This window comes from Pongo pygmaeus, chromosome 4 (assembly GCF_028885625.2).
Source record: "Pongo pygmaeus isolate AG05252 chromosome 4, NHGRI_mPonPyg2-v2.0_pri, whole genome shotgun sequence".
Taxonomy (NCBI): Eukaryota; Metazoa; Chordata; class Mammalia; order Primates; family Hominidae; genus Pongo; species Pongo pygmaeus.
This window is the reverse complement of record NC_072377.2, coordinates 128279523-128351611: the sequence shown is the minus strand read 5'-3', so window position 1 is coordinate 128351611 and position 72089 is coordinate 128279523.

Here is a 72089-nt window from a genome sequence, read left to right as displayed (position 1 = left end):
TCTAAATTTTCTAATTTATTTGCATATAGGTGTTTATAGTATTCTCTGATGGTAGTTTATATTTCTGTGGGATTGGTGGTGATCTTCTCTTTATCATTTTTTATTGCATCTATTTGATTCTCCTCTCTTTTCTTCTTTATTAGTCTTGCTAGTGGTCTGTCAACTTTGTTGATCTTTTCAAAAAACCAGCTCCTGGATTCGTTGATTTTTTGAAGGGTTTTTTGTGTCCCTATCTCTTCCAGTTCTGCTCTGATCTTAGTTATTTCTTGCCTTCTGCTAGCTTTTCAATGTGTTTGCTCTTGCTTCTCTAATTCTTTTAATTGTGATGTTAGAGTGTCAATTTTAGATCTTTCCTGCTTTCTCTTGTGGGCATTTAGTGCTATAAATTTCCCTCTACACACTGCTTTGAATGTGTCCCAGAGATTCTGGTATGTTGTGTCTTTGTTCTCATTGGTTTCAAAGAACATCTTTATTTCTGCCTTCATTTTGTTGTGTACCCAGTAGTCATTCAGGAGCAGGTTGTTCAGTTTCCATGTAGTTGAGCGGTTTTGAGTGAGTTTCTTAATCCTGAGTTCTAGTTTGATTGCACTGTGTTCTGAGTGACAGTTTGTTATAATTTCTGTTCTTTTACATTTGCTAAGGAGTGCTTTACTTCCAACTATGTGGTCAATTTTGGAATAAGTGCGATGTGTTGCTGAGAAGAATGTATATTCTGTTGATTTGGGGTGGAGAGTTCTGTAGATGTCTATTAGGTCTGCGTGGTGCAGAGCTGAGTTCACTTCCTGGATGTCCTTGTTAACTTTCTGTCTCGTTGATCTGTCTATTGTTGACAGTGGGGTGTTAAAGTCTCCCATTATTATTGTGTGGTAGTCTAAGTCTCTTTGTAGGTCTCTAAGGACTTGCTTTATGAATCTGGGTGCTCCTGTATTGGGAGCATATACATTTAGGACAGTTAGCTCTTCTTGTTGAATTGATCCCTTTACCATTATGTAATGGCCTTCTTTGTCTCTTTTGATCTTTGTTGGTTTAAAGTCTGTTTTATCAGAGACTAGGATTGCAACCCCTGCTTTTTTTTTTATTTTCCATTTGCTTGGTAGATCTTCCTCCATCCCTTTATTATGAGCCTATGTGTGTCTCTGCATGTGAGATAGGTCTTCTGAATACTGCACACTGATGGGTCTTGACTCTTTATCCGATTTGCCAGTCTGTGTCTTTTAATTGGAGCATTTAGTCCATTTACATTTAAAGTTAATATTGTTATGTGTGAATTTGATCCTGTCATTATGATATTAGCTGTTTATTTTGCTCGTTAGTTGATGCAGTTTCTTCCTAACATCGATGGTCTTTACAATTTGGCACGTTTTTGCAGTGGCTGGTACCAGTTGTTCCTTTCCATGTTTATTACTTCCTTCAGGAGCTCTTGTAAGGCAGGCCTGGTGGTGACAAAATCTCTCAGCATTTGCCTGTCTGTAAAGTATTTTATTTCTCTTTCACTTATTAAGCTTAGTTTGGCTGGATATGAAATTCTGGGTTGAAAATTCTTTTCTTTAAGAATGTTGAATATTGGCCCCCACTCTCTTCTGGCTTGTAGAGTTTCTGCCGAGAGATCTGCTGTTAGTCTGATGGGCTTCCCTTTGTGGGTAACCCAACTTTTCTTTCTGGCTGCCCTTAACATTTTTTCCTTCATTTCAACTTTGGTGAATCTGACAGTTATGTGTCTTGGAGTTGCTCTTCTTGAGGAGTATCTGCGGCATTCTCTGTATTTCCTGAGTTTGAATGTTGGCCTGCCTTCCTAGGTTGGGGAAGTTCTCCTGGATAATATCCTGAAGAGTGTTTTCCAACTTGGTTCCATTCTTCCTGTCACTTTCAGGTACACCAATGAGATGTAGATTTGGTCTATTCACATAGTCCCATATTCCTTGGAGGCTTTGTTCATTTCTTTTTACTCTTTTTTCTCTGAACTCCTCTTCTCACTTCATTTCATTCATTTGATCTTCAATCACTGATACCCCTTCTTCCACTTGATCGAATCAGCTACTGAAGCTTGTGCATGTGTCATGTAGCTCTGGTGCCATAATTTTCAGCTCCATTGGGTCATTTAAGGTCTTCTCTTCACAGTTTTTTCAAGTTGGCCATTCATCTAATCTTTTTTCAAGGTTTTTAGCTTCTTTGCAATGGGTTTGAACATCCTCCTTTAGCTTGGAGAAGTTTGTTATTACCGATCATCTGAAGCCTTCTTCTCTCAACTTGTCCAAGTCATTCTCCATCCAGCTTTGTTCCATTGCTGGTGAGGAGCTGCGTTCCTTTGGAGAAGAGGTGCTCTGATTTTTAGAATTTTCAGCTTTTCTGCTCTGGTTTCTCCCCATCTTTGTGGTTTTATCTACCTTTGGTCTTTGATGATGGTGACGTACAGATGGCGTTTTGGTGTGGATGTCCTTTCTGTTTGTTAATTTTCCTTTTAACAGTCAGGGCCCTCAGCTACAAGTCTGTTGGAGTTTGCTGGAGGTCCACTCCAGACACTGTTTGCCTGGGTATCACCAGTGGAGGCTGCAGAACAGCAAATATTGCAGAATGGCAAATGTTGCTGCCTGATCCTTCCTCTGGAATCTTCTCAGAGGGGCACCCAGACATATGAGGTGTCAGTCAGCCCCTACTAGGAGGTGTCTCCCAGTTAGGCTACTCGGGGGTCAGGGACCCACTTGAGGAGCTGTCTGTCCATTCTCAGATCTCAAACTAAATGCTGGGAGAACCACTACTCTCTTCAAAGCTGTCAGACAGAGATGTTTAAGTCTGCAGAAGTGTTTGCTGCTTTTGTTTGGGTATGCCCTGCTCCCAGAGGTGGAGTCTACAGAGGCAGGCAGGCCTCCTTGACCTGTGGTGGACTCCACCCAGTTCAAGCTTCCCGGCTGCTTTGTTTACCTACTCAAGCCTCAGCAATGGCGGACACCCCTCCCCCAGCCTCGCTGCCACCTTGCAGTTCGATATCAGACTGCTGTACCAGCAGTGTGCAAGGTTCTGTGGGTGTGGGACCCTCCAAGCCAGGCACGGGATATAATCTCCTGACGTGCCATTTGCTAAGACTGTTGAAAAAGCACAGTATTAGGGTAGGAGTGTCCGGATTTTCCAGGTACCGCCTGTCAAGGTTTCCCTTGGCTAGGAAAGAGAATTCCTCAACCCCTTGTGCTTCCCGGTTGAGAAGATTCCCCGCCCTGCTTCAGCTCATGCTCTGTGGGCTGCACCCACTGTCCGACAAGCCCCAGTGAGATGAGCCCAGTACCTCAGTTGGAAATGCAAAAATCACCCATCTTCTGTGTCACTCATGCTGGGAGTTGTAGACTGGAGCTATTCCTATTCAGCCATCTTGGAACCTCCCAAAAAGGCAAGTCTTATACAAAAGACACAAAAAAAGGAAAGGCAATGAAATAACTAAAGAAAAGATGAAAGACATTAAAGGAAGATCAAAAAGAAGACCAACGTGTGTGTTGGGGGGAGGTGTACATATATACTCAATAGATAAATCCTTTGGCATGAAGTTTAGTACTTCTATAAAAAAATAGAAAATAATTTATTGGTAAAAAAAAATTTTAAATTCTGAAAATGCATATTGAAAATATTCAACAATAACAGGAAAAAATAATAGCCAAATACCAAGAATTAATATATGTGTTTGTAGATTGAAAAGAAAGTACAAAGACTTCAGTTTCTCTTCTGTAACACTAACCACCAAAAAATAAAAGACTATTACAGTATTTTAGATGGCTTTTTTTCTTATTGAAACCCAATATTTTGAGTGGAGGAGAGAAATCAATATGCAGAGAGGGTCAAGGAAATCATAAGAAAGAAGGAAGCAGTAGCTATTCCTAGAGTCTCAGAGACTATATTGTCCTCCTGAATACTTTTAATAAATTACCTTTAAAGTAATATTTGTTTATATATTCAGTAAATATTTAAGGTCACAAAGAAAGAAGAAAATCCAATCATAATTCCACCCCCATAGACAACTGCCAATAACATTGTATTTTGCATATAGTTGCATATGCTTCACTATAATTGAGATCACAAAATACATACTTTATTATGCTTTGCTTTTTCTCACTTAAAAATATGTGCTGACAGCTTCCTAAGTTAGCCTCAGCTTAAACCTCCCCATCAGCTTCAAATCCAACTTCCTGGCTGGCAGCCCCACATGGATATGAAGATCAACATATCTAAAACAAAGGACTTGATTTAAAGCATCCCATTTCCTACACTTTCTATCTCTTCATCTGTCTTATCTCAGAAATTAGTGTCACTTTCCACCTATTTTCTCCTTAAGCCACAAACCTGGAAATCAACCCTGACTTCTCTTTACACACCCCCATCCAAATTATTAGAAAATCCTAGCCATTCTACTTCCAAAACATGTCTCAGATATTGACGCTGTTTATGAAAGAAACTGCAATCTATTTATGCCACTTTTCTTTCTCACCTGGACTACCAGGTAGCCTCTTGTCTAGTCTTCTTACTTATGCCTCTCTTTCATCAATTCTCCACTCAAAAGACATTTTATTTTTGCAACAACGTAAACCAGATTGTGTTTAAAATCAGTTCAAACACTTACATGAGAAACACTTTCACTACAAAACAAATCTAAAACCCTTGCTTTTGAAGCCTTGCAAGACCTTTAAAGCAGTGAATGGACAGATCTCTGACTTCCTATTCAGTCTTCTACATCCTGACTCCCCTATTTGCTGAATGTGTTTTTTTTAGTCCTGCAACCTTCCATTAATCCAAAAACCATATATGAAGCTCTAGCTTTTTCTAGGGTCTTCACATGCTGTTTCCACTACGTGAACTGTTTTTCTTTCCACTTGTTATATGACCGTATCTTTCTAATTAATTTGGTTTTATGTTTCTAACAGATTGATATTAGAAATATCACACCTTTCATTTACTTGGTATTACATCAAGGTTTATGATTTTATATTTGTTTGCTTCTTTATCTCTTCCACCAGATTATAAACTCAATCCAGACAGAAAGATTGTATATTTTATTTATCTAGGCAGAGTTAGCCCTTGCTATGTTTGAAATTTAACAAATTCTCAATAAATATCTTTTGAAAAAATAAAACCTGAGCTTTTTCCATGTTGTTATATAGGCGTCAAAAATGTGATTTTTCTTCACTAAAAAAATTGAACACAGGAAAGAATTATAATGTATTAAATCATTCATATTATTACACATTTAGGCTTTTTCAGTTTTACACATTACAAAAATGCTGCTATATTCAAACATTCCTATCTTTAACTACTCTTTAAGAAAAAATTACTAGGATCAATGGCTAAAACTAGGACCCAGGTCAAACTATATAAACATCTAAGTGGAGAGTTAGAGTATGTTTCAGGATGGTAAGTTTGGATATTTTGAGGTATCAATTTTTGCCAAAATTATTAATTAGCTTAACACTAGTTTCCCAGGAAAATTCCAGTGGGGTCACTCTACTACCAATTAAGATGTAGAAAGCCACAAAAAGACTGTTGTTACTATCCTAACAATGAGAACAAGCTGGATAAGCAATAAGATTCTAGTTTTGTTTTGTTTTTAGTTTTTAAAATCAGAAAGCCCAAGGCACAAAGATATCTAAATGAGGACATTTTAATCATGATAAGCTCATCTGAGGAGAGAAAAACTTTGGGGGTTTTTAGCTTTGGAAGAGCTGTAGGACAAGAAGAAATCCACCACAGATGAAGGTAAAGACAAACCAGCTAAAATTGTAATGAACTTCTAACGCCTATAAACATAAAATACTAAGCCCCCCACTGACTGAAGGGACACCCTGTGGCCAAGGAAACTCCAAAAAACCTTAACACTGAGTTCCCAGCCATGACAGGACAGAAGGTCAGACATATCTCATTATACCTTCTCCCTTTTTGAGTTTAGACACAACTGACCAGAATTCATGTTAAAAATAGAGATTGTAAGGCTAAAAGAACAGACTCTTTTCGGGGCAATAAGATATCAAATTACAAACAGGACCAAAGGGCATACTAGACAAATGTTAAGCCACACACCCCTACATTTAACGAATAAATCACTGATATGAGTTAAGAGGAAATCACTTAGGCAGAGAGCAAGGGTATGGGAGTCCTCAGTAAGGCTTTTCTTTTTAATGAAAAGCAGCCCCAAATCATTTTCTAACAAAAAGCACCCTGCAAGCTGGAAGTTTGCACAGGTGAATGCTGGCAGGAACTAAGGATTAGATACATTCAAGATGGTGGTTCCATCTTCCCTTCTTTGCCAGCCAGGTGTACTGTAAAGGAGCAGACCAGATGGCGCTAATCAACTGGAAAGCCCAGTTGCATAAAAAGATTAGGCTTCCCTGTGCACCATGCAAATGTCATACCTGATCAAACCAATCTATGAGCCCTATGTAAATCAGACACCACTTCCTCAAACTGGACTATAAAACTGGAAGCATTCACCACCAGCTGGTCTTTTCCGCTTGGAGACCCCTTCCTCTATAGAGGAAGCTGTTTCTCTTTCTCTTCTCTTCTACCTATTAAACCTCCACTCCTGAACTCCTCATGTGTGTCCACCTCCTAAATTTTCCTGGCGCGTGACAACAAACCCCAGTGTATATACCCCAGAAAACATAGCCACTTCAAAATGGGGGCTTGTCTGGGATACCAACGTATAACATTCATCGAAATGATGAGTAGAGGAGAGGACTCCAACTCTGTCCTTTTATTCTGAGGCTTTTGGCCTTCATTTTAGAACCAAATAAAACCAATTACTGGAATCCCTTCAGCCATTTAAAAATGATTAGCATGAATGCCAGCCTTACAAGATTCAGGGACAGGCTTGCTGGGAAGAACATGGAAAATTCTCCAATACCCAACGATTGCAGGGCATATTGGCTATGTTTAAACAGCTTTTTTTCATGAAGGACTTAGCCGTAGTGTGGGGCTGGAAGAAGTCCTGTGGCAACTGAGGATTTCTGGCCAGGCGTCCCTCCTGTGTTATCCAAAGGCTTCTGGAGTGACCCCAGCCTCTGACCGCCCCAGTGGGGCATCAACAACAGGATCTCCCACTTTCCTATCATAATTTCTTCCTTTCCTGTCCGCAATCATCATCTCTTATCCTCTCTGTGTATGCAATGTGTAGGAAGTTTTATAGTTCAGGGAAGTAATCTTGTTTGGCAAGATCAAAGAATGTAATAGTAACTGGAAATATAGCTCAGGGGAAGGCATCTTTGTGATTTTCTAAGGACAGAGACCGCCCCCAACCCCCACCCTGCCGCCCGGACACTGAGCATCTCTCTCTGCCCTTGGTCTGGAAAGCACGTGGCATTTCCAGGTCTCTTTCCACCCTTGGTCTGGAGAGCACCATGGTGTTTCAAGGTCAACAGCACCACCTAGTGGAATAGAGATCCTCTCCATGAGGCACATTGTCAGTTCTTTACTGAAACACCCTTGCTTCCCAATTCTCTCCCCTTTTTGTGCTTCTCTACTAAAAACCAGGCTTCGTGCTGCTTCTGTAAATGGGAAAATTCTGCCTTTAACAATTAGAGGTAAAATTCCCTCCAAAGCCAAATTTTAGTCTCAATGCTGTCCCATCAGCAGGAAAATGGTCATTCGGTTCCTACATTCTTTTAAGGCACTTTTTCTGCTTCTATTTAGAGTGGCACTTAATTAGAAAGGAGATTTTAAGTTCAAAAGTTAACCAGAACCATTCTCTAAGAGTAAACACTTCAGTACAGGCCATAATAGCAGGATATAGAGTTCAATCTAGCACACCCCCTTCATTAAAGGGGCCTTGCCCAACTATTATGTAGTTTTTCTTGAGATCCATTTTTCAGGGAGCCAGGCAGATCACAAAAGTCTAGGAAGTCAGAGAAATCACAGGCAGAGAACTAGAGCCAGTTGGGTGAACGTGACTAACCCCAGTGGCTTAGTTCCTCTGCTTCCATAGCTGGGGGGTCACACCTACAACCATAAGTCACATGTTCAACAAGGTGCCAGGACCCAGGAACCATGGGGAGAAAACAGCAGGGGGGATGCCCCCACTGTCTTCCTCCCATCCCAGATCACACCAAAAGGAAGGAGACTAAAGAGATGAATTTTTCTCACTTCTCTTTCTAGCTGGGTATCATCTTCAGCCTACACTCCCCTGGAGTGCATTCTGAAGCACTGGAACTCCTTTCACCCTGAGACTTTAGAGAAAAAGCGGCTCATTTTCTTTTGGACAAGGGAATGGTCTTCTTACCCTCTTGAACCAGCTTGGCCTGTGGAAAGGAGCCTTAATTTTAATATTATCCAACAATTAGATCTTTTTTGCAGACAGGAGGGCAAATGGTCCAAGGTGACTTATGTACAGGTTTTGTTGTAGTTGTTGTTGTTTGCACTTTTTTTTACACAACCCAGCATTGCTTGCCAAGGTCTGAGAGACAACCCAGACCTTGGCAAGCATTACAAAATCAACCTAGCTGTTTTAGTAGTCCTATCAGGCAGGCCTATAGAGAATGATTCTCCAAAGTTAGAAAAGCATCTTCCAGGGGAACAATCTGAGGATCCCCCTTATTTGGGGCTCTCTCAAGTTTCCTTCTTATTACAGAACTTAGGCAAATAAAGGGAGACTTAGACCAATTTCTAATGACCCTGATAGGTATACAGAAGCTTCCAAAATTTAACTCAGGTATTTGACATGACAGGATGTTATGCTGCTCCTAAGTCAAACCCTAACCACAGCCGAGAAGCAGGCAGCTCTGTAGGCAGCAGAGAAATTTGGAGATGAGCAATACAGCTCCTAGAGTAGGCCTAAAAGAAAAAGAGAAAAAAGTGAAGGCAAAGAAGTAGGGGAAACATCATTCCCAATAGGAAGAGAGGCAGTACCTCTTGACAACCCTAATTGATTTCTATGATGATTTTCCTTCTTTCGTGGTTTAAAATGGCTCCTATATCTTCTTATATAATGTTGTTCAAACCTGGGAAAAGTTAATTTTCCAAAATTTAAAATGTTTGGCTTAGAGTTGAGCTAGGGGGAAGGGAACCCAGAAGCCTGACATGCCAGCAAAAGGGTAAAAATTTCTTACCAGTCAGGCTTTTGGCTTCTCTCTCCCTGTGCAAACCAGTAAAAGGGATAATAAGAATCATTATTTATATTATCTGCATAGTTTTCATTAATAAAACAGATTTATGAGGTTGGTTTTAAGCTGTAGCCAATCTGGTGTGTTTTGTGCTTCTTTCTGTATGGTTCTGTTAAAAGAAAGGGTACCTTAGGTTAGGACACAGATCCAGAGCCCCATAAGCCTGCTGTTCAAGCCAGCCCAACAAAATGGTTAGTAATAAATTTGGCTACAGGCCTCCATCTTGTTTCATGTCCTTGGGAACATGACCTGTAACCATATGGCAATACTTTGTTTTAGTCTCCACCATTTTACAATAGTGGCTGTCTTGTTGTGCTAAGTCAGTATGTAAGTGAGGGTCACAAAATCTGATAAGCCAGTTTATCAATCTGGGTGGTGACAGCTGATCCATCAAGGGTGGAGTTTACAAGCACTGATCTTACTTAAGCACTGATCTTGAGAGCAGTTTAGGGAGGGTCAAAATCTTGTAGCCTCTAGCTGCATGACTCCTAGGCCATGGTTTCTAATCTTGCGGCTAATTTCTTGGTCTGGTCCTAGGCAAGAGGGAAGTATATCTTAAGAAGGGGATGTTATCTTCTTTGTTTTAGACTAGAAACTGTAAATCAGGCTCCTCCCAAATTTGGTTCAGCCTATGCCCAAGGATGGGAAAGGAAAGCTTGGTGGCTGGAAATTAAATGAAGTTGTTTGAGTCAGATCTCTTTCACTTTCTCAGTCACAATTTTGCAATGACAGTTTCAAAAGCTGTTTATCACCCCTTTGAAAATATCTCATACACTTGCAGTTAAGTCATAACCTAATTAAGGCTTATTGGTTTCACCTGTGAGGTACTTGTTGTGATGTTCAAAAGCCAAAAATCTTAACTGTTTATCATGACTAGAGTCAAGTAAAAAGGATTTAAAAGAATTTTCTTAAAGAGCACTCAGCTTAATTAAAAGTGGATATTCAAGTTATAGGTATATTTAAAAGGCCTTCATGTTTTTCTCTTCTTGGATCTTGTTTTCTGGAAAAGGGCTTTTTGTTGTTGTTGTTGTTCTCAGTCAACTGAATTATTTTTTCTCCATTTTTTTGTCTCACTACTCTTAAAGCACGCATGAGAGGCCCTAAGATAACTTCTGGTAGCATAAGACTCCTTGGGAAAAACAGAGGAGGTGCCACAAACCATGTGTTGGGAAAAAAACCTCTGTTTTTCTCATGAAACCCCAGGAATTGAAAGCATATAGCTCACTCTCAAAATCAAAGGATCTGTTCTGTTTTGCATTGTGTTTTCTGACTGTTTTGAGTTTTGGGGGTATCCAGTTACTTCACATTAAGAGAGAGCTTTGGTGTGTAATAACTAGGCAGGAAATGCACCTTAAGGGATACTTAATAGTAGTTATACATCAGAGAAGCATGTTGTTGACCACCTGAAAGATATGGAAACATCACCACCTGCCACCGAGAGATTAGACTGCCATGGAGGATAGGATGATTACAAAATAAGCCGATAGGCTTTGGGTTGCCTTGCAATGAAATACATGGTAGAAAGTAGAAGCACTACACTGTCTTCTCCCATAGCATCTTCCTCCTTTTGGGGATCTAAAATCAGTATAAAATGGCACCCTTAATTTTAGAGATCTGTCTTTGCCTTAAGCTGTGTCTGCTTATTAGGCCCTAAAAATGCATGCTACCAGGCCCTGTTCCTCCAAGGGCTCCACCCTAAAGCCAATAATACAATTAAGAAACTGGCAAGTGAAAAATCTTACAATTGCTGAATCTTTTTTGCTTTTCTGTGTGTGTTTATAGATATAGATATAGATATATGTATATATGTGTTGTGCATTATGTCTATGACAAGAGCTCTAATTGATTGGCTTAAAGAAAAATAAGTGCTTAAATCAAATTTTTTTAGTTCATGTGACTTTAATCATTAAGAAATAGAAATAGTCTTAAGGATTATTGGTAAAATGCAAGTGTCATCAAAATGCAAATAGGTGATCTAAATCATACAACTTAGATACTACGTTTGCTAAAGTTTCCAAGGTTGTATACTGTCTTCTTTAAAGGTAGGTAAGGCCTGGGACACGTGGAGCTAGACACTAGAGAGAGTCAGACCTTGCTTGTACTTCTGTCTGGGTCCTAAGCTTCATACCTGCTACATATTTAAAATCATTTACTAACCAGGTTTTTCACCAACAGTAAAAGTTGCTAAGAGTTACAGTGCAACATGTATTTGAGATCACTAAACAGTGTTATATGCAAGGCATATAAAAACAGTAAAATGTGTCTTATAGTAAAAGAATATAAGAAAGCATGGAAATGTAAATTTTGCCCAGGGATGAAGGATTATCTTAAATTTGATATGATGAAGCTAAAAAGTTGTGGAAAGGTTGTAAAAATTAATCTTGCCAAAAATGTGTAAACATTAAATTCAAAAAGGTATTATATGGTCTTTTCATAAACTGAGCATTAAAATAAAAGCACAGCAAGGTTGTCTTAAGACACTAATCTGCCCTTTAGCAAAAGGGGTTATGAAGTGTTTGTAAAGATTTTACCTCATGGTCAAATTGGTTAAGAATAGATGGAATCGTCTATAAGGTTTCATTTAACCAAATTGGGGTTAACATTAGTAAACTAATGCAAGGGTAAAATTTGGCTTTGAACAGGATTTTCATGTAATAATAAAGGCTAATAAAAGGTTTTTGCCTTTTGAGTCATCATTTTGGCAAAATAAATAATTTGTGACAATTTGGATTTCTATTTCATAACATGAAGTGTTTTAAACCTCAAACATTTAACAGGCATCCTAAAATCAAACTTCAAGTTTCAAAATTGTCTTTCCTGATGCCTGGCTTTCTGGATGGTTCAAGGGGTCCTTGAAACATTCAGAAAAGAGGTGAATGGGATTATTCAACATGTTTAGTCACATGAGATTGCCAAAATATGTCCAATCTTCTTTAAGTTTTATTTTGGTGAATAATACTAATATATGTTCCAAAATTGTATGGATTTCTAAAATTCTAATGTCTGAGTATTTACTACAATCATAATGAAGGGTGAAGTTGTTGTAAACCATGGAGATAACTAAACTTCTTTGTCAGTCATGTTTTTAGCTATAACTACCCAGTAAATTTTGTCATTTGTAGACAATTGTTGTCTTGCTTTGTTCCTTCTGAAAAGATAATAAAGCTATATTAAGGACTTTAACAGGTTGTTAATAGCTTTGAAGGTTGTAACATTGGGATAGAGAAAGAATGTATGGGACTCATGAAGAACTGAAATATTTACGAATGTCAAGCAAAACAAGTGTTAACTAAATGGACTACACGAAGAAAGTTAAAGCAATCTTTTTGACTTTTGCTTGGAATATTGCTGATCCTTGTTTTGTTTTTCAGAGTCAAGAAAATTTATTTTGAACTACTTATGGCCTTCAATAATTGAGTAAGGTATACTCCTGTGAACAAATTGGAGCATGTTTGTTTCTCTCTGCCTAGTTCCTCTAGAATTTGGAAACTGTCAGTGAGCACTTTAACTTATGGCAATATAGTTGTTTGCATCAGTGGAATAAGAATCTATTTTCCTTTTTCAACAGGACACAATTAGAAAAACTGGTTATTTTAGCAAGTCTTTGACTGCAAGGGTGTGTTTCTCTTTGAGGAATCAAGCTTGACACTTGATTGAAATTCCCCTGGGGAAAACTGGCCTCATACCTTGGCTACACAGTCCCTGCATGGGATTAGAATCCCAAGGGTCCCCAGTCACAGAACAAGCCTACACCCACCCAACAACACTCCTGAAAGCCTAAAGACAGCCATGGGAGGGGTGCGTCGAAGCCTATTGGTGGAACAGGAGAGTTGAGGGGAAATTCTTCCACATTACTATAAGAATTCACTGCTATGGGCTGAAGGCAGGAAGTAGAGCTAGAAAACTAAGAGAACTCCTCCCTGACCAGGCACCCCAGACATTCACAGAACACCCAGCAATGGCCCGCTGAAGGTTGAGGGCAGACAGAAGAAGGAGTAAAGTCCCTCAAAGGCATGCTGAACCTTCACTGATGCTGAGGCATCAGTGCTGAATGCTGGGTCAGAGGAGCCAGGTTGACAGAGCCCTTCAGGACCCAAAAAGCTAGGAAGGACTGCGCAGGAAAACAACAAAAACAAAAACAAGACAACTCCCCAGTGATCCACAAAGTTGTCAATCAGCCTATAATACAGAAAGAGATCTGGCATTTAGAATGCAAAGCATAAAGAGATACCTAAAATCTAGCTAGTGCTCAGATCCCAGGCATTGCAGGAAAAAATAAGTGCTGATTCCACCCTCAAACCATTTAAGGTCAATAATAAACAATTTAACTAAAGCTGTAACACAACCCCAACTGAGCTTAACTGCAGATTAGTAGCATTCAGCCCTCCACAGTAGCAACATGACCAAAGAGGTATGCCCTTTTCAGGGGATTAATAATACTTATTGGTTGGGATATGTCAAAATGTATCATAAAATTGGTAACTGGCATATGATAAAATATTATGAAACCTGTGAAGAATCAAGAAAATGTTAACACATGGTAAACAAATGAATATAGTCACAAGAAGGAGGTGGCAAAATGGCCCAAAGAGTTTAATTAGCAGAAAGAGATTTCCAAATTATCGTGATAAAATTAAGCAAAAAACTTGTAAAAACATTACAAATGAAAACCTTATGAATCAAAAAAGAAATCTGAAGAGAAATTTAAAAATATTTTGAATTGAATAAAAACAAAACCACTACATATAAATATATGTAGGATGAAGCTTTAGCAGTGCTTAGAAGAAACTTTATGACTTTAAATATTTAAATTAGATGAACAAGAGAACTCAAATCAATGATGTAATTTCCACCTTAAACTAGAAAAAGAAGAGCAGAACAAACCCAAACTTAGTGGAAAGAAGTCAATAACTTTGAACAAAAATCAGTGAAATAAAAAACAGAAAAGCAAAAGAGAAAAATCTATGAATCTAAAAGTTGATTCTTTAAAAAGATCAATAAAAATCATAAATTTCTAGCAAGACTGACCAAGGATAAAAAGACAGAAGATTCAAATTACTAGTATCAGGAATGAAAGAGGGAATATCACATAGATCTTACATATATTTAAAAAGATATTAAGGGAATGTTATAAATATGCATATGCCCATAAGTGAAATGGACAAATCTCTGTAAAGATATACAGTACCAAAACTTCACTTAAAAATAGCCTTGATAGCTCTGCATATATTAAAGATATGAAATTCACAAAGAAAACTCCATAGCCAGTTGGATTTACCAGTGAATTCTACATTTAAGGAAAAAACAATGATGGTTCTCCACAAAATTTTCCAGAAAATTAAAGAGCAAGAAGCACTTTTCAACTCATTTTATGAGGTCAGCATTACCTTCTTACCAAAATCAAATATTATAAGTAAAGGAAATTATACACCAATATCTCTCATAAACATATACACAAACATTTTAATAAAACTTATAAAAATAAATCCAACAACATATGACAAAAGTAACATATCACAAATGAATGAGATCTTTTCCAAGATAAAAAAATTTGCTCAGTATTTGAAATCAAATCAATGTAATTTATTATATCAACCATGCTAAAAACCATATGATTATCTCAATCGATGTAGAAAATAGTATTTTGCATAATTCACATCCACCTTATGTTAAAAGTCTCTCTGCAAATTAGGAATATAAAATATTTCCTCAACTTGAATGAAATCACGTCCTTTACAGCAACATGGGTGGAGCTGGAGGCCATTATCCTAAATGAACTAATTTGGAAACAGAAAATCAAATTTCATGTTTTCACCTTTAAGTGGGAGCTAAACAATAAGTACGCATAGACAGAAAGATGGAAATAGTAGACACTAGGGACTCCAAAAGTGGAGAAGATGAGAGGGGATTGAGAGCCGAAAAATTACGTGTTGGGTACAATATTCAATACATGGGTGATGGGTACAAAAGAAGCCCAATCTCTACCATTATGCAATATACCCGTGGAAGAAACATGTGCATGTATCCTTTGAATCTAAAATAAATAAATAAATAAATAAATAATACTTCTTCAACTTGATACAAGTAATGTACAAATATCCAACAGCTAACAATCGTACTTCAAGGTAAAAAACTGAATTATTTCTCCTTTGGATCAGGAATAAAACAAGAACTTTCTTAGCCCATCTATTCCATTTTGTCATGATAGTCCTACAAATGTAATAGGAAAGAAAAATAAATACAAAGCATTCATATTAGAAAGAAGTAATTAAATCACTATTTATACATAGACAACATGAACATTTGTGTAGAAAGTTCCGAATAACCAAATAATCTATAATTTTTTTCCAAAGTCGGCAAGTAAAATTAGCAAACTTGCAAGATTCAAAGTTAATGTACAAATATTTTTGTGTTTCTATATACCATGAACAAAAAACTTAGGAATTGACATCAAAAAGTAGATCGATATAATTTAATACGGTATCAAAATATGAAGCACTTAGAAATAAGTCTAGCAAAATATGTGCAAGATTTGCATACTAAGACATGTAAAATATCACTGAATAATCTTAAAGAAGACCTAAATAAATGGAAAAACACATCATATTCATGGATTTAAGACTAAAACTTTTTAAGATGTTATTTCTCCACAAATTGGGCTATAGCTTTAATGCAATCCAAATTTTTAAAAATACACTAATAGCTTTAATGCATGTGAAATCCCAGTCATTCTAAAATGTATACGTAAATGAAATAATTTAGTATAAACAAAATGTTGAAAAGGAAGTGTGAAGCTGGAAACTCACACTACCTAATATTAAGGTTTTATATAAAGCTATAGTAATCAAGAAAGCATCCTATTGTAAAACAATAAATACACAGTTAATATACATAAATAGCACACAATCAATAAAACATAATCAAAACTCCAGAAATAGACACACACATATATAATGGAAATTTATTTTTGACAAACGAAATAAGATAATGTAATAGGGAATGAATAGTTTTTCAGCAAATGGTCTTAAAATCATTGGACATCCATATGCAGAAATAAATGTATTTTGACCCATACCTTACCTCTTATACAAAAATTAACTCAAAATGGATCACAGGCCAGAACACGATATGAATAGGATGTTTAGGTATATCACAGTCAACGTGCTATGAAACTAAAGATAAACAGAAAAAAAAAGTCTTAAAAGCCTTCCGAAAAAAATAGATACATTACCTACTGGTGAACTACAGTCAGAATAGTAAACTTATGAGCAACAACATAAGCCAAAAGACAACAGAAAGATATCTACAAGTGTCAAGAAATGTCAAATATAACTCTATGTCTAGAAAAATAATCCTTTAAAAATGAATTCAAAATATAAATATTTAGAGACAAATACTGAGAAAATTTCTCTCTGGTATACTGCACCACAGAAAATGCTTAAAATGTACTTCAGGCTGAAGAGAAATATTATCTAATTAAAACTTAGATCTAATTAAAACCTAGATCTGTAGAAAGAAATGTGGTAAATATAAGAATGCAAATGTATTTTTAACATATATACCATGGGATACTAAGCCGCCAAAAATGAAGAACAAGCTCATGTTCTTTGCAGGAACATGGATGGCACTGGGGGACATTATCCTTAGCAAACTAATAAAGGAACAGAAAACCAAATCCTGCATGTTTTCAGTTATAACGGGGAGGTAAATGGACAGAAAGAGGGGAAGAACAAACACCAGAGCCTGAAGATAGATGGTGCGAGGAGACAGAAGTTCAGGAAAAAAAAAAAAAAAAAATCTCCAGTAATGTGGTTAGTACCTGAGTTATAATATAAACTGTACACCAACCCCCAACTCATGAGTTTACCTGTATAACAAACATGCACATGTACCCCTGAAACTAAAATTAAAATATTAATTAAAAAACACTTTAATTATAAAAGAAAAGGAAGTGAAAAACCAAGTTCTCAAAAAGTTCATGGAAAATAAAATTAAAGATAAAATTAACATATACACCTTATTTCTCAACATAAACTCCATCAAAAGCAAGACACTTTTGTAAGCAATAATACCAGCCATTCAGTCCATCCCTAAAGAAATGAGGGATGTAGAAATGTAACCATGTTAACACAGTCTTTTTTACATTATTAACTTCAGAAAAAAAATGGGTGCCAAAGACAAATATTTTTTAGGATTAGGAAACAAAAAGAAGTCAGAAGAGCCAAATCAGGACTGTTAGGTAGATGCCTAATGATTTCCCATAAAAACTCACAAAATAACCCTTGTGTGATGAGAGGAATGAGCAAGATCCTGGTCATGGTGGAGAAGGACTCTGTGGTGAGGATTTCCCAGGCATTTTTCTGCTAAAGCTGTGGCTTTCTCAAAACTCTCATAATAAGCAGATATTATCATTCTTTGGCCCTTTAAAAAGTCAAGCAAAATGCTTTGATCATCAAAAACACTGCTGCCATCATCTTTGTTCTTAACTGGTCAACTTTTGCTTTGACTGGACCACTTTTACCTCTTGGTTGCCAGTGGTTTGATTGTGCTTTGTCTTCAGGATCATACTGGTAAAGCCACATTCCATCTCCTGTTACAATTATTAAAATAATTGCTTCAGGATCTTAATCACACTTTTAATTTCCATTGAAAGCTCTGCTCTTGTCTGTAGCTGATTTGCATTCAATGGTTTTGGTACCCACTGAGTGGAAAGTTTTCTGAACTTTAATTTTTCTGTCAGAATTGTGTAAATTGAACCAATAGACATATCTGTGGTGTTAGCTATTGTTTCTGCTATTAATCATTAATCCTCTTCAATTAGGGCACAAACAAAATTGATTTTTTTTCCTCTCAAATTGATATACATGGTCGGCTGATGTGGGCTTCATCTTCAACAGCATCTCGTCTCTCAAAATGCATTATCCATTTGTAAACTGGATTTATTTCTTTGGGGTATTGTATCCATAAACTTTTCATGAAGTATCAATTACTTCATCATCCTTCTACCCAAACTTCACCATAAATTCAACATTTGTTCTTGCTTCAATTTTAGCAGAATCCATGCTGCTCTGATAGGGGCTCTTTTCAAACTGATGTATCATCCTTCTTAGTGCCTCAAACTAAATCCTCTTCAGACATGTTATAAAAGTTAGTATGAGTTGGCCAGGCGTGGTGGCTCACACCTGTAATCCCAGCACTTTGGGAGGCCGAGGCGGGCGGATCACGAGGTCAGGGATTGAGACCATCCTGGCTAACACAGTGAAACCCCGTCTCTATACAAAAAGAAATTAGCCGGGTGTGGTGGCAGACACCTGGAGTCCCAGCTACTCAGGAGGCTGAGGCAGGAGAATGGCGTGAAGCCAGGAGGCAGAGCTTGCAGTGAGCCAAAATCGCGCCACTGCACTGCAGCCTGGGGGACAGACAAAGACTCCATCTCAAAAAAAAAAAAGCTAGTATGAGTTTAGTTTGGTGCAAAAATTTTTGAATTCTATTTACAGTTTTTTTCACAATACACATTTTTCATGAACTTTTTGAACACCGTGTGTGTGTGTGTGTGTGTGTGTGTGTGTCTGTAGAGAGAGAGAGGCTTAAACTGTTGGTCTTCTGATCAAATAATTTTACTTCTAGTAATTTATACTAGGAAAATTATCAAAGATGTTGATAAGATGCATATATAAGATACAAATAGCCAGGCACGGTGGCTCACGTCTCTAATCCCAGCATTTTGGGAGGCCGAGGCGGGCGGATCACGAGGTCAGGAGATCCAGACCATCCTGGCTAACACGATGAAACCCCGTCTCTACTAAAAATACAACAAATTAGCCGGGCGTGGTGGCAGGCACCTGTAGTCCCAGCTAGTCGGGAGGCTGAGGCACCAGAATGGCGTGAACCCAGGAAGCGGAGCTTGCAGTGAGCCGAGATCACGTCTCTGCACTCCAGCCTGGGCAACAGAGCGAGACTCTGTCTCAAAAAAAAAAGAAAAAAAGAAAAGATGCAGATAATAGTGTTATGATGAACCACAGAAAGAATTTGTCAAAAATTCTAATTATCCTCAAACTAAAAATCCTCTGCACAGCAAAGAAAACAATTAGTAAACTGAAGAGAGAACCCACAGACTGGAATAAAATATTTGCAAAGCATAAATCTGATAAGGGATTAATATCCAAAATATATAAGGAATTCAAACAACTCAATAGCAAGGAAAAACCCCAATTAAAAAATAAGAAAAAGACCTGAATAGAAATTTCTTTTAAGAAAAAGACATATAAATAGACAACAAGTTTATGAAAAAAATACTCAATATCACTAATCATCAGGGAAATACAAATTAAAACCACAATGGGATATCACTTCACACATGCTAGAATGGCTATTATCCAAAGCAGGAATGATATAACAAGCATTGGTGAAGATACAGAGAAAAGGGAATCTTTGTACACTGTTGGTGGGAAAACAATATGGAGTGTATTAGTCCACTTTCACACTGCTGGTAAAGACATACCTGAGACTGGGCAATGTACAAAAGAAAGAGGCTTAACTGGACTTGCAGTTCCACATGGCTGGGGAACCCTCACAATCATGGCCAAAGGCAAGGAAAAGCAATTCCCATCTTACACGGATGGCAGCAGGCAAAGAGAGAATGAGGAAGACGCAAAAGCAGAAACCCCTGATAAAACCATCAGATCTCATGAGACTTATTCACTATCACGAGAACTGAGGAAACCACCCCCATGAATCAATTATCTCCCATAGGGTCCCTCCTACAACACATGGGAATTATGGGAGTACAATTCAAGATGAGAAATGGGTGGGGACACAGAGCCAAACCATATCATGGAGGTTCCTTAAAAAATTTAAAATAGAAATACCATATGATACAGCAATCCTACTTCTAAGTATATAGCCAAAGAAAATAAAATTTGTATGTTGAAGAGATAGCTGCCCTCCTATGTTCATTGCAGCATTATTCACAATAGCCAAGATGTGGAATCAACCTGAGTGTTCATCAACGGATGAATGAATAGAGAAAATGTGGCATACATATACACAATGAAAGACTATTCAGCTTTTAAAAAGAGGAAATTTCTACATTTGCAATAACATGGGTGAACCTGGAAGTTATTATATTAAGTAAAATAAGCCTGGCATAGAAAGACAAATACCGCACGATCTCACTTACACGTGGAATCTAGAAAGTTGAACTCACAGAATTACAGAGTAAGATGGTTACGAATTGCCGGTGGGGAGGGCAGGGAATTGAGAGATGTTGGTCAAAGTGCACAGTTTTAGTTCTACAGGAGGGAAAGGTTTTTGAGGTCTACTCAACAGAATGATGACCATATTTAATTATAATATATATTTCAAAATTGTCAAAAGAGAAGATTTAAACGTTCTCAGCACAAAAATCATAAGTATGGGAGATGGTAGATAGGTTAATTAGCATGATATAATCCACAATGCATGTACATATATATATTATATATTTATATATAAACATCACATTGTATTTGTGTAATTTGTGTATTTGTATATTTGTGTGTGTGCACATGTAAAAATACACAATTATTATTTGTCAATGAAAAATAAATCTAATTACTCAAAATCAGCATAATTATTTAAATACAGGAGATATATATGATAAACTATGATGTGAACTTTTAAAGTTATGTGTTCTGGACTGAATTGTGTTCCCCCAAAATTCATATGTTGAAGCCCTAACCCCCCAAGATGACTGTATGTGGTGATAAGGGCTTTAAAGAGGTATTAAAGGTTAAATGAACTTAGAAGGATAGGGCCCTAACCCAATAGAACTGGCACACTTATAAGAAGAGGAAGAAATGTCAGGGGCATGTGTACACACACAGATAAAAAAGTTCATGAGGACACAATGAGAATTTGGCAGTCTACAATCCAAGGAGAGAGTACTGAGAAGAAACCAAACCTACTAACAAGTGGATCTTGTACTTCCAGCCTCCAGGACTATGAGAAATAAATTTCACTTATTTAAGAGCCACCCAGTCTGTGATATTTTGTTATGGCAGCCCTAGAAAACTAATACATTTCTGCGTTCAAAAACGATGTAATGTCGTAAGAAAATATATATTGTTGTGATATAGACAATATAAAAAACTAAATCTCTTTATCTCTGTCTCTTTCTGCCTCTTTTTGCCTCTTTATTTCTCTTTCCTCTCCTCTCGTCTTCTTTCTCTCTCTTTCTCTCCCTCCCCTTCTCTCTTTCTCCACCACCCACCCACACACATACACACACTGGAAAGTTTTATGCCCAGATTTTACTTCGGTTGGTATGGGTAGCTTTAATTATCTTCCTTATAGTTATGTTTACATTTTTCTATAATAAATATATCATAATTATAAATAAATTATACATTTTAAAAGTTATTGAGTTCAAATACTCAATTCCTGCAGATGTTAGAATACTCATGGAAAATGAAACACAATTCTGTTGACATGATAATTGAAAAGAGAACTTTTTACTACAAAGCTGCATTGACATTAATTGCTTTATGCTTCCCAAAATACAATTATTCTCATAAAACAAGTTTCCTATCTCTGTAAAATTTTTTTAAAAAAATAATAAAAGGTGAAATAATTATTGGAAAGAATTAGGAAAGATGAAAAATGTGAAAGCAATGCTATGATGCCAAAATAGCTGTTCTAAACATTTGTGCTTGCTATGGCTTGCAGTTAAAATTTAAAAATAGCACTTAAATATGCGTGTTAATAACATCCAGAAGGCATTTCTTTCAAGCCTGTTTGGGCTGTTGAAGGGTTTAATTTAACCACAGCATTCATTTATGTCTAGCAGTTAAATTTTTTCTTTTAAGCTCAAAGGAACTGTGAGTTGTAACTATGATCTAATTGGTAAGGAATGAAGAATGTTTTTCATGTTTTATAGACAACATGAATCCTGATCATTTTACAGCAGTAAATTATGAAGCACTCCACTTGTGTCTCCCTGTGGAAGCCGGGGCTTAGCTCATTAAACTATAAAAATAACTTGCTGGGTTCGGCAGCTCCTAGAAAGGCTCTCTGACAAGGTGGGTTATTTTTATTTCACTAATACACATTCACTAGGCAGTCCAGAGCAAGCGAGATTCTTTATGGTCCCCAACTAAATCAATTTATAACTACATCTACATGTCAGAGGGGACGTGCAAAGAACCGAAACTGCTATATAGGAAGATAATTTATTATTGATTTTTTCAACCTTTTTTTAAAAAGCAGCTACATTTCACTGGCTCCCTGGTTCCTTTCTGCAACGCAAATGACCTGTACAACACTTGTGACATGTCAAACCAGTTTTCTATGCGGGGAGAAAAAGGGCGTACAAGTCGGGAGTGCCTGGTTTCCTGATGGCTTAAAGAGAAATAAAGAATGACCTTTGGGACATTTGAAAACAAGGAGCAAAAATCATCTGTCCACTCTCCCCATTGTGAAAGACCTTAAAAAATTAAGTACTAATGATCTACTGTTTAATATGCATACTAAATTACCTCTTACCTAATAAACCAGGTAACTTACTTAATTTTACTGGAAGAAAAATTACTATAAATTTTTTTACTTTTTCTCTTGGCCTTAAAGAGTCAAATATCCAGTTGCAAATAACTTGAAAATCATGCTCACAGCTCATGACTGGAGGAAGTTAGAAAAAGACTGTGATACAAAATCTGTAGCCTGTAGAGTTTGCTATCGAGCCCTGTAATGATCGATTCCATTCACTTGACTCTGATTCTATAGTGAATACTCTCTTTAGCAAGGACTTAGCAGCAGCAATTTCAACAGAACATTTTTTTTTCCATGATGAGAACAACAGCCATGTACTTAGACTGCAACTCTAAATTCTACTTACCACAGAGTTATTTTACCTGTATTCCTTACATTTACAAAGTCAAATAAAAACAACCTCTGTTATCAGAATACTGTTAGGATTTACTGGTAAAATATTAAATACCATGTACCATTACAATAGATTACACGAACAGTTATCCTATAATGATTGTGACATAATGAAAATAACAAAAGTGTCTTAAACATATTTCAACCCATTTGGGCAGAAAATCTACCAAGAATTACCATCGTTCCCACTCCCACTGCCATTTCTCCCACGCTATCCTTCCCCCCATGGCTGGTGTTAAGATTTTATTTTGTACATTCTTGGTAAACTTGTTAAAGCTAAAACTTACTCCTACAAATAAGTTATGATTTTCCTCCCTTAGATTAGAAGACTTTATTTTACATTAAAATGCTCTCACAAGTAAGTGGGAATTACGGGATTAGGCCCCTCATGTAGTAGATTCTGAAACACTAGAAATCAGAAGTTTTGGGTTTGAATCCTGACCACCTACTAGGTTGTAATAATCTAATACAAAGCCTATTTCATAATAAAGTGCTGACTATCTCACATAATTTATTGAATACTGTACTGAAAGTGAAAAACAAAATTGTTGTACTCGAAGTACAGTCTCTACTAAATGCATATCACTTCTGCACCACTACAAAGTGGAAAAATCCTCAAACTATTGTAAGTCAGGGACTATCTACCTAAGTTATTTTTCTCTTCCTGCTTTTAAGACTTTTTTCTTTTCCTTCGTCTTTTATTTTTAACAGTATGATGTGCCTAGGTGTAGATTTCTTCATATTTATCCTACTTTGGGTTTGTTGAACTTTTTGAATGTGTAGTTAATGGTTTTCATCAAATTTGGGGATTTTCTGGCCATTATTTCTTCAAATATATTTTCCATTGCTTTCTTTATCTCTTCTTCTGAGTCTCTAGTTACACCCATGTTGGTACACTTAACATGGTCCCACATGTCTTTGAGGTTCTGCTCATATTTCTTAAATCTTTTCTCTCTGTGTTCATCATTTCTATTTATCTATTTTCTATTTCATGGATTTTTTCCATCTCTCATCTGCTGTTGAGGTCTTCTATTGCATTTCTTATTGTATTAATTGTACTTGTTAATTTTAGAATTTCTATTTTGTTCTTTGTTATTAACTTTTAAGTTCAGGCATACATGTCCAGGTTTGTTACATAAGTAAACTTGTGTCATGGGGGTGTGTTTTACAGATTATTCCGTCACTCAGCTATTAAGCCTAGTGCCCATCAGTTATTTTTCCTGAACCTCTTCCTCCTCCTACCCTCCACCCTCCAATAGGCTCCAGTGTATGCTGTTTTCCTCCACAGGTCCGTGTGTCCTCATCATTTAGCTTCCACTTACAAGTGAGAAATACGGTACATGGTTTTCTGTTACTGCACTCGTTTGCTAAGAATAATGGCCTCCAGCTCCATGCATGTCCTGGCAAAGACATGATCTCATTCTTTTTGATGGCTGCATAGTATTCCATGGTGTGTATGTACCACATATTCTTTATCCAGTGTTATCACTGATGGGCATTTATGTTGATTCCATGTCTTTGCTATTGTAAATAGTGCTGCAATGAATACACACATGCATGTGTCTTTATAATAGAATGATTTATATTCCTTTGGGTATATACCTAATAATGGGATTACTGAGTCGAATGGCATTTCTATCTTTATGTCTTTAGGGAAGCACCACACTGTCTTCCACAATGGTTGAACTAATTTACACTTCCACCAACAACGTATAAGCGTTCCTTTTTCTTCACAACCTCACCAGCATCTGTTATAGTTTGACTTTTTAAAAATAATCATTATGACTGGTGTGAGATGGTATCTTATTGTGGTTTTGATTTGCATTTCTCTAAAGATCAGTGATGTTGAGCTATTTTTCATATGCTTGTTGGTTACATGTATGTCTTCTTTTGAAAAGTGTCTGTTCATGTCCTTTGCCCACTTTTTAATAGGGTTGTTTGTTTACTTCTTGTTAATTTGTTTAAGTTCCTCATAGATGCTGGATATTAGATCAGACGCATAGTTTGCAAAATTTTTCTTCCATTCTGATAATTGTCTGTGTACTCTGTTGATAGTTTCTTTTGCCATGCAGAAGCTCTTTAGTTTAATTAGATCTCATTTGTCAATTTTTACTTTTGTTGCAAATGCTTTTGGTGTCTTTGTCATAAATCTTTGCTCATGCCTATGTCCTGAATGATATTGCTTAGGTTGCCTTTCAGTGTTTTTACTTAAAGTAATTTGTTTTAAAAATCCTATTTTTAAAAAAATTTCCATCTCCTTATTAAGGTTCTCCGTTGACTGATTCATTATTGTCATGTTTTCCTTTAACTCATTAAACATTATTTCTTTCAGTTCTTTGAACATATTCATAATAGCTGCTTTAAGCTTTTGCTAAATCTAACATCTTTAATTGGAGTGATCATCTACTGCTTTTTTTCTGAGTTATATTCTCCTTATTCTTTGTATATCTTATATTTTTGTTGAAAATTTTTTAAATAATACATGATACCAGTTATGAATTCTGATTTCTCCCCCAGAGTTCTTATTGGTGCTGGTTGTTTGTGTTTTTAAATTTTTTTTGTAATTTGTATGGTCCAAACCTATAAAATCTGCTTCATGTGCAGTGTGTGGCCACTGATATCTCTACTCAATTTTTGAAATTTTTATTGTTTTTATTTTTAAGATTAGCCTTTAAGGGGTTGCCCCTGTGTTTGCCCAGTTTTACTGTCATCCAGTGATTGGACAGAGGTTGTTCTCAAGCCAATAAATATGTTTGTTACTAGTGCAGTGCATTCAAAGTTAAGGTTGTCTTCAAGACTTCTCTGCAGAACTCAAGACTTCAAGTAAAATCAACTCTCTGTTGGGTTCTTTTGCATTTCCCCTTTGCCATTCATTGAGATATGAAAAAGAGATTAAAGAGAGACTTATAAATTCGTATTGCTTTTTCAAGTTACCCGGAAAGTTGCATTTGTGTGTCTGATGACATTCTAAAAGGTGGTGGGAGAGGAGAAGAATCTGGAGGCAAGAGTTGCATTTAAGAACATAGTGCCCCCAATTAGAGGGGAAACTCCTTCAGGTCATGACCACATTTCACATTTTTGTATCTTCCCATGTTGGAGCACAGGGACTTTAAATGTGAAGATAGGTATATTTTCCATAAACATTTTTTAAATTAATGACAATAATGATGAAAATAATGTAAAAAAAAATTACAGGTGTATGTCAAGTTAGCAGAAGAACTTTAGGAAACAAGAGCAGAGTAAAAAGGAAAACAAATCTTTAATGTTAAAAATAGTGGATTGGTTCACATTAAACATGCTCTAATTAGAGGTAGTAATTCTTTAGTTAGGGATTATGAAGAATGATAAAATACTAAGAATGTTTTTAACCCTTAACCAGAAAACTGTTTAGGAAAACTTTAGAAAAAGCATGTTTATACCTCAGACTAGGCTACCAAAAAGAATTTCTATAATTTCTATTTGCAAAAACATATTTTGAAATTAACATTTTCCTACCAGACAGCATAAAGGGACACATCTTTGCATTTCAATTGCCCCTTCTGAAGAGTCATTTGTATATAATTGATTGATGCCTGTATGTTTTCAATGAATCTTTAATGAGTTTCTACTATATTTACCAGCACTTATTTTTCTTTATATTAATCAGAGGCTTACTCATGGCTTCCTTAGATCTCAAAAAATCTATACCCAAGTTAGTGAAAGCCTTGAATTAAGTATTCCTAAAGTAAAATATTTCACAGGAGATGCCATGGTTTTCCTAAGGATTTTAAATATGGATTGGTATTTGCAAAGATATCTTTACAGAAATTTTAGAAAGACTTAAAAATCCAGCTGTAAATGATTTTACTACATTACCTCTAAATCTAATTACATGCTTAAGAGGTACAACTATAAAATATTTCAGTATTTCCTATAAATAGCATTTTCCATAATGATAATATAATTATTCAGCCTAACTCCAAGGACCATTTATTTACTCACAATTCTCTTTTCAGATATGAGAAAGACAGAGAGACTATTTCAAATTCTTAAGCTGCAAAGAAACGGATTTGCTTTTGCTTGGTACCACAAGCAATTTAAGTCTCACTACTCCAATCCCCAGTGGTACATAAGCAATACAGCTGCCTTTCAAAGACATATCAATAACCATCTTCTTGGCAAAGTTTTATTGAACACATCTTTCTTCTGCAGCAAAATGCAATCTGGTTTTGATGAGTAGAAAGGATGCTGGACAGAAAGGTGAAAGTATCACTCACTTAAGAAACAACTATTGGCCAAAAGGAAAAAAAAATGTAAAGCATAGTCTGAATACTGTAAAACAGATGAAAGCTATGGGACTAAGGGAGTGGTATCCAATCACATAATAAAAGCAATAGATGAGTATAATTATCCAAAGCAAATAAGCAGTAACATGACATACAGGGAATGAGACATAAATTTAGGAAATCTTGATTAATATTGGCTCAGTATTACAAAGCATAACCATCAAGCATGAGACAATGTAATTATGGTTTGCAAAACTATAATTTACTCAAATTTGAAAAGGCAATGACACAGTATGTCATAAAATATACAGACGCGCCCACCAAAATAATCTCGGCTCCTTAAGCACTTATGAAGCATTTTGTATTTAATTTTGTGCATGCCCATATATTTGTAATCTATCTGAGATTTCTGTATGTGTGTCTGAAATAAGTTCAGTTTCAGCTGAGTGAGATGCCTGCTGAATGTTAATGAGACAGATTGTCTATTTTAATATGTGTTTTTGTACAAACTGATTATATTAAAGTATGTTGTAATTGAATTATTTTCCAGACTATTATTTAGGAGTACTTGTTATTTTTGAGTTCTGGTTTTTTAACATACCAATAGTGATGTTGAAATGTTTAAAATAACACAGTTTGTAAAAGAAAAAAGATCCTATTACCAGTAAAGGTTACTTGTGTAACACGTAAAAATAGACTTCTTGGAGGATTTTATATTTCTATTTGGAGGTTGTTTCCCTGTGCTTTTCCACTGCAGCAAAATTGATTTAGACTCAGACCAAACACTCTACTTCTCTTCAGTCCACCAAGAGCCAAACATTGTAAATTAGTTAAATCTCTGGTCACATAAAAAGCAATCGTGTCATTAAAGTTCTTATTTTATTCACCTGCCAAATTCTCCCACATGGGCAATATTCTGAATTATAAAACCATCTGCATACACATAATTGAAGCCAGTTTCCCACAGGTGGCCCTCAATTTGTGAAAGTTCAGTTCTAAGGTAGTAAAATTGATTATATTTGCTTCTGGAAGGGCAACAAGAAGTGGAGCCCTTCCTAATTTTCTTTCATAGAATAATGTTACTAATTTGTCCACTTCAAAACCCACAAACATATCTAATATAAGAAAAAAATAAACAACAGCAATAATGAAAATAGGTATCATTTAATGAATACTTACCATGTCATAGGCAAACACTAAGTGTATTATAAATATTATTTTATTTAATGTACCCTGCCAGATAGCTGTTAATATCCCTGTTTTTGTCATGAAGAAACAGGCAAAGAGAGATTTGGTGATGTAGCCAATTAAATGATTTAGATATAGCTTACTGAAAAATAAAAAGCAAGAACATATTTATTCTGAAAGGAGTTTGATAATAAGTAAGGAAACTCTCTAGCATCATATATTATAATAAGAAATTTTAAAACAGTATTCTGTAGGTACTTAGGACATCCCAAAGCACTTGATTGAAACCTCTGTATGTATACATATTTATATGTTAATCAATATTATAAACTAAAAAGCTAATTACAGTTTATTACATAATATATTAACATGCAAGTTAACTTGCACTTCGATTTTAACTCAGTTTTGGAATAAAAGCTTAATCTACCATACTAAGAACATGTTTAAACTTCTCATAAATATGTCATTTGTTGGGAGGTTTGTAGCTTAGGACTTACCCTTTTGAAATTTTAGTTCAGTGAATATGCTTATAAAATTTGATATCACATGACCTACTTTAGTTCCTAATGTTACACGGGTAGATCTGCCAGGGGAAAAAGTCCATCCCAACATAACGAGTTCACTGACAATCCCCGGAATGTGTCAGCACTTAGTCATGATGATATTACTTATACTTTTATATATTATTTACAATTTGGAGAGCTCATATTATATGTTACATTGTATTTATATCTTGAAATAATACCTAATATCTGTTGAGCCCTAACAATGTGCCCATTATACTGATAAGAAAACAAAGTTACAAAATGCTTAAGTAATTTGCCCAGTGTCAAACTTCTGAAAGAACGGATCGTTGAAGGCCTACAGTCTTACTGCATAACATTTCTAATCCCTGGCACCTCTCAAAGATAAGGAATGAGAGCACTTATTAGTCTTATTAACTCAAATTTAAAACAAAATAGTTCTACTATTCTACTTTGAAGCTACCGAATCCATTTAATTGAAGAATATCCTGAGATTAAAATGTAATCTTTCAGAAAATGTCATCTACAGGTACATACATTGATCAGAACATTTACTTGATATGCTGAAATAATGTTTATAATTACAAACTCAAAATTTTGTGTTTGGCATCCAAGAAGCTTCATTCTTCTCATTAACCGATTGTGAAGTAAGTAAATATACACTTAACTCATAAACTACACATTGTTTGCTGATAAGAGCCACCTTCATCTGTTTTGGACATTGAGTGCCACATATTACTTCATTCGAGGAAATAATCTAGGGTTAAAAAGCGCAAATAGTAGAAAGAGAAGCGGTTTTAGAATCTAAAGAACGGATGTTGAGTCTTGCATTACATAGTGTTAGGCAAATTACTTAATTGCTCTAAACTTCAGTTTAGACTGGAAGAAAGAAAGGGGGAAGTACAGTTATTAAGGGCCAGGTGTCATGCTATCCTTTCATCATTTTCTCATTTAATAGGAGAAGTAACATCTACTTTGGAAGATTATTTTAAACAATAAAGGAGAAAACACCTGTAGAAAGGATTCTATAATGTAATATTGTTCAAGTTAGAGGGCTGGTAGAAGTCTAGCAGTCACTAGCCAATCAACAAAGGAATCATCCGCGCAACAAAAATGATGGAAAACCTACTGAGGACCAAGGGCTGAGGCAGCAAAGTGATATCTAAGTATGTGCTTGGTCTGTCTGTAATTCTAATTCATGAGAATGGGCAGTGGAGATAATAAAATTGTTTAAGGATCTGAGATCAACTTGAAATGAAATCTCTGAAAGTGATTCCTGGAGTTGTAAGAAAAACAGACAAGTTGATCTCAGAAACGGGAAAGCATCATAAAGTGTTTTCCCAACCTCTGCCTTTTAGGAGGGAAAATGAGACTTGTTCATTGGAACCACATAGATGATATATGACTTGAGAATTCTTTAATAAAGTACAAAAAATATAGCACAAACTATGATTTTCTCAAAATATTTGAAGGTTTATCAAATGGAGGAAGGCTTGAACTTCTATTGATTTCTAAAGATAGCTAAGCATAGGTGGTTAGAAATCAGATATAGAGAGACAGTTTGGGACTTAATACAGAAAATCATTGTCTTAACCTTTAAAATCTTTCCAGAGTATAATGTGTTAGAAATAAACCCATTTCTAGCACGGAAAATTTCTTATCATTCAAATCCCTAGAACACGCTGACTTACTGAAATCAATAGAGTTTGAAATATCTGAGACACACTTGTAGAGGAGTCAAAATTATATTCCTAATGACTGGCAAGGGGTAAATCCAGTCCCCTAAACACATTTTTCAAAAGGGAAATCGATAACCCCGGGAGAAGGGTTATAGGTCATTGGGAGGCCAAATTTTGTCATAGTTATGAGTCTAGGATTTAGAGTCAGATAGACTTGAAATCAATTCTTGGTTTTGCCAACACTTTGTTCTCAATTATTGACTTTGAAATCAATACTATGTTCCACCATTCAGTGTCATTTTTCTCACACATTAAATGGGAGTAATACCTATCTTTCAGAGGTGGAATAAGGATAAAATTAGAAAATATATGTAAAACACTTACTATAGTGCCTGGAACAGAGAAAGCACTTAAAATGTTTGAAATTAGCACAGGAGAAAGAGGGGAAAAGGCACCTTTCTGATGTGTTTCAAAATTATCTATTTTTAATTAAGGAGTTGATCTCATTCAGGGCAGAAATACTGTTCCTACTGGGATACAGCTATGCTAAAATTCCCTTTCTCTACTGGAAATAAAGTCTACGTAAGGCACTGTTTAAACATTGTATAATTGAAGGAATAGCCACACCATTTTACAATGTATAATTGAGAGCATATTCTAAGTAATCTTTCACCTCTCCAGAAGCAGCAGAGACTTTTCTACTTCTGACACCTGACAGCTTATTTTGCTAGTACAATTTCACGAGAAAAGAAGAAATGAAACTGAATGTCATTCAGATAGAAAGATGAAAGAATTACGCTAGTGATAACAAGAAAATATAAATTGTCATCTTCCATCTATTTCTGACAGTGCAAACATAATATTTTTACTACTTCTAAAAAGAATGCACGTGAACCTCTAGCAGATGTTTCAAATATTAAGCACTACTGACCCTCAACTGTCAAAATTGCATAGCTCTGTTTTGAACCCCTTTTCTGGAATCGGACTTGTTTGCATTATGTTTTGGCCTCTCATTCCATTCAGAATGTCATCATGTATAGCAGAATCTTTAGGATTATTCAACTATCATCCCTGTTCCTGGAATCAACTCCCTCCATTTTAATACACATGGTTTTCACAGTATACTCCTTATTAATTTCAGTATCCATACATCTAGTTGGTTTTATAGCTCTTGTTTATATCTGCTGTGTCATCAGATTTAGCATTTATTCAGGATTTGCCACTGGTTAATGAAGTAGCATTACCAATAGTTGCTTTGAATTAAGCCAGGTGGGTTTTGTGGACTACACTCTATCCTCTGACTTCTGCCATGGTCACATCCAAGAGAGTAAGAGAGCATCAGCAGTGTACAGATTTCTCACCACTCATCACCTGACTAAATCAGAAAGATGATCAGCCATTGAAAATTATCTCTACAAAAGCAAAAGAGAACCTGAAACTGACATGATGAGAACTCAAGCAGTATGCAAGATCTAAATTTAAAATGCTATAATTAGGTTGTTATTCATTGTAGTAAAGGTATTTTTTTAAATTTGGGCTTAGAAATAATTTTAAATTTACAAAAGGTTGCTAAAATTATATTATTAAAGGTACACTCATATACCCACTCCCCACATTTTGTAATTAAGATTTTGCCAGACATTGGCTTTATCATTCCCTCTCCTTCCCCTCTGTCACCCTCTCTCTCTTCTCTGCTTTCTTCTTTCTCCCTTCATCTCCCCCACACCCTCTACCCCTTCTCTCTCTTTCTCCTGAGTCATTTGAAGGTAAGTAACATACATCATGGCCCTTTACTCTAAATATTTTATTGTATATTTCCTAAGGTTAGGAATGTTCTCATAGCTACAGTTATCAATTTTATAAATTTATATTGGTATAATACTTTTGTCCAATCTACGGTCATGTTCTAATTTTGTCAGTTGATCTAATAATGTTCTTTATAGCATTTTCTCCATCTGGTACAGAATCCACTCCAGAGTCATATATAGGATTTGGTTGTTAGTGGTCATGTCTCTTTAAGCTTTCTTTAATCTGGAACATTTTCACAGCTTTTCTTTCTCTTTTATGACATTGACACTTTTTAAAAGAATCTAGTCCCCCCAACTTCTTCTATTTTAATATAATGTTACAAAGAATATTTTCATAGATCTAATTTTAAATGAATGAATTTTAATTCTGTGCTAGAATGTAACAAAATTAAGAAATTCCATTATTTTATGGCATCTAAATATGAGAAAACATTCAAGAAATCATAAATAGTGATATCCTCGTTTATTAAATTTTGTCTTTCAGAATGATTTTCCAAAGACAGATACTTTAATTGGAAGCAAAAGACAGGACCTGTGAAAGTATTTTATCTGAAATATTTTTATATTTCAGCACACAAAAAATAGAAATGAGAACATCTAAATTGAAATTCTTCATTCAGCAGAGTTTTTTTTTCTATCTCAGGATCTATAGGGAGAATATTTTCTCAATTTAAGATATTGTGGTCTCTAATGTACAGTGATCTCTAATGTAGAGTCACAGAAATGTAACTTTGCAAAAATTACAAGCAACTTATGAAAAATTAAAAATGAATGAGAATATATCAAATTACATTCTATAGAAAGAGATTCTTACCCCCTATTAGGGACAGATACAGTTCAAAACTTGTTAAAGTACATGAATATATATGCTAAAAGAAAAACTTCAGCTGAATTAAATTTAAAGAGGTTTAATTGAGCAATGAATGATTCACAAATCAGGCAGCTCTCAGAATCACAGCAGATTGAGAGAGAGTGCATGGGTGCCTCATAGTCAGAAGAAATTTATAGACAAAAGTGATGTACAAAAATCAGAAGTGAGATACAGAAAGAGCTGGATTGGTTACAGGTTTGCATTTGCCTTATTTGAACACAGTTTGAACACTCAGCAGTGTTCTATTAGTCTATGAGTGGTTGAAGTATGAATGCTGGGATTGGCCAAGACTCAGCTGTTGTTACAGGTGCATAATCCTAAGCTAGATTTTCAATCTTGTCTGCCTGTTAAGCTAGGTTACGGTTCGTCCACAAAGACTCAAATATATGGTCCTTCTCAGGCCATATTTAGTTCGCTTTAACATATATAAAGAAAAATTATTTTGGTCATTTTGAGCAATAAAACACACAAAATGTATTTACTAAACACCTACTGTATGCCCAGTACAGTAGGAGTTTATAAGTGCAAGATGCTCAAGTGTACAAACAATCTAAGGAGACAAATCAAAAACAAAATAATTTGAAAGCTCACTAAAGGAGTAAAGGAAAAGATAGATTTCAATGGAGTACTCTCTAAAGCCAAACAAAATTTAAGTGGGAAATGTTGTGACTGGCCTTTTAGGAAGGTTGGTTAATCCAGTGGATGGTAGGTTGGGAGGTCTATGGCAGAGCTGACAAAAGCAGGAGAAACATATTTAGCTATGGTATCAAGGAGGCCTCCCTCACTTGGTTGGTTATAGGGGAGGTCTGAAAGAAGCATGATTTCTTCTCCAACATTTTGCACTTGCAAGATGTTGGCAACTTCTGAGGTTCAACATACCAGCTCAGTAGATACTAGAATCCAGACTTACTTAAATAAAGGATTTAATAGCAACTGTTGAATTTCTCCTGCACAGAGCAATAAAATCTCATTGAAATTTTATGTCTTTTCATCCCTTTATCCAGAAAATATCAAGTGCCATTATGACTAGGTACTAAAGCCACATTGTCATTTTTTAAAGTTTAGATAATTGACATAAATAATTTATTTTTTGCTTCATTGTACACAGACATAAGTCATTTCATTCTTAGGGAAAGTATTTATTTTATTTGAATAACTTCGAATAAGATATTTTTAAGGAGGTGCCATCACAACTAATTTGTTGGTAAGTAAACAATACTTCAAAAACTCTATACAGACAGCCCTTAGTATCCATGGGTTCTGCACCCACAGATTCAATCAACCACCAATCAAAAATATTAAGAAAAAAAGAATGGCTACATTGTGGAAGACAGTGTGGTGATTCCTCAAGGATCTAGAACCAGAAATACCATTTGACCCAGCAATCCCATTACTGGGTATATATCCAAAATATTACAAATCATTCTACTATAAAGACACATGCACACATATGTTTACTGCAGCACTATTTACAATAGCAAAGACTTGGAACCAACCCAAATGCCCACCAATGATAGACTGCATAAAGAAAATGTGGCACATGTATACCATGGAATACTATGCAGCCATAAAAAAGAATGAGTTCATGTCCCTTGCAAGGACATGAAGCTGGAAACCATCATCCTCAGTAAACTAACACAGGAAGAGAAAACCAAACACTGCATGTTTTCATTCATAAGTGGGAGTTGAAAAATGAGAACACATGGACACAGGGAGGGGAACATCACACACTGGGGCCTGTCAGGGGGTGGGGGGCAAGGGGAGGGAGAGCATTAGGACAAATACCTAATGCATGTGGGGCTTAAAACCTAGATGACGGGATGATCGGTGCAGTAAACCACCATGGCACATGTATACCTATGTAACAAACCTGCACATTCAGCACATGTATCCCAGAACTTAAAGAAAAGAATGGTTACAATTGTACTGAACACGTACAGACATTTTTGTCATTATTCCCTAAACAATACAGCATAACTATTTGCACAGTATTTACATCGTATTACGTATTGTAAGTAATCTAGAGATGATTTAAAGTATATTTGAGGATGTGCATAGATTATATGCAAATAGTACACCATCTGATATAAGGGGCTTAAGCATCTGTGGATTTTGGTATCCACAAAGGGTCCTAGAACCAGTTCCCCACAGATACCATGGTACAACTGTTACTTTGGTTATTTTAGCACCCAACTGGGATAATAAACTATTTGATCACCCTAATAAATGTGACTGCCTCTTGGAAAGAACTTACTCTTCCACAGGTAGCCAACTGGTCCAATTTAGTCAATCAGGGCCCTTCCCTAAAAATATTGGAACTGGAACTTAAAAAAAGAATTAAATATATTTTTAGGTGATAGGACTGTAAGATAACAATGACATGTTACGTATCATATGGATTGGAAAAGCAAAGGAATCAGGTCTACAGAGAGTGAGACAAAAACCTAAGCAGAGAGGAGCTCTTCCCAATATTAAGGCTTACGAAGGCCAGGAGAGATGGGGAAGGAGAGGAGAAGGAGAGAAAAGTTACACAGGAAAGAACTGTGCTCCATTGGTAGTTCTCAATATTCTTAGGCTAGACTTCTATTTCTGCTTTCATTTTGTAATTCTACCACCTTCTGTTGTCTTAGGGATGTATCACAATTGATGTTACCTTAGCAGAACCATCAATCTCCCTCTGGCTATTGTGGCTTCAGATGAAAACTGTTATGAACTCTAAATGCCTGTACATTCATACTTCTATTTCCAATATATGTAGGTACAATAAAGACTTTAGTATTTTTCAAAAGACACCTCTTGAAGAGAAAATCAGTAGCCTTTTCCTCCTTCCTCATTCAATAAATATTTATTTAGCTCCTGTGTGCCAGGCTCCCCTCGTAGGTTTGGGAATAAAGCATTGAACAAAATAGACAAACACCTCTGACCTCTATTTGGGAGACAATAATTAAATGAAACACATATATGTCAGATGCTGATAAGTTCTAGGGTGAAAAAAAAAGTAGAAATGAGGAAGAAAGAGTACTAGAGCTGGAGGGCTACAATTTAAAACAAAATGCTCAGGAAAGCCTTCTCAGAGGAGGGGTTATCTCAGTAGATACCATGAGGAATGTTCCCAAAAAGGGGACAAGAGCAACAGCCCTGAGTTTGCCTGGCAGGAGTTCCTCAAGCCTGTATTTCCCCCTTTTACCTGTTTTCTAAAATCTGCCTTCTACCCTCAATTGGTAACTATTCAAGTTTCCCAACTGCTGCATTTTTTTTGTTGTTGTTTCAAAAAATAAAATCTTGCATTTTATATTTTTGCTAAATAGACACACACACCCATATAAATTCAGCATAAAATTGCTTTTGGCAAAGACTTGCTATCATTTAGACATATGCTGATTGAAAAGTAAGATTCACTGTACATCTTCCAAAACAGCAACTGAAATGCTTGAGCTCTCACAAGTATTGTAATCTCTGAATGTTCATGCATTTAACATGATTAATCCATTGTAGATTGTATGGTTTTAGGGGGCTTTACTTTTGTTAACAGTGAATATCAAAAACATCATTGTAAAATCAATCTCCGTAGAACAAGTGAGGATAAGTACGCTTAGGACTGAACACCTGAAAATTATTTCCAATTCATAAAAATCCCTGGTTAAGATCAATAGTCTCTATGTAGAAACTGTACTTTCTAAGTTATAACTATTTACTGGTCTTCCCAAGCTGAACAAGACTAATACAAAATCATCCCAATTATTGTGATTGGTTGACCTTTTCAATGGGAAGTGGCTAGAAAATAACCCCTCCCCCACCATCTGTCAAGTCAAACCAACTCACAATTGCAGCTCTGTTTAGTTGACATTTAACTTCACCGTGTACTATATTGAGCACATTCTAATCAACGGCACCTGGGAGATCTACATTGCTTCCTGGAATTCCAAATATTTTCCTTGGTTCTCTTTTTTTTATCTTCTATAAAATTAGACTATAAATAAGTAATCCTATGCAGAACTGAATGAACAGTCAAAAAATTGGCTTATTTCTATCACCTTCTGTCTGGCAAATGAATTGGGGCCAAATGAAATCTGAAATCCCAATGACTTTTTGTGTTATTTTATTTTGGAGACACCAGTCTAGCCAAGACTTTTCTTTAACTCAATGTGGTGAGAAGTGCATGATAAATATTATATTGAAATTTGTAAGAACCAAACATCTCCACCTCTCAACACTTCCCACTGCCACACCTCCACAGCTTAGCCTCCACTTGTTAAGGGACTTCACATACTGTAGTCCCCCTCTGTTGACTAGGTACTAAAGCCACATGGTCATTTTTAAAGTTCAGCAACCCAATTGCTCTAATATTTCTTGATTTATCCATTCTTAAATCCATAGTTACAATCTGCAGCACTAATTTGACATATTCTAATTATTGTATCATCAGTTACTATCTTCTGAAGTTTATTGTACACTTCTTGGTGACAGTCTCAGTCTTGTCCAGTTTTCAGATTGAATAATTGACGGCATAATGAAATGGTATTTCACACAAAAATGAAAGATATTCATCAGTATGAGCAAACATGTTCTAAAAGAGGGTATTAGCAGCTCTGATAGCATAATTGCTTGTCTTGTGAGGAAAAGCTAAGAAAAGCTCCCAAGACAACATTTTTTAAATTCAGTAACTAAAAATATCCAGGGGACAGCTACAAAAACTACAGTGATATTATTATTATTATTATTATTACTTAAATAACAAAAAGCAAATAAACAGAATGAAATTCCAAGCTGGGAAAAATCCAACTCAAAGCAGATAATGTAACAGTTAATACATAATATGAAGTGATTAATTTAGTGATAGGTTTCCAGTGACAATGTAAACCACGAGAAAAATGGCAAATAATACTAAATTCTCTATTATATGAATTTCATTGCTAATAGCAAAATAATTGCCTCTGCATTGTGCATGTCTTTAATAAAGTAGAAATTAAGTCTAGTAGGTAAGGCATTTTTCTATAGTAAAGCTACTAAAATCACTTCTATACTTGATACCAAGATGGTGTCCCATGAAAGCAATAGATTCCATTACCCCCAACTTGCTTTTGCACACCTGCCCCACAGTGCAGATCCAGGAGAGTTCCAGGGTGCTAACTCCTCGTAGGAGTATTACTACAACTTTCCATGCAATTCTCACTGTGGGAACTCAAAGCTGCCTGTCAAGGGTAAAGATATTACAAGGAAAGCTTCCACATTTCCTTGAGACATTTCATTTATTAGTGGTAACACTAGTGTCATGATACGGTAAATTTATATCTTAGAATCCAGAGGTTTATTCACATATTCAATTCATTTGACAAATATTTATTGAATACCCCCTATGTACTATATTCCCATATCATTAAATCCGAGTTACATATATCAGTCAATGTTCTTACGTGCAACCGAAAGATATTCAGGAGAAAAGGAAATTTTCGAAACTTTGACAGGCAGGGTACAGACACACAGGCTTTCTCAGAACAGAGGGAAGCCATGCTGCTTGAGCCACAGCCCAAACATACCACAGACGCAGTGTAGTAAGAACACCATGACCACCACCACTGGACATATTTCTCTAAAACTTGTGCCTGCTCCACCAGCTTCACCAACATTGCCATCCCAGGAAATGGACGTCCATGTCTTCACCACCATTACCAAAAGAATTTTCTCTTGTCCCCGAGCATTATGACACTAGCTCCAGAAGTAAAATCAAGGGTGAGTAGATCTGGTTGGCTGAGTCCTATCAAAATGATTTTTTTTAATTCTAAAACTTTATATTTTAGCCTGAGGTTCATAAAAGAAAATCTGAGAAACAAATATTTTGAAACTGAGTATACATGAAAATAGTTCTGTTAAATCATGCCCATTGAGAAAATATTAATCCATTTGCAATTCTTATTGAAGTAATCTTTCTATAAACTATTATTTTCAAAAACATAATGATAATCAGAATTTCAAAGTTGTAGATCATCAAAATTTTTCTCTGCACTATTGAACAGATCCATTTTTATTTATTTGCTAACAGTTCATGCTATTGCCTAAACTACCTCACTACCCAAATAAAAAGGCTTCTTCCTTGAAGCTGATACCGTTTCTAGCATTTCTCTGCTCACTTTCTTTCTCTCATTTCCAGGCAGCCAGACGTCTTTTCCCCCTTGTCTAAATTATTACGTTCATTTAATATAAACTCTATTAATGGAAATTCCCACTAATGGGAAAGTTTTTTCTCATCCTCCGTACTATTTTTTATTAATTTAATGTAAATGTTAATTTAATATCATTTCACAAACTTTTCCTGTTTAATGTCAATTAAGAAGTCACTGGTTTGCTACTCAAAACAGCACTTAATGTCAATTATTACAATCAGCCTTTCATTTGAAAACTGAATTTTTATGTGAAACTTATTTTAATATGTCTTTAAATGTGCTCAGTAATGAGTTGAGCAGATTATACAAGACAAGTCTTTAAACTTTTTATTATTGTTAAGGAACTGGGAATAGCTACTTGAGTTTTCTAAGTAATCAAGACTGTACATCAAAAAATTAAATAATACAAAATTGTTAGCATTAATTCAGGTGAATCTTTAATATATTAGCCAAAGATTTGCTAATGCTTCCAGATAAATTATTTTACCATTTCTACCAAACTTAAATTTTTTCCCATCCTCGGCACCTATGGCACAAATATCATTTTGATTATTTTCTTAGTTCTCCTTTTGTCAAGATTCTTGTCAAATCTTTATGCTTTACATAAGTGTACCATCATATGAACTTGGTTATATGAAAAATTTCAAGAAGTATGTTCTACCTCTAATCATGTAAGCTATTATGAACATGTTAATTTGCATGTTAATTCTAGGAACGAATTATGATTCTGTCTTACAAAGACATAATAAAGAGAAATATTACATTTATATCATAGCAAATTTATTAAAATTATAGTAAAAAATGTAGAATATCATATCAAGGGTAAATTATTTCCCCTTACCTAATTTGACCACTCATTAATGTAATGAGATATTAATCATTTAAAAGTTTAATAGTATAATAAATTTAGATCTCTGATTCTTTAAAGAGGTAAACATTTCACTTAAAATATAAAAAGTCACACCTCTTTGCCATACATTAAATTCTTAGCTTTCAATCCATGGTATACACCAAATTGTATATTCTGTATTGTCTTGCTTATATTTGATCATCATGTATAGCTTCAAAATCGAATTATATTAAAACGGTTTCTGATAGTCATTGCTCTTTAAGTAGTTATTAGATGGTCAGGTAGCCTCAGAAATTACAAGTGGCCTTTACTTCCCTTGCATTCAAGATATAGCTTATAATATTCCTAATCTTCATCTGTTTTTTGGTTTGAAAATTCCAGAGTTTCCCAAAACTATAAATGAATCTCATGTAACATAATGTTATTCAGAAACAATAAGAAAAACTTGTAATTTTAGTGAAAAAGTCCTGACAAATGTCAAAATATTGTCAAAACTATTGAAATCAAGACACCTAGGAGGTTAGTGTTACCCATTTAATATCTTTCACATGACTACAGTATGTCCTTCCTGGGGAAATATGAATTGTCATAGGGCATGGCAGTAAAGAACATTTCAATTCAACATTAAATGGTCCTTTTGAAAAATGACTTATTAGTAGGACAACCAAGAAACTTCAGGAGCTGCTGAACCAACATGAGGTGTCTCCTCCACGACTACTGTTATTCCTCAACAATCTGAGGGGGAAAGTGAAGATAGAGAAAAAAAAAATAAAGAAGAGCTAAAAAGATATCTTGGCATGCCAAAGGTTTTGTTTCACCTTTTGCCCTTTGTGATAAAAAAGTGGTACTTATAAGACTTTTATCCGATTATCAAGCTGGAAGGAAAAGTGTAAAGATATGGATCCTAGTTTCCATTGCTTAACCTTTATGGTACTCAATTTCATCCTCTGCAAAATGGCAAATATATGCTCATATGGTTAATGTAAGGTTTCAAAGCCTCAAATAAAGTAATATGAGATTGTGATTTTAATATTTAGAACTGCACATATGTGGGATAATAGATGGTGCCAAAGTTTTGTACAAGATATGAAATTATAAACCTGTATGAATTCCAACATAAAAGTGCAAGAACACCTATAATATTTTACATATGGAAAATTGCACAATATTTTATATAGTATCAATTATTACACCTACTCAGCACAACATACTTATTCCACAAATAACATACTTACTCAAGTTTAAAATGCCCCCTCAATGTCATCAAACTCTTTATCAGTGATTCATTATACAATTTAGGAATGGAATTAGATTCAGAAGCAGATAGCTTAATCAAGTCCCAGTTTGCTTCTAATTATCCATTTTGGCCTTGCACTATTTACCTCATCTTCTGGGATCCTACTTTCTCATCAGTTTAAAAAAAAGAGGTTGAATTACATAATGTCTAAAATCTCTTTCACTGCCACAATTTGAAGATTCTGTATAACCTTCTTTTCTACTTGACCAATTCCAACTGTTTCACAGCTACATATTTATATATTTAGTTTGGGAATGTGCTTTTCTTTAAAGTTCTGTCTTTTATTACCTAGCTTTGGGGATTAAGATGAAAAGAGTAAGACAAATCACAGCCTGTGTATCAGTGATTTTCCTTCAGAATGTTGTTTTCTCCCATTGAAAACACAAGCAGTTTCTGTAATCAGTGAGAATGTTGTAGCTAAAAAATTTTCTAATGTTCTCTTTTGGAACGGTAATATCTATCCTATGCCTGAAACACCATTATATTTTGGAAGAACAAAAATTGTTTGATTTCACAGATGCATAGCTGGAGAGCAATTTGCCTTGAGATGAACTACACCTTTGAGCCTCACTTACATCTAATTAAGATGATATCTGTGTAAGACCTTGGACTTTAGGCTTTTGAGTTGATGCTGGAATGAGTTAAGACTCTGGGACTATTGGGATGAAATTAGTATATCTTGCAAGTGAGAAGGGCATGAATTTTGAGAAGCCAAAAAGGGAATTCTGTAGTTTGAATGTACCCCTTCAAATTTTAGGTGTTGCTAATTTAATAGTATTAAGATTTGAGGTCTTTAAGAGGTGATTAGGCCATGAGGACTACTTCTTTGTGAATGGTATTAAGAGCTTTATGAAAGAGAATTCAGCTGCATTTGGTTAGCTTGCTCTTCCATTCTTCCCTCATATGGGAACACAGCATTCACCTTCTCTTGCATTCTACTTTCTTGCATGTGGAGACACAGCAAGAAGGCCCTAATCAGGTAATGATAACTTGATCTTGGACTTCCCAGCCTCTGAAACTGTGAGAAATAAGTGTCTGTCCTTTATAAATTACCCAATCCCAGGTATTCTTTTATAGCAGCACAAATGGACTAAAGCAGCCAGATAGTAAGTATTTGGGGATCTGTTGTTTATACAGTCTCTGCTGTAACTACTTCATGCTGCTCTTTTTATGCAAAAGCAGCCATAAAAAATATATAAATAAATGAATGTTGCTATATTCCAATAAAACTTTATTTATGAAAATTAGGGCCAGGCGTGGTGGCTTATGCTGTAATCCCAGCACTTTGGGAGGCCGAGGCGTGGGGATCACCTGAGGTCCGGAGTTTGAGACCAGCCTGATCAACACGGAGAAACCCTGTCTATACTAAAAATACAAAATTAACCAGGAGTGCTGGCACATGCCTGTAATCAATCGCAGCTACTCGGGGGCCTGAGGCAGGAAAATCGCTTGAACCAGGGAGGCAGAGGTTGCAGTGAGCTGAGATCATGCCATTGCACTCCAGCCTGGGCAACAAGAGCAGAACTCCATTTAAAAAAAAACAATAGGTAGCTAGATTTGGCCTGTGGGCTACTTTGTCACCCCTGTTCTGTACCCATGATGATATTCTCACTGAGCCAGCTGATTCAGCTTCTTTATTTGTGCCAGAATGGAAGCTGCATATAATTTTATCCATGCATTTATTACATCATATTAAAATCATTTGGTTATATGTATGAGTCCCTTATAATAAAGTTCTTTACAAATAGAAATTATGTCATATTCATTATTGCATCCCAATATCTAACATAGTAGCTACTATATTAAACATTCATTACTAATTTGAAGAATGGCAGGAATGTAAGAAAGAGAGAATTGGAAATCATTATATATTTACAACATCACAATTATTTCAAAAACATCTTGCTCTAAACTGATACTACTTTCCAGCTTGCAGGCTCCTAACAGAAGCCCTTTTTTTCACTCTCTTTTCCAAACTTTTCAAGAGTGTAATAAGACATTTATTTTTTATTTATTTTATTTATTTATTTATTTTTTTTTTTGAGATGGAGTCTTGCTCTGTCACCTAGACTGGAGTGCAATGGCACAGTCTCTGCTCACTGCAATCTCTGCCTCCTGGGTTCAAGCGATTCTCCTGCCTCACCCTCCCAAGTAGCTGGGAGTACAGGTGTGCACCACCAGACCCAGCTAATTCTTTGTATTTTTGGTGAGATGGGGTTTCACCATGTTGGCCAGGTTCATCTCGAACTCCTGACCTCGTGATCCACCCCCCTTGGCCTCCCAAAGTGCTGGGATTACAGGCTTGAGCCACCGCACCCGGCCCAATGTCTGCATTTTCAATCTGTTCTCAACTTTCCTTCCTTTGGTTTTGGCTTCACTTTAGTTAGTTATAGCATTCCTATATAACTAAAATTTTACCATCTTTCAAAATGTTTTTAAATATTTCTTCATTCATTTCTTAAATGAAAAAAATGCAATGTCCAAGGTCATTTACAAATTTCAGTTATAAAAATTAACCTAAGTTTTCTGGTTAAACTTGAGGAAGTAAATGCATTTTTGGTAACTTTTTATTGATATATATTAGTTGTACATATTTTGGGATAAATGTGATATTTTGACACCTGTATACAACATGTAATGATGCAATCAAGGTAATTAGGATATCCATCATCTCAAACATTTATCTTTTATGTTGGAAGCATTAAAATTCTTCTACTTTGAAATATACAATAAATTATTGTTTACTATGATTTTCCTACTGCACTATCAAATTCAAGAACTTACTCCTTCTATCAAACTGTATTTTTGTACACTTCATCAGCTCCTCTTTATCCTCTTCTCTTTCTCTTCCCAGACTTTGATAACCACTATTTTACCCTCTACCCCCATGAGATCCACTTTTTTAGCTCCCACATGTAAGAGCATGTGATGTTTATCTTTCTTGCCTAGTTGATTGCACTTAACATGATGCCTTTCAGTTCCATCTACATTGCTGCAAATGACAGGATTTCATTCTTTCATGGTTGAATAATATTCCATTGCATGTAGGTACCACATTTTTTTATCCATTCATCTTTTGATGGACATTTAGGTTGATTCTGTATCTTGGTGATTGTGAATAGTGCCGCAATAAACATGGGAATGCAAATACATCTTCAGTATACTGATTTCCTTTTTTTCTTTGATATATACCCAGCAGTGGGATTGCTGGATCATACGGTGGTTCTATTTCAGTTTTTTGAGGACACTCCATACAGTCTTTTATAATGGCTACACTACCTTCCCACCAAAAGTGTATGAGCATTCCACATCCTTGCCAAAATTTGTTACTTTTTTTTCTTTTTGATAATGGCCATTCTGACTGGGATTAGATGATATCTCATAGAGATGTTGAGGATTTTTTGCATTTCCCTGATTATTGATGATGTTGGGATTTTTTTGTAATATGCCAGTTGACCATTTGTATGTCTTCTTCTGAGAAATGTCTATTCAGGTTTTTGTCCATTTTTAAATTGGATTATTTGATTTTTTGCTATTGAGTTGAGTTTCTTATATATTTTGGTTATAAATTTCTTGTCAGATGGATAGTTCACAAATATTTTTCTTCATTCTGTAGTGTCTCTTCACTTTGTTGATTGTTTTATTTGTGGTGCAGAAGTTTTTAGCTTGATATAACCCCATTTGTCTGTTTTTGCTTTTGTTACCTATGCTTTTGTAGTCATACCTAAAAAATCTTTGCCCAGACCAATGTCCTATAGCATTTCCCCCATGTTTCCTTTTACTGGTTTCCGAGTTTCCGGTCTTACATTTATGCTTTTAATGCACTTTATGTTGATTTTTGGGCATGGTAAAAGATGGAGATCTAGACTCTTTCTTTTGCATATGGATATGCTGCTTTCCCACCACAATTATTAAAGATAGCTCTTTCCCAACGTATTTTCTTGGTGCCTTGTCAAAAATAAGTTTGCCAAAAGTGAGAGGATTTATTTCTGCGTTCTGTATTCTGTTCCATTGGTTCATGTGTTTGTTTTCATATCAGTATAATGTTGTTTTGTTTACTATAGCTTTGTAATATAATTTGACATCAGGCAGTATGATATGATGCCTCTAGCTATGTTCTTTTTGCTCAGGATTGCTTTAGCTATTCAGGGTCTTATGTGGTTTCATGCACTTTTTAGGATTTTTTTAATTCTATGAAGAATGCTATTGGTATTTTGATAGAGACTGCATTGAATCCATTGATTGACTTGGGTAATATAGACATTGTGGCAATATTAATTCTTGCAATTAATGAGCATGGGATATTCTTCCATTTTTTTGGTGGTTTCTTGAATTTCTTTCATCAGTGCTTTGTAGTTTTCATTTTACATATCGTTCACTTCCTTGGTTAAATTTATTTCTAGGTATTTTTTTGAAGCTATTACAAATAAGATGCTTTCTTGTGTTCTTTTTCATATTGAGTATTGCTAGCTTATAGAAATACTACTGATATTAATATTGTATCCTGTAACTTTACTGAATTTGTTCATTCATTCTAAGAGTTTTACGGTGCAGTCATTGGGTTTTTATAAATATAAGATCATCTTGTCTGCAAACAAGGAAAATTTGACTTCATCCTGTCTAACTTAGATGTCCTTTATTTTTATTTTATTTTTTTCTGAGATGGAATCTTGCTTTTTCACCAGGCTGGAGTTCAGTGGCACAACCTCAGCTCATTGCAACCTCCACATCCTGGGTTCAAGCAATTCTCCTGCCTCAGCCTCCTGAGTAGCTGGGACTACAGGAGTGTGCCACCATGCCCCGCTAATTTTTTTATTTTCAGTAGAGATGGGTTTCACCATGTTGACCAGGATGGTCTCCATCTCTTGACTTTGTGATCAGCCTGCCTCCGCCTCCCAAAGTGCTGGGATTACAGGCATGAGCCACCATTGCCCAGCCCTTCATTTCTTTCTGTTCCCTAACTACCCTGGCTAGGATGTCTAGTACTATGTTGAACACAAGTGATGAAAGTGGGTATCAATATCTTGTTCTAGATCTTAGTGAAAAACCTTTTAATCATTCCCCGTTTAGTATATTATCTATGGTTTTGTCCTATGTGGCCTTTATCATGTTGAAGCATGTTCCTTTTATACTCAATTTGTTGAGAGTATTTATCATAAAGAGATGTTGAGTTTTATTGAATGCTTTTTATCATCTATTGAAAAGATTATATGATTTTTGTCCTTGATTCTGTTGATATGATGTATTATGTTTATTGATTTGCATATACTGAACCATACTTTAATCCCTGAGATAAATCCCATTTGATGGGATATGATGAATAATATTTTTGTTGTATTGTTGAACTTGGTTTGCTGGTATTTTGTTGAGAATTTTTGCGTCTATGTTCATCAGGGATATTTGTCTGTAGTTTTTTTTGTTGTGTCCTTGTCTGGTTTTTGTGTGGGTAATGCTGGCTTCATAGAATGAGTTTGGAAGTATTTCATCCTCTTCAATTTTAAAAAATAGTTTGAGTAGAATTAGTATTAGTTTTTCTTAAATATTTGAATTCAGCAATGAGTCCATCAGGTCCTGGGCCATATTTTGATGGGAGACTTTTTATTACTGCTTTGATCTTGTTACTCCTTATTGGTCTGTTCATGATTCAATCTTGATGGGTTGTGTGTGTTCAGGAATTTATCTATTTCTTCTAGGTTTTTTAATTTGTTGGCATGTAATTGTTTATAATAGTCTGTAATGACCCTTTGTATTTTTGGGTTTTCAGTTGTAATGTCTCTTTTTTATCTCTGATTTTATTTATTTGGGTTTTTTCTCTTTCTTAGCCTAGCTAAAAGTTTGCCAATTTTATCTTTTTAAAAAAGTCAACTTTTGTTTGTTGAGGTTTTGTAATTGTTTTAGTTTCCAATTTATTCATTTCTGTTCTAGTCTTTATTATTTCTTTCCTTCTACTAATTTTTTGTTTGGCTTGTTCTTGCTTTTCTAGTTCCTTGAGATGCCTGTCATACTGTTTATTTGAAGTCTTTCTATTATTTATTTTGGTATAGGCATTTATTGGTATAAACTTCTCTCTTAGTGCTGCTTTTGCTATATCCCATAAGTTCTGATATACTGTGCTTCAATTTTCATTTGTTTCACAAAATATCTTAATTCCCTTCTCAATTTATTCATTCACCCACTGGTCATTCTGGAGCATGCTGTTTAATTCCCATGTATTTCTCCAGTTTCCAAAGTTTCTCTTGTTATCAATTTCTAGTTTTATTCCACATGGTCAGGAAAGGTAACTGATATAACTTTGACTTTTTTGAATTTGTTGATACTTGTTTTATGACCTAACATACGGCCTATACTGGAGAATGTTCTATATGCTGATGAAAAACATATGTATTCTGTAGCAGTTGGTGCAGAATACATCTAACTTTGACATTTCTTTATTGATTTTCTGACTACATTGTCTGTCCATTGACAAAAGTGGGGTGTTGAAGTCCCCCTGTTATTGTACTGCAGTCTATCTCTCCCTTTAGATCTATTAATATTTGCTTTATATATTTGGGTTCCAAATTTGGGAGCATACATGTTTATTTTTGTTATATCCTTTTACTGAATTGACCCTTTTATCATTGTATAAGTACCTTGTCTCTTGACAGTTTTTCACTTAAAGTCTATTTTATCTTATATAAGTATAGTATATTCCTGCTCTTCTTTGTGTCCATTTGCATGGTATATCTTTTGTCATACCTTTGCTTTCAATCTATGTGGGTGTTTATAGGTGTAGTGAGTTTCCTATATGCAGCATATAGTTGAGTCTTGTTTTTTAAGTCATTTAGACACTCTGTGTCTTTTAATTGGAGAATCTAGTCCACTAACATTCAATGTTATCATTGATAAGTAGGACTTACTACTGCCATTTTCTTACTTTTTTGTATTTGTTTGGTAGCTCTTGTCTTTCTTTCTTCATTACTGTCTCTTTTTTTGTGGTTAAGTGATTTTCTCCAGTAATTTGTTTTAAATCATCACTTTTTAATTTTAATGTATGTATTATAGGCTTTTTGTTTTGTGGTTACCATGAGACTCACAAAGAGCATGCTATAGTTATAACAAATTACTTAAACACCCAATCAACTTTTGTTATTAAAAAAAAGAAACAGGACAGGAGCCAAGATGGCCGAATAGGAACAGCTCTGGTCTACAGCTCCCAGCGCGAGCGACGCAAAAGACGGGTGATTTCTGCATTTCCATCTGAGGTACCGTGTTCATCTCACTAGGGAGTGCCAGACAGTGGGCGCAGGTCAGTGGGTGAGTGCACCGTGCGCCAACCGAAGCAGGGGCGAGGCATTGCCTCACTCGGGAAGCACAAGGGGTCAGGGAGTTCCCTTTCCAGGGGTGACAGACGGCACCTGGAAAATCGGGCCACTCCCACCTGAATACTGTGCTTTTCCGACAGGCTTAGGAAACGGTGCCCCAGGAGAGTATAGCCCGCACTTGGCTCAGAGGGTCCTACGCCCACGGAGTCTCGCTGATTGCTAGCACAGCAGTCTGAGATCAAACAGCAAGTCAGCAGCAAGGCTGGGGGAGGGGCGCCCGCCATTGCCCAGGCTCGCTTAGGTAAACAAAGCAGCCTGGAAGCTTGAACTGGGTGGAGCCCACCACAGCTCAAGGAGGCCTGCCTGCCTCTGTAGGCTCCACCTCTGGGGGCAGGGCACAGACAAACAAAAAGACAGCAGTAACCTCTGCAGACTTAAATGTCCCTGTCTGACAGCTTTGAGGAGAACAGTGGTTCTCCCAGCACGCAGCTGGAGATCTGAGAACGGGCTGACTGCCTCCTCAAGTGGGTCCCTGACCCCTGACCCCCGAGCAGCCTAACTGGGAGGCACCCCCCAGCAGGGGCAGACTGACACCTCACACGGCCGGCCAGGTACTCCAACAGACCTGCAGCTGAGGGTCCTGTCTGTTAGAAGGAAAACTAACAGAAAGGACATCCACACCAAAAACCCACCTGTACATCACCATCATCAAAGACCAAAAGTAGATAAAACCACAAAGATGGGGAAAAAACAGAGCAGAAAAACTGGAAACTCTAAAAAGCAGAGTACCTCTCCTCCTCCAAAGGAACGCAGTTCCTCACCAGCAACGGAACAAAGCTGGACGGAGAATGACTTTGATGAGCTGAGAGAAGAAGGCTTCAGACGATCAAATTACTCTGAGCTATGGGAGGATATTCAAACCAAAGGCAAAGAAGTTGAAAACTTTGAAAAAAATTTAGAAGAATGTATAAGTAGAATAACCAATACAGAGAAGTGCTTAAAGGAGCTGATGGAGCTGAAAACCAAGGGTCGAGAACTACGTGAAGAATGCAGAAGCCTCAGGAGCCGATGCAATCAAATGGAAAAAAGGGTATCAGCCCTGGAAGATGAAATGAATGAAATGAAGCAAGAAGGGAAGTTTAGAGAAAAAAGAATAAAAAGAAATGAGCAAAGCCTCCAAGAAATGTGGGACTATGTGAAAAGACCAAATCTACGTCTGATTGGTATACCCTAAAGTGACGGGGAGAATGGAAACAAGTTGGAAAACACTCTGCAGGATATTATCCAGGAGAACTTCCCCAATCTAGCAAGGCAGGCCAACATTCAGATTCAGGAAATACAGAGAACGCCACAAAGATACTCCTCGAGAACAGCAACTCCAAGACACATAATTGTCAGAGTCACCAAAGTTGAAATGAAGGAAAAAATGTTAAGGGCAGCCAGAGTGAAAGGTCGGGTTACCATCAAAGGGAAGCCCATCAGACTAACAGTGGATCTCTCGGCAGAAACCCTACAAGCCAGAAGAGAGTGGGGGCCAATATTCAGCATTCTTAAAGAAAAGAATTTTCAACCCAGAATTTCATATCCTGCCAAACTAAGCTTCATAAGTGAAGGAGAAATAAAATACTTTACAGACAAGCAAATGCTGAGAGATTTTGTCACCACCAGGCCTGCCCTAAAAGAGCTCCTGAAGGAAGGGCTAAACATGGAAAGGCACAACCGGTACCAGCCACTGCAAAATCATACCGAAATGTAAAGACCATCGAGACTAGGAAGAGACTGCATCAACTAACGAGCAAAATAACCAGCTAACATCATAATGACAGGATCAGATTCACACATAACAATATTAACTTTAAATGTAAATGGACTAAATGCTCCAATTAAAAGACACAGACTGGCAAATTGGATAAAGACTCAAGACCCATCAGTGTGCTGTATTCAGGAAAACCATCTCACGTGCAGAGACACACATAGGCTCAAAATAAAAGGATGGAGGAAGATCTACCAAGCAAATGGAAAACAAAAAAAGGCAGGGGTTGCAATCCTAGTCTCTGATAAAACAGACTTCAAACCAACAAAGATCAAAAGAGACAAAGAAGGCCATTACATAATGGTAAAGGGATTAATTCAACAAGAAGAGCTAACTATCCTAAATATATATGCACCCAATACAGGAGCACCCAGATTCATAAAGCAAGTCCTGAGTGACCTACAAAGAGACTTAGACTCCCACACATTAATAATGGGAGACTTTAACACCCCACTGTCAACATTAGACAGATCAACAAAACAGAAAATCAACAAGGATACCCAGGAATTGAACTCAGCTCTGCACCAAGCGGACCTAATAGACATCTACAGAACTCTCCACCCCAAATCAACAGAATATACATTTTTTTCAGCACCACACCACACCTATTCCAAAATTGACCATATACTTGGAAGTAAAGCTCTCATCAATAAATGTAAAAGAACAGAAATTATAACTAACTTCTCTCAGATCACAGTGCAATCAAGCTAGAACTCAGGATTAAGAATCTCACTCAAAACTGCTCAACTACGTGGAAACTGAACAACCTGCTCCTGAATGACTACTGGGTACATAACGAAATGAAGGCAGAAATAAAGATGTTCTTTGAAATCAACGAGAACCAAGACACAACATACCAGAATCTCTGGGATGCATTCAAAGCAGTGTGTAGAGGGAAATTTATAGCACTAAATGCCCACAAGAGAAAGCAGGAAAGATCCAAAATTGACACCCTAACATCACAATTAAAAGAACTAGAAAAGCAAGAGCAAACACATTCAAAAGCTAGCAGAAGGCAAGAAATAACTAAAATCAGAGCAGAACTGAAGGAAATAGAGACACAAAAAACCCTTCAAAAAATAAATGAATCCAGGAGCTGGTTTTTTGAAAGGATCAACAAAATTGATAGACCGCTAGCAAGATTAATAAAGAAAAAAAGAGAGAAGAATCAAATAGATGCAATAAAAAACGATAAAGGGGATATCACCACCGATCCCACAGAAATACAAACTACCATCAGAGAATATTACAAACACCTCTACGCAAATAAAATAGAAAATCTAGAAGAAATGGATAAATTCCTCAACACATACACCCTCCCAAGACTAAACCAGGAAGAAGTTGAATCTCTGAATAGACCAATAACAGGAGCTGAAATTGTGGCAATAATCAATAGCTTACCAACCAAAAAAAGTCCAGGACCAGATGGGTTCACAGCCAAATTCTACCAGAGGTACAAGGAGGAGCTGGTACCATTCCTTCTGAAACTATTCCAATCAATGGAAACAGAGGGAATCCTCCCTAACTCATTTTATGAGGCCAGCATCATCCTGATACCAAAGCCTGGCAGAGACACAACAAAAAGAGAGAATTTTAGACCAATATCCTTGATGAACATTGATGCAAAAATCCTCAATAAAATACTGGCAAACTGAATCCAGCAGCACATCAAAAAGCTTATCCACCATGATCAAGTGGGCTTCATCCCTGGGATGCAAGGCTGGTTCAATATATGCAAATCAATAAATGTAATCCAGCATATAAACAGAACCAAAGTCAAAAACCACATGATTATCTCAATAGATGCAGAAAAGGCCTTTGACAAAATTCAACAACCCTTCATGCTAAAAACTCTCAATAAATTAGGTATTGATGGGTCGTATCTCAAAATAATAAGAGCTATTTATGACAAACCCACAGCCAATATCATACTGAATGGGCAAAAACTGGAAGTATTCCCTTTGAAAACTGGCACAAGACAGGGATGCCCTCTCTCACCACTTCTATTCAACATAGTGTTGGAAGTTCTGGCCAGGGCAATCAGGCAAGAGAAGGAAATCAAGGGTATTCAATTAGGAAAAGAGGAAGTCAAATTGTCCCTGTTTGCAGATGACATGATAGTATATCTAGAAAACCCCATTGTCTCAGCCCAAAATCTCCTTAAGCTGATAAGCAACTTCAGCAAAGTCTCAGGATACAAAATCAATGTACAAAAATCACAAGCATTCTTATACATCAATAACAGACAAACAGAGAGCCAAATCATGAGTGAACTCCCATTCACAATTGCTTCAAAGAGAATAAAATACCTAGGAATCCAACTTACAAGGGATGTGAAGGACCTCTTCAAGGAGAACTACAAACCACTGCTCAAGGAAATAAAAGAGGATACAAACAAATGGAAGAACATTCCATGCTCATGGGTAGGAAGAATCAATATCATGAAAATGGCCATCCTTCCCAAAGTAATTTACAGATTCAATGCCATCCCCATCAAGTTACCAATGACTTTCTTCACAGAATTGGAAAAAACTACTTTAAAGTTCATATGGAACCAAAAAAGAGCCCGCATCACCAAGTCAATCCTAAGCCAAAAGAACAAAGCTGGAGGCATCACGCTACCTGACTTCAAACTATACTACAAGGCTACAGTAACCAAAACAGCATGGTACTGGTACCAAAACAGAGATATAGATCAATGGAACAGAACAGAGCCGTCAGAAATAATGCCAGATATCTACAACTATCTGATCTTTGACAAACCTGACAAAAACAAGAAATGGGGAAAGGATTCCCTATTTAATAAATGGTGCTGGGAAAACTGGCTAGCCATATGTAGAAAGCTGAAACTGGATCCCTTCCTTACACCTTATACAAAAATCAATTCAAGATAGATTAAAGACTTAAATGTTCGACCTAAAACCATAAAAACCCTAGAAGAAAACCTAGGCAATACCATTCAGGACATAGACATGGGCAAGGACTTCATGTCTAAAACACCAAAAGCAATGGCAACAAAAGCCAAAATTGACAAATGGGATCTAATTAAACTAAAGAGCTTCTGCACAGCAAAGGAAACTACCATCAGAGTGAACAGGCAACCTACAAAATGGGAGAAATTTTCGCAACCTACTCATCTGACAAAGGGCTAATATCCAGAATCTACAATGAACTCCAACAAATTTACAAGAAAAAAACAAACAACCCCATCAAAAAGTGGGCGAAGGACATGAACAGACACTTCTCAAAAGAAGACATTTATGCAGCCAAAAAACACATGAAAAAATGCTCGCCATCACTGGCCATCAGAGAAATGCAAATCAAACCCACAGTGAGATACCATCTCACACAAGTTAGAATGGCAATCATTAAAAAGTCAGGAAACAACAGGTGCTGGAGAGGGTGTGGAGAAATAGGAACACTTTTACACTGTTGGTGGGACTGTAAACTAGTTCAACCCTTGTGGAAGTCAGTGTGGCGATTCCTCAGGGATCTAGAACTAGAAATTCCATTTGACCCAGCCATCCCATTACTGGGTATATACCCAAAGGACTATAAATCATGCTGCTATAAAGACACATGCACACGTATGTTTATTGCGGCATTATTCACAATAGCAAAGACTTGGAACCAACCCAAATGTCAAACAATGATAGACTGGATTAAGAAAATGTGGCACATATACACCATGGAATACTATGCAGCCATAAAAAATGATGAGTTCACGTCCTTTGTAGGGACATGGATGAAATTGGAAATCATCATTCTCAGTAAACTATCACAAGAACAAAAAACCAAACACCACATATTCTCACTCATAGGTGGGAATTGAACAATGAGAACACATGGACACAGGAAGGGGAACATCACACTTTGGGGACTGTTGTGGGGTGGGGGGAGGGGGGAGGGATAGCATTGGGAGATATACCTAATGCTAGATGACGAGTTGGTGGGTGCAGCGCACCAGCATGGCACATGTATACATATGTAACTTACCTGCACGTTGAGCACATGTACCATAGAGCCTAAAGTATAATAATAATAATAATAAAAAGAAAAAAAAAGAAAAAAAAACCCTCTATATATATTAATTCCATTTTCTCCTCATACTTTGAATTTTAATAGTTCTGTCAATAAGTCCATTTGTACTTCATTATTCTTTCTAGAAAATTTAGACCCTCACTTACAAATCAGACCACCAGTACAATTTTATTTTCACTAACAGAATCAACTGGTCACAATTCCAACCATGATCTAGGTATCCAGCTTTCCAAGAACTATGAAAAGAAAAGAGAAGCTTGAGTACCAAACTGCTATCTCAGATCTCGAGGAGACTATAGACTTTATTGAAGAATATCATAGTTATAAAAGGCTTATCAAAAGACATTAATTAGAGGTACCAAAGCCAGGGCGTTTGTGGAACACATAAGAATCAAGGAAGGTACATTTTGAGACCTTGCAAGAAACAACAGAATGTCAGGGTACGTAGAGCTCAATGGAAAACCCAAGCCACTCATAAAACTTTTGATTCTTTTAGTGGTACTCTTAAAATTAAGGCTTGCATTCTTGGCTTATTTTGATCTAAAAGAATATTTTTACCATTTGCCTAATACTGTTAGAATGGTAGACTATTTTAATTCCATTTACCCTCATCTCACTTCTTCCAGCTGTATTAAAATTTTAATTCCATTTACATTGTAAATTCCACAGGACATTACAATTATTGTTTTTGCAAAGTGAGTATTTATTTTAATTTATTCTCACTACTTATCTAATGTTCTTTATTCCTTCTGGCATTACCATGTTTTCTCTGGGTAAATGTTCCCTCCTTTTAGTATTTATTTTATTTCAGGCATGATGGTGTTAAATTCCCTTTGTTTTCGTTTGTCTGGAAAACATTTTTATTTTACCTTAATTTTGAAGGAATTTTTCTGGTAAATAATTATATACCATCAGTTTTTATCTTGCAGCACCTAGAGATGGTATTCTACTGTCTTCTGACTTAACAACATTTCTGTTGAGAAGTCAGCTTTAAGTTTTGTTATTGCTTCTTTGAAGGTAATATGTCTTTTTATCCATTGGTTGTTTTATCTTATTTTTCCCTTTGGCTTTCTGAAATTTGTCTGTTATATTCCCAGGTGTGGCTTGCCTTATATTTATTATGCTAGGGTTTTGCTGAGACTTACAAAAATGAGGACTTCTTAGAACTTTTGGTCTGGCTCCACAGCTCCTTACACAAAACCAGGATGGTGTAAATATTTCCAGGAGAGAACCAGTCATGCATTTAAGACCCCTCATGTTTTTAATTTGTCACTCTAGCTCATGTAACCAATAAAAGCCTTGTAGGTTACTTTTACCTTTCAACAGATATTCTTTTCCAAGGTTAGGACCAATCCTCGGTTAGTTTCCTGAATCAACAAGTGCCCCAGGGAAGAAATTTCTGCTAATAGTCAAATGAACTCGGAACATTTTTCCTCCTCTCTGAAATTTTAGCTCATTACTCTACTTTCACTCCATTGCCCTCTAGTTTATTTAGAATATTACATTTTTAAACTCACTTGACTTTTTCTAGTTGTTTCAGAATAACATTGACCTCCCAGATAAGATAAATAGGTGAACTGGGCCAGGTTGAATGCAAACTAAAACTAAGATTAAAGATAACTGATAACTGACATATGATCTCAGTGTGGGTGGTGTATTTTTATTTTGCTGCATAAAAACTACCACAAAGTTAGTGATTGAAAACAATACACATTTACTATATCTCAGTTTTGTGGGTCTGTAAGCTCAGCATGGCTTTTAACTATGTCCTCTGGTCAGGGTTTCACAAGGCTGCAAACAATATGTTGGTCAGACTACACTCCTTTTTACAACTCAGTATATTTTTCCAAGTTCACATGGTGGTTGGCAGAATTCAGTTTCTTGTGGTTTTAATACTGAGGACTCATTTTCTTGCTGTCCATCCCAGCTGGGAATTTCTCTTAACACATGAGGACACTTGCAGTTGATGGCCCTCTCCCAGACACTCACACAGGTCCTCCCACAATAAAATAACTCACCTCTTCACTGTCACAAGGACAATCTCTCACCAATCTGCTAAGATGGAGTTTTCTATAATGTAACTCAATTCTAAGAATGACTATCCCATCACCTTTGTCATTATTCTCTTGCCTAGAAAAAAAGTCACAGTTTCCACCTGCACTCAAAAGGAGGGGATTATACAAGGTCATGATTCACTGGGGTCACCTCATTATGCTCACCACAGTGATAGAGATAACAATGGTAGAAATTGTGGCCAACTGGGTAACACTTCCCCTCTCAGTGGAGAGATGCTACTATCCAGCTTCAGTGCTACTCTGTATTCAGTAATAAGTGCAGACCCAATATTTTCAAACCTTCCAGTTGGATGAGGGAGGGGTTGAGGAAAAGCCAGAGGTCTAGATATTTATGAGAACTCATCCAGCTTTTAAATGTTAACAATGAAAATACATTGTTCAGGTTAATAATTGTCAGGCCAAATACAGCATATCAGCTGGTTACATATATCCTCAGATCTGCTAGTTTTCAGTTTCTGGTCTACTAACAAACCCTCTAGACAAAGAAGTCTCTTGAACATCAAAGACTGAGGGAAGACATGTGCCCAGAGAAAAATACATACCCATACCTTATGAGAAAGTATTTAGGAATATAAATCGAAATCAAAATCACAAAGTACCCTTTCTTACTATGCAACCACACATTCACATGCACTATTTTCTTAGCCAATATTTCCTTTCATTCAATGACATGTTCTAATCGTAAATAAAGTAAACAAAATAATATCTATCTATAGAATCTGCACCATAGCAGAAAAAAGAAATAAATGGAAAAGTTGTTAAAGAAAACACATTTCAGGCCAGGCGCGGTGGCTCAAGCCTGTAATCCCAGTACTTTGGGAGGCTGAGGCAGGCAGATCACCTGAGGTCAGGGGTTCAAGACCAGCCTGGCCAACAGGGTGAAACCCCATCTCTATAAAAACACAAAAAATTAGCCAGGCATGATGGCAGGTACCTGTAATCCCAGCTACTCAGGAGGCCGAGGCGAGAGTATTGCTCGAACCTGGGAGGTGGAGGTTGCAGTGAAACGAGATCACAGCATTGCACTTCAGCCTGGGCAACAGAGTGAGACTCCATATCAAAAAAAGAAAATATGTTTCAGAAAATAGTACTCAAGAAAACAAGCCAAATTTGAAATAATTTTATATGATTATAAGAGCAATGAGTAATTTAATCTTATTGAGAATATATACAAGATTTCAGAAAAGATATAGTAGAAAATATGTTTATTCACACTCTCTCTAAATATTTATTCCATGTCTTTTATGTGCTAAGCTTTGTAGAGGCACTGAGAATGCAGTAGAGAAGATGATAAGCAAGGTTATTACCATTATTTAATGGATGAGAATCAAGACTACAATAAAGAAATAAACCAATTTTTTGAAAAAAGATCATTACACTCTTTAAGTTCCCTCAATGAAATAAGCAGGAAAAAAAAAGGACAGAAAAAGAAATTTTAAACGTCAAGGTAAAAACATTCCTGAAATTAGGAAGTATTTGAGATAGCATATTAAAATGTTGTACTGAATTCAAGAGAGGTTGGAGGAAGTGGCATGGAGACTTGTATTAGTCCATTCTCACATTCCTATAAAGAAATACCTGAGACTGAGTAATTTATAAAGAAAAGATGCTTAATTGGTTCACAGTTCCACAGCCTGTACACAAAGCATGATGCTGGCATCTGCTCAGCTTCTGGAGAGGCCTCAGGAAACTTAAAGTCATTACAGAAGGTGAAGAGGGAGGCGGCACTTCACATGGCCAGAGCAGGAGCAAGAGGGGAGGTGAGAGAGGTGCTATGTACTTTGAAACATACAGATCTCATAAGAACCCATTCACTGTCACAAGAACAGCACCAAGGGGATGATATTAACCCATTCATGAGAAATCTGCCCCCATAATCCAATCACCAGGCCCCACCTCCAGCAATGGAGATTACAATTGAACATGAGATTTGGGTGGGGACACAGATCTAAACCATATCAGGACTAATGTAGAATCAGCAACACAGCATTGGTTAACTCTGCTGCAATTATGAGTTGCCTCAAAATCACAGTGACTTAAAAAAACAGTTTATTTCTCTGCCTATGCTACATGGCTCCAGGTTGAGTTTGGCTCTACTCCACGTCTTCTCATTCTTGGACCAGGGTTGTAGGCAAAGCCGTGATCTAGGATATGCAATTCTCTTGACAAAGAAAAGAGAAAGCAAGTTAGCAAAAACACAATGACTATAAAAGCTTCTGGTTGAGAACTGCTACCGTGTCATTTCTCCTTACATTCTATTGGTCAATGCAAGTCACATGGCCAAGCATGAAACAGGGTTGGGAAAATACACTCCACTTACAGGTTCAGGGATCATTAGGAATAATACAATTCACTATAAATGCCCAGACTCTGCATGATATAATTGAACTTCAAAAATAAAGAAAAAGGTTCTTTGGTGTCAAGATTTTTTAAAAAGAAAGTAGGAAGATGGAAGAAAATTAATCAGGCTCTATAGTAACACTCAGTGCCAGTGGTCATTGGAGAATATTTATATGGGAAAGAACACATTACTCAGTTTTATAAACAGTCAAGGTATATTCAGATTATCTGTTGATAAGCAGGTATCATTTTGTTCCTTTTATGTTCTCCTCTGCATTGCAAAATATAAAGACTGGCAACACTATTTTCTATAATCCAAGCCAGCAGATTTCCAGATGTGATTTTACCAATGAGAGGAACTTGCACAGATTTAGAAAGCAAAAAACTGCAGAAGCTACCATGGCTTGGTGCTGGCACCAGGCAAGAATAGACGCTTTGGCAAATAGCAGCTTCTAGGCATCCTCCTGGAAGGCAACTATTTGAGTGCCAGAGGTCCCTTAGATCATCTGTAATGGTTATCCTTTTCTAATTTCCTGAATGTCAGCTGTGCTGACTTTCACTACCTCAGCTCTTTGAACAGTTTAGTAAACCTCTGCCTCCCTCAAATTCCTGCCTTCTTGAAGTGCCTAGAGTAATCTTGTGTTTCCCTATTGAAACTTGTCTGAATGTCCACAAAATAGGCATTCTGGTGGATGCAAAAATTCAGGCAATAACCATCCCCATTTTTTTTTTCTTTTTTTTTTTTTTTTTGAGACAGAGTCTCACTCTGTCGCCCGGGCTGGAGTTCAGTGATACGATCTTGGTTCACTGCAACCTCCGCCTCCCAGGTTCAAGCAATTCTCCTGCCTCAGCCTCCCAGATAGCTGGGATTCCAGTCGTGCATCACCACACCCAGCTAATTTTTGTATTTTTAGTAGAGACGGGGTTTCACCATGTTGGCCAGGCTGGTCTTGAACTCCCAACCTCAGGTGATCCATCCGCCTTGGCCTCCCCTAATTCTTATTAAAAAATGCCTGGATATAAAATACGGTTTTTTGAAAAATATATGAAAATAAAGACCTTAAGAATAGAGAAATCGGCCAGGCGTGGTGGCTTACACCTGTAATCCCAGCACTCAGGGAGGCTGAGGCGGGCTAATTACCTGAGGTCTGGAGTTCAAGACCAGTCTGACCAACATAGTGAAACCCCATCTCTACTAAAAATACAAAATTAGCCAGGCGTGGTGGTGCATGCCTGTAATCCCAGCTACTTGGGAGGCAGAGGCAGGATAATTGCTTGAACCCAGGAGGCAGGGGTTGCAGTGAGCCAAGATTACTGCCACCACACTCCAGCCTGGGCAACAAGAGTGAAACTGTGTCTCAAAAAAAAAAAAAGAAAGAGAATAAAGAAATGGATATACACAACTAGGGAAACATAAAACCAAAACTTTAAAAACTGCAGAAAAATAATTGTAGAACACAGAATTTTAATATTATAAACCTTGACACTCTAATATTCAGAATTACCACAATCCAGATTTATTTATAACAACATATATTTATAAAAATACATATATTTTTATATTTGTATATTCATTGGTCTCTTTTTCCCACTAGAATGTAAGCCCCATGATGACAGGGACTTTGTTTTGTTAACACATATCCCCAGTGCCTAGAACTGTGTCTGGCATGTATATCCAATGCATATTTACTGGATGAATGAGCAGATGAATTTCCTGCCTGAACATACAATATAAAGTATTCCTCTCTCTCCACTTTGCCATGATTTGCTGGTGAATTAGAATAAGCTACCCTCCTCCCACACAGATATTTCTCTGTGATGCCTTCCTCTATCACTCGACTCAAAGATTTTACAGCAAATTATTATGGAAACTCTCTCATTTTGTACATTGGGTTTTGTTTAGCTCTTAGTCATACTGATGGCCTATTTATCTCCCACTATATTTGATAAAGCAAATATTGATATTTTATGTGTGTATGTGTGTGTGTTGTGTTGTGGTATGTCATATGTTTAATGTTTTTATCAGAAAATTTGGTTATCTTTGACCTTGACTAACCCTGATGTCTGAAATAATTTTTCTATTTAGTAAAACTAATTTATGTAGAATATGTTTTTCTATTTTTTATTTATTAAGCAAGAGGTTGTAAAATGCTTATTCTTTTCAGGTGCTATATTTATTCCAAAAGAGCTGAAAAAGTATCACTGAACTGTCAAAGAAAGGTAGTATGAAGTAGTATAACTTGAAATATTATTTTGAGAAAAATAAAGACAATGTATCTCATTAGATCAATTTTTTTTAAGAAAGAATATAGGACATCCATGTCCCATGTTGATTTCAGCATCACAGAACTATACTGATTGAGATTCAACCTACTTTCAATTTATAATAAAATATAATTGTTGCTTTTCTTTTAATTTTCAACTAGCAAGTAGTACTCTCTCCATTAAGATCAATGGAAAAACAAAAACAAAACAAAACCAGCATCTCCACTTGGCAGGAAGTATTTATGGCTGTATATAATGCAGATAAGTTTGTTTGGGAATGTAGACAGCATTCTAGACCATCACTAGAGATAGGACCTTAATTTAACCCCTAGCCTGAAGCATTTCCTCTGGGATGTAGATGACTGATAACATGGAGGATGGCAGAGAAAGTATAGATTTATTGAAAAATGGATGTTGCAAACAGGGGGTGTTAAATTTCTTCCTCTAAATCATTGTTTAAAAGAACAAGGTTAGATTTCTGCTTCAGAATGAAAATCCTAACTGTTGGAAGAGAGAGAAATTTTCAAAATCACAGGTAGCCAGCATTTCTAACTTTTCATTTCAAAAGCATTAAACCACATACTTACTTCTAGCTCATCTTGCAATAAGATGGCATGACTACACTTGCTTTTAATATCCTCTACACAAGATTCTTCAGTGATTTTTAATTTAAAGAAAAGGAGCCCTTTACTGACAGCGCGATAACCTTTCCCACGGGAACAACAGAAAAAGGCTTCCAGTTCACAGCACTAATGAGCATTATATAATAGCCAGCTTCTTTAAACGGTGTAGTAAATATATCTTTATTAACAAACATTATGTATTACGTGTTTCTAGATCACAATATTTAAGAATAACCTTTTAACGAAGTGAATAAATAAGCCATAACGGGTTTCTTGCCCTTTACTAAGCAAAATATCAACAACTTCTGCAAGGGCAGAGGTTAAGTAACTCTTTTATTTACTAATGATGAAGTTAATTGCATGAAACCTAATTCCACCCGGTTGGAAAAAGAATTTTTCTTTTAACACTTGGCCCTCACAGTGATTTTTGAGAAATATTGCAATTCTTCAAATGAAGCTTACCCTCATCTCCCCCAATAGGTTTAACTATTGCAAGCAAAGCACCGGCTATATTCCATTTATAGTGGCTAGCTAGGAACTGTAAATGTCTACTTCTTACCAAGGCTGCTCAGAGTAGCAGTTTTAATATCAATTAATAGTAAATATTCGTTATTATTCTTTTCACCGTGTTGAACTAACCAAGTGGCACAATTCTGTGGCTAATTATAAAATCGCCTACATTACAGAAGAATTAAAACAGCAAATGAGTCATCTGGAGAGCTGCCATGGTTTTTCTAAAATTCTACACAACACTGCACGTGAATTTTAAGATATAATTTTAATTACACAACTCTTCCCAGCAAACTCTCCTCATTACTTAGGCAGTGTGTGTGTGTTTCTTTTACCTTGATTACAAAGTCAAACCATTTTAGCTAAAATTAAAAATATCTGTGTATTTATAGAGAAAACAGAGGGTTGTGTTTTGATAAAGCCTCCAGAGAAGGAGGGCAAAACTTAACCCTGTAAGGAAGGAAGGCTGCCTGGTCTTCATATCAGACAGCGGCTAAGGAAATCCTAAGAGAGTTTGTTACATGAGCCAGTGGACTGAGGCAACCTTTAACGTGTAGGAAACTGGAGTTAATTAAACTGTTACCGGGATCCTATCTATCATCCTAGCGTGTGCTCTATCCCAAGTCCATTTACATTTTAGAATTGAAAAAATGTTCTCAGGACTGTTGATAAACCATGTTTACTGTCTCTATTGATTTGCTACTTTTGCATAACCTTTATGTTTTAATTATCTTATAGTATTTCTTGAAGGCTCTTCTGTAGCGGTTGCTATCTGATTTGGCAATTATTAAACACTAGGAGTACACCTTTTAATGGATTAATCTGCTTCAAAGTTATTAGATGACTACAGGAGTGAAACTGCTAGGAAAAAATAATGTCACCTTACTCAGTGCTATTTCCAAGCCACAATTATTGTGTTTACTGTAGAGGAGACATGATCAGATTATATGCGTGCTTTATTTGGTGGAATCGGGGGGAGGGTATTTTACATACAGTATGTCTGACGCAGCATCTACCATTAATCATTAATCAGATAATCAAAATACAAATTTAAAATCTCATGAATTAGCATTCTGTGAAAGAACTAGAGTTTGACCTTTTTCTGATAATAAATATTTTTATTGAATGAAATTTTTGTTTGTTGTAAATTAAAATTGCACAATGTATGTTTACTTCTTCATTTTAACTAACCTTTACTGAGTACTTACAATGTATCAGGCATTGTACTAAGAGCTCATTACATGGATCACCTCATGATCATGGACTATATTAGCCCCATTTTACACATGAAAAGACAGAAGCACAGAGAGGTTAAGTAGTTTGTCTCAGGACACACAGCCTACAAGTATTTCAGTACTACAAGTATTATAGCCTGCAAGTATTGGAAACCCAAGAGATTTCCAACTTAAAGTATTTGATTGCAGAACTCTGAAGCTTTACTACTTGGCCATACCCTATGGGATATATTTCAGTAATGGAACCCAAATACCACTAAACGAAGAATGACCAGGTCATGTTATGCTTTTAATATTTTAATATCCAAATACTTGCCCAGAGCTTTAATTTGAAGATCCAATTATGACAGACTGGATTCTAAAATTCAAAATAGCTCAGACCCAATTATAATATTGTTTAAAGTTTATGTGCATATATTCTATTTCAAGAAACTTGACCATTCTGAATGGATTTCTGTAAGAAGATATAACAAGAAAAATTGATTAGATCCTGTCTGCACTTCTAAAACAAACAAAATATGATCCTGAATTTGCTGATTTACCACTATTATCTCAAAGCCAAACATTAACCTTAAGAAACATATAGTATTTATCTACACAGTGTTTGTTGTAGTTAACAGGAACCTGGTAACATTTTCCCCAAACACTCCAATGACAATCCCGAGTTGAACCTTCCATTCATTTATTTTACTTTTGAATGTGGGAGGGAAGGAAATCCCTGATCTTTCTAGCACAAGTAGTGGAGTCAGAACCACTAAGTTTCTGGTGGCACATAGGATCAAAGACATCAAGCTCAGTAGGTCATATAAGCCCCTATTTCACCTTCCTCCCATCCATTCCATATTGAGTAAGCAAAACAGAATAGTGCAGTAGTTCTAAGGGCACTCTAAAGCCAGACTGCCTGGATTCTCAAAGCTCTGCCTCACACTAGCTGCATGACCACAGACAAAATAGCCACTCTAGGGCTTAGTTTCGCCATCTGTAAAGTGGGAATCATATATATTGAATATAATTTATGATGAGGATTAAATGAATTACTACTTGTAACGAAGTGAGAAGAGTGGCCTATAAACAGCAAGCACAATGTGTTGCTATTGCCGTATTATTAGTGGTAGAACAGTATCCTGGGCACTATGCTAGGCATAGTCTTATAACAGTCTTATAACTTTTATCTACTTAGGGATTTAATTTATTGGAAAACTAACAAATTACAACAATAGCAAGACCTAGACCTTGACCCCACACTGTCACATCTTTTCTCTTATTTGTCCAGCCAGTGTTCATACTCCAAGGGGAACATGGCTGAAAATAGGGAAGGTCTGGATGAGATGTCAGCCTAGAGTGGCCCATTTCCCAAGGCCCTCCAGGGTAATTCTGGATATGGTGATGTTCGCATGCTCCCCTGCCTAGTCAGCACCAAGGCAGCATGCAACCTCACTGGCCACACATGAGCTGCTGCCCAAGCCCTTTCAATGTAACATTCCGCTTCAGCTGAAAACTTTTGCAGTATCTGCACACTCCCCTAGGAAAACATTGATCTCTTTCACCACGCTCATGGGCTGCAGGTACAAAAACAGGGATCATTTACCAAACCCTTCAAACTGGTTTCCCTACAACGGAAAAAGAGGCAATCTTTTTTTTTTATATCAGTTGATCTTACTCTATTCCAATAATAACCCACCCACAGTTACAAATGCAGAGGAAACTGACAGACAGGCACAGTCTGCCTTATCCTCTAACAGTTCATTGTCTCTCTCCCTCCCTGCACCAGCAGTGATCCAGGATGAGCAGGACATAGGTTGGGCCACGGTTCTCTAGTGCCAGCTCTGCATACCTGTGGATTCAGCAATGCACTCTTTAGCCCCCAGCCTCCCTCAGGAATTCCTAGAGGAGCCCAGAGCTCCCTCTCTTCCTGGCCTGCCTGTGGCCCAAAATACCCTTCCTTGAAATGGAAAGCCCAAAGCTTCCACCTACAGAATATAGGCAATCTGGTCTCCTTCCTTTCTCCATGTTTAATCCCTTACTGGGCACTGTAGGGCTTGATGTAGTCTAGCGTTACCTGTTTTATGTGTAATACTGGGGTTTCACAAGATGTATAGGTGGAAGATGGACACATTTTTCTATCTTGTATTTTAATAATTACTTATTTTAATATATTTAGGAGATACATTAGCATATCAAAATTATCATTTCATCAATATTCTTGCTTATAATAAATCTAAGAAAACAAAAATAATTTAAAATTATACAATGGAAAAATAAAATAGTTTTGTGTAGATGATCTATGAAGACAGTACACAAACAAGTGGAGTTTGAGGAAGGCCATTGACCTACCTTAACTCTATATACGGTGAACTCAATTTTATGGCTAAGAACATTATTCTGCCTGTTCTATATTAGCTGTTTTACTAAAAACTTTAATGAACACTAATGAAATGATACAAATAGATGCCTAATGTTTCTCCTAACTTCTGTTGTTATATTTTCCCTTTTAAAGGGGTATAGTTTGTTGCAATGCTGGAAAAGCTCCATCAGCCCGCCAAATGGGGGTCTGTCCCACAGGCTTGAGATGCCTCTGCAGTCCCCACACTAAAGGACCACCTGGTGACAAGCAGAAAAATGGACTTTTGAACGGCATGCAAACACTGGAGGATTTTCCTCAGCAATGTACCTGTAAGGCTTGCCTTTTGCCTATGCTAATATTTAATTAAAATCTGTTGTCTCCAAAAGGGTGAGGAGAGAAAGATGACTTAGGTCAGGCTGATGGGGTAAATTTGCATTTACAGTCAATTTGTATTTCTTATTAGCAATTTGTTTCTAACTATATTTTACATACGAAGAGAGAAAAAAACCATCCCAAAGGAGATGCTAAATCTTTAGAGGTTGAGGAAGGAAAAGATTGAAGTAACCTTATCAAGTTTTCCATTCAGTTAATTTTTTTTTTTTCTTTTTTTTTGAGATGGAGTCTCACTGTGTCACCCAGGCTGGAGTGCAGTGGCGCAATCTCGGCTCACTGCAACCTCCCCCTCCCCAATTCAAGCAATTCTCCTGCCTCAGCTCCCGGAGTAGCTGGGATTACAGGCACACGCCACCACACCTGGCTAATTTTTGTATTATTAGTAGAGACGGGATTTCACCAGATTGGCCAGGCTGGTCTCAAACTCTTGACCTCAGCTGATCCGCCCGCCTCAGCCTCCCAAAGTGCTGGGATTACAGGCGTGAGCCACTGTGCCCAGCACATTCAGTTAATTCTTTAGAGGCAACATGGAAGAGCTAAAAGAAAGGAAAGTTCTTAAATTACTTTACCTGTTTTGAGTTAGGGTTGAACTGAATACGAAAACAACAGCTAGAGCTGGGCTTTTGGCAACTCTTTTTGCAATAATTATGTAAAGAGCTGGCCACAGGTCCATTTTCCTCAACTTGGAGGCAGCCCAGGAGCAGGAAGCCAAGTGTCTGCAAAGCCACACAGTAAGCATGGCACCTCTTCCTGAAGTTCAAGTTAGCTTGATAGTAGATTTTTTTTTTTTTTTAGATGGAGTCTTGCTCTATTGCCCAGGCTGAAGGGCAGTGGTGCAATCTCGGCTCACTGCAACCTCTGCCTCCCACAATTCTCCTGCCTCAGCCTCCCAAGTAGCTGGGATTACAGGTATCCGCCACCACGCCTGGCTAATTTTTTTGTATTTTTAATAGAGACAGGCTTTCACCATGTTGGCCAGCTGGTCTCAAACTTGTGACCTCAAGTGATCTGCTCACCTTGGCCTCCCAAAGTGCTGGGATTACAGGCGTGAGCCACTGCGCTTGGCAACAGTAGATTTTAAATCATTTTTATATTAAGATGATATCAACACATACTGGAACTGAAAAGAAATTACTCAAGAATTTTTAAGATAAATCTCTAAATGTGAAGGAAATATTGAGCTTGTAACAGACCTTTTTAGCCTAAACTCTTTCTAATTCCTGGAGTGGAGGCGGGGAGGGGAGATACAATGTTTCCCTTTCCTCTGCTCTTAAAAGGACTTGGATGGACAAATGTTCACTGTCTCTGATGCTCCCAACTATTCTCATCTGTCACTGCCTTTTCAGTGCTTCCAGCTCCTTGAAGAGAGCCTGCAAAACTCTCTTGGGGGAGAGTTGTGGGGCAGGTCTGCAAAGATATTCTCAGCATCTGCAAGAGCCTATATTTGAGAAACCCATCCTTAGAGATTTCTCTTCTCCCCATAAGAAAGCTCTGATATGAGCCCTTTCTAAGCCAACATGAATTTCATTCTGCTTTAGCTCTCCCAGGCTCACTTACATTTCACACTTTCTCTTTTCTCATACAGTTAAAGACTTTGCCCCCATTAAAGGGATTCTTGGCTTCTGCGGGCAAAAAAGCTCATCTCTCAGGACCTGCTTCTGTGTATGCCCCTCCTGCAAGCAGCCTCTTCTCTCCCCAGACTCTGGAATATTATATCTGGCAACAGGCTTAAATTTGGAATTCTGTCCTGTTTTCCCTAGATAAATTTGAGCTAGTTGGCTATCAGACTCTCCTCTCTGCCCATCTCACACTCCTTGGTACTATCCTGAAGGCATTTTGACTAGTTCTGCTTGGTGCCTCAGCCCAACTCACAAGGCAGAGAGTCCTTTATATATTCATATTCCGCTCCTGGAGTGATCATTACTATTCCAGATCAGAACTGTTCTCATGCATTTAAATGTCAATAGTTCCCAGCTTAATTCATTAGTCATCCATTCAAGTAGGTGATCCTATAACCAACCTATTTGCTTGTCAGGGTCTCCTAGCCTGCGCCAAGAAAGGTGATTTCCTTAGCACTGATGAAATTGAGATGCAGTTCTTTTATTTTAACTGTAAATATGAATTAGGTGCTTGGTACACATTAGTGGTTTTAAAAACATCCCTTTGTAATGTAATTTGTCATAGTGTCTTCATCACCATGACAACTGGACGGCCTGCACTGTTTTCCCTCTGAAAGGAAAGTTGAAAACAATGATTAAAAAGAAGCCATATTATTTACATTTTGTTTCCATAGAGGTGGGGAGCAAGAAACAGTTTGGGTCTATTACCTAGCAAGCTGTAAATGCAAAGATGTCAAAGCTTATTATGTATGTGTCCTCTCTGGTGGCAGAGTGATTACACAGAACACTGTTCCCTTAGCTGTCTTCTTTGGGCCCAAGCTCAGAGGCGGTGCCCCACACAACAAAGTGTCAATAGTCAGCAAGCCTCTAGGAAGTGCTGCTGTGGCTGGTTACAGATCAACCCTCCTCTCTGCAAGCATGCCTGGGACAGGATTTAACCCTCTCCTCTCTCAGGATCTTTGTCTTGTTTGTGCTATTAGTACTATTGCTTTTCTTTATTTCTTCCTTTTTAAAATTTTTTCATTTTCTCTAGCTCTCTCCTTCCCAAGGGATGTCTGTCAACAGGCTCTCTCAAGGTCAAACCTGTTACATGGACCTGACACAAGCAAACTTTACCCTCCTTGCCCCCACCTCTGTTGTCACAAGTCCTGCTGACTGGGCAGCTGCTCCTGTGTTCAGGACTGAGACTCAGAGGTGCAATTCTGAGCCCAATGTCCAGGAAGGCGGGAGGATTCCTCTCTTCTTCCCCATCTCTTCCCTGTTCCCCAAAAGAGTGCAATATTGTATCTGTTGAACTTAACACTGGCAGCCACTAAAAAAAGAGTTCCAGAATTAAAATGCATTCACCACTGGCATGGAAAGAACAGGACGCGGAGAAAGATGAGACCTGTTAACCTTTATTCATCACATTCAGTTTCCCCAACATTAAAAGGCGCAGCATTTTCTAACAAAGGTGATTTCTGAATACCAGGATCTGACGGTTTTTTACATAGCAATTATAGAACACAACAGATAAAATTTATATGGAGCATTTGTGTCTGTAAGTCCTGTGAAATTTGGGAAATTAAGAAGGTTTTGCCCCCCTCTTTTCTTTCACAAAGCATGTGAAAGCATTCTTTTCCTGCTAAATGGATTTAGTCTAACTGCCTAATTCATTATGCTAAAACCATGAAGCAATTTCCTGTTCAAAGCCCAGCTCACAGGCTCTCTGTTGTCAAGTATTTGAATTTCAGATTAGAAATGTGTTCATTTGGATAGCTTGAAAGGAAAGCTTTGTTGTCAGCTTGGCTTTATGTTCTGCCAGGAGCCAAATCCCTCCTCTTCAGCAGTCACCAGCAAAATACCAGATCTCAACTCCGGACTCAATATCTTGAAACAAACACAAACACCTCTGGCCTCTGTGGTCAAAGCAACGGCTTGAGGTTTGCTTTCCCTAATAATAAAATTATCTCAGATGATGATTTCTGACAGATAGGAGCAAATGTTTAGAGTTTCCACTCCACCTTCCCCGCCATTCCACCATCACCCACCACACGTTCTTTTTAAAAAGCAGGCAGGAGTATTTCTGCCAGAATGTCCTTCAGAGTGGCTTAGTTCTATGAGTAACTGAGCCATTTGCTGCAGAGCACTGAACTGAAGTGGGGGCTGCGTTTTTGTCAACCTTCAGCTGTCATTTACACTGTGCAGCACTGTCCCATCCACTTGCCATTACCAGTGATTTTTTTCCCCTGATTGATCTTCGAAAAATATATACAGCTGCTCAGAAAGTCAAAGGTCATGTTTTTTAGCTGAAGAAACAAAGTCCCGGGGGAAAATGCCCTGATACATCTAGAAGAAAAAAAAGAAAATATATACATGATTGGCTACTAATCATGGAAGCTCTGATACTGGCTAGGAATTCAGGCAACTATTTCTTGTATAAATTTTTTGAATTTTCGAAGCTGCAAGATTCTAATACGCTGTCACAGTTTGGTATTTTGGTTCCACCATAACCATCTAATTATTATTAATCAATAAATATTTATTGAGGTTTCTTTTATCCAGTTACAAATATGTTTCTTATCACAGATGACATTATGCAGTATTTTGGGTTGTTGCTGATATTGATAGCTAATATTTGTTTGGTGCTTTATGGGTTTCAAAGTGCTTTCAGCAGCATTACCTCATTTTATTCTTTCAGATGTTTCTCATCACAGTCCATAGTTTATGAATGTGGAAACCAGTCTTAATCTTTACATTGCACAAGGAGAACTAAGTTGCAGAAGAAGGAGTTTCAAACATAGATCTTTGACTCTAAGAATGTTTTCATTAGTCCACCCTGACTCTGATGCTTACTTCAGCCTTTAAATAGGGAGAAGCTATCATCATATCCTCTCTGTGGTCTTATTTTGAGGCTAAATATGATGGAACGATTAGCCTTTATCTATTTGGCTTATTCTAAATTACAGAAATTTTGTGTCTGTGCATAATGACAGTGCTTCTAAGTAATTTGAGGATATCTATTGCTTTCAGTTTGAAAATAATGGTCTCTATGTGGATTTAAACTGCAGGCCAAATTTAATTATGCTAGAGAAAAGCGGAACATTTGTCATTTACACTTTTTGACATACAGAGAAAATAGTGGCCAATTTGCTAACCAGTGGAAATAATAATAATAGTGGAAATTATAATATAATAGTGGAAATATAATAATATATAATATAATAGTGGAAATATAATAATAATAATAGTGGAAATAATCCAGGCCTTATTACAAAGAGAGGAAAAGTAAAATTAGAGCAAAATTAAACACAACTAAAGAATTAGGATCGTTTTTAAGGAAATGCCATTGAGGGAAAGGAACTGTTAAACTAAAGCTGACCCAGTTTATGGTCTTCAATTGCATTATAACCCTTGGCCTACTTTATTCTGCAGGGCCTTTTCTGGAGCATATTAATTTTCCTGAATTGGCAATTAAGCCACAGGATTTTTAAAAAATCATAATCCTGATCCAAATTGTATTCTGATCCAAAAATTGTGTGCTGATCCAATAATATAATTCCATTTGGAGAATGAACTCCCAGTCTCACACACACATTAATATATTAAAGACAAAATGTCTCAACCACAGGAAAAACACAGTTCCCACCATAATACACAGCCATTTTTAGGCATATCTGTTGTCATTTTCATTGAATTTTTATAGAGATTCAAAATAGATACAGACAGATTTTTTTCTATGTTCTTTATTTTCTTATCATGTAAATTTGTCCTACTTTTCCTTCCTGAGTTACTCTTAGTCTTTATTATTTTTTTTCTCCTTGTGTAGTAGAACTGAATAATTTGACTAGTTCCACCTCTGCCAG